Source organism: Glycine soja, unplaced genomic scaffold (genome assembly GCF_004193775.1).
Source record: "Glycine soja cultivar W05 unplaced genomic scaffold, ASM419377v2 tig00104482_3_pilon, whole genome shotgun sequence".
In the NCBI taxonomy this organism is placed as follows: domain Eukaryota; kingdom Viridiplantae; phylum Streptophyta; class Magnoliopsida; order Fabales; family Fabaceae; genus Glycine; species Glycine soja.
The window spans coordinates 20,307-92,395 of NW_021144437.1; the positions used below are offsets into that span (position 1 = coordinate 20,307).

The 72,089-nt window shown below is 34.1% G+C and overlaps 4 protein-coding genes and 1 pseudogene across 4 annotated transcripts; 1 reads left to right on the forward strand and 4 right to left on the reverse strand.

Moving 5' to 3' along the window:
• Positions 1–11,694: 11,694 nt before the first annotated feature.
• On the reverse strand, positions 11,695–14,144 carry LOC114404518 (F-box/kelch-repeat protein At3g23880-like). The gene is made up of 2 exons (XM_028367424.1): positions 13,211–14,144; positions 11,695–12,035 (listed from the first exon to the last, which is right to left on the reverse strand). The coding sequence occupies exons 1-2, from the start codon at positions 14,142–14,144 to the stop codon at positions 11,695–11,697; spliced, it is 1,275 nt and encodes a 424-aa protein (XP_028223225.1).
• Positions 14,145–16,720: 2,576 nt separating this feature from the next.
• Positions 16,721–17,461, reverse strand: LOC114404519 (F-box/kelch-repeat protein At3g23880-like). The gene has a single exon (XM_028367425.1). It carries the CDS (start codon positions 17,459–17,461, stop codon positions 16,721–16,723), a length of 741 nt encoding a protein of 246 aa, XP_028223226.1.
• An 11,626-nt stretch (positions 17,462–29,087) lies between these two features.
• Positions 29,088–30,044, reverse strand: LOC114404520 (F-box/kelch-repeat protein At3g23880-like). The gene has a single exon (XM_028367426.1). The coding sequence runs from the start codon at positions 30,042–30,044 to the stop codon at positions 29,088–29,090; it is 957 nt and encodes a 318-aa protein (XP_028223227.1).
• A 3,310-nt stretch (positions 30,045–33,354) lies between these two features.
• LOC114404521 (F-box protein At4g22390-like) lies at positions 33,355–39,978 on the reverse strand. Its single transcript, XM_028367427.1, has 5 exons — positions 39,390–39,978; positions 39,280–39,281; positions 37,043–37,168; positions 33,553–33,678; positions 33,355–33,381 (listed from the first exon to the last, which is right to left on the reverse strand). The coding sequence occupies exons 1-5, from the start codon at positions 39,976–39,978 to the stop codon at positions 33,355–33,357; spliced, it is 870 nt and encodes a 289-aa protein (XP_028223228.1).
• A 29,012-nt stretch (positions 39,979–68,990) lies between these two features.
• The window catches only part of LOC114404522, a 3,944-nt pseudogene continuing 845 nt past the window's right edge, over positions 68,991–72,089 (forward strand).

The window sequence follows — 72,089 nt, forward strand, 5'->3', positions numbered from 1 at the left end:
TTTTTCTTCATTTTAATTTTATCGTCTGTTGATATCAGAAAACTATTTATCATAAGAGATCAATAGGTATTCTATATGGGCGTAAAAGTTTTTACTTGAAATAATTTTTCATTCACCTAAAAAAAAAAAAAGAAATCATTCTTAATGAGTAATGAGTAGCCCCATTTCTGAAAAAGTCACAAGTCCATGCTTATATGCCACTTGAGGTTTTAATAAAAATTGATTTTGCAGTATAAGTACATCGTCAATCTACTCACTGCCATCGTTAATGTACCACTTAGAATCATCCTTCTACTCCAACATACATATAAATGAAAAAAAAACATATATAAAATGCGGAATCTAATTAAATCAATTTTATTTAATAAAATCGTAAATCAGTCGACGTGGGTAATGCTCACATTCGCTTCACTGTTACCAAATAAAATTTCTTAGAAATATTTATGACTTAAAACAAGACTGTTCAAGTTTATCAAATAAAGTAAAATGACATGTTTGATACGTCATGCAATTAAAATAAAAACTCTTGTTCCAATGTTACATCCTATCAAAATATTGTGTCTCGGAGTCCTCCATCACAAGGTTTCTTAAAGTAATTCACCTAGCCATTTGCTCTCACAAACACAAGGTTTAAGATCATCACATGATCCAAACATAAACAACACATGAGGAGTGAATTATCACATTTTTAAACAGGTAGAGATAAACGAAGACACACACATATATAGTAAAAATATCACAAGCTTAACTTAACATAATTCACATTATTTTATCAATCATTGTGTAACATCACTTGTCCTAAGGATTTAATCACAAAATCATATTCTATACCTTCACATTAATCACATGTTCATAACAAAACATCTCAAGTACAACACAACATCTCTCACACACAATTCATTACCCACAATCACGTAGCAAGTCACAATGATCATTACACAGACGTTATGCAACATATATACTAAGACTCAATCCTATATTGAATGTGGTATCTTGTCAGTGAAAAATAACACTAGGGCACCTAGGAGTACATAATAAAATACACCACACAATGGGTAAGCAGGTCACTCTTATTAAAAGAAATCATAAGGTGATTAATTAGGGTTATTCTGTTTAGTGTGAATGCTCTAACCATATGAGATCAACATAGATTTAAAGGAGCACTCAAACCGAGTGTATTTACCCTCAAGGCCTAGACTCTGAGAATCCATTAGGGTCTCATTTTTCTTATTCAAGTCCAATCCCTAAAACTTTTACATGCAGCCACTGCACATGAATTATACAATACCTATGACTTCACACTTATTTTCAAACGTATTTAATACAATACGTTACAATTTAACACCTCAGGTTCCTAACTTTGAATCCTACACTTTCCTTTTAACACCTCATGCATTGCTCTATAATTTAACAACTCTGGTTCCTAACTTGAAATCCTACACTTTTCTTTTAGCGACCGTGATTGTTTCTCTGATTACATGTTTCTGTGGCTTTCAGCGAAGTGACAACACACTCTAAATCAAAATTATGTACTTCTCAACACATCTTCCTGAACAGTGAATATAACTAGAGAGATAAATTTAGTTAATCTTTTAATAAAAGCTGTAATAAAAATGGAAATAAATCAGGCGTAAGATGCAGAGCTAAAAACAAGGCAGATTTCTTAACAAACTTAGTGCAATAAATCCTTATATAAATGCCTACCTACTAGGAAAACCATAGCAAAAGCAGAAAAAAAGCACATACTTAACATTTTTTGTCGATTTGGGTTAAGAAAACGAAGAAAAATCAGATAAGTTTCTCACAATTTTGTCATCAGATTCTTCTAATAAATAATGACATGTTGATTTTTTTAATTAAAACTTTGAAACATATATCTAATAAAAATCATTGGTTATATTAAAAAGAACATCCATTCATGTGAAACTAATCTCTGTACTATAATAAAAACTGAAAGATTTGATCATGTGCTTCATATCAATTTGATAATGAAAAATGGAATTAATTTGAAGCTGTCTGAAAAAGTTAAAGCCAAGTCTGCTCTAGTGAACCTGGTGAGTCCAAATAATCATTTCTCTAGCAACAAATGCTACAACTGTTTACAATGATCTTTTTCTTCAAATTACCCTCTAGAATCTCGTCCACAAGGCTCAAAATATTTTTTATTTATTTTGATCCGCCAAAGGAATATATATATATATATATATAAAGAAGCTTGTATAAGGAATAACAACATAAATACAAGGTCGTGCACCAACAAGGAATAATGGACTCACACGGTTTCTGTGTATCTATACCAGCATCACAAATACAGTTTAACCATGAAACCCAACCATCATCTGCTGTTGACCCTTCGTGCGTATATTTCTAAGTGTAAAGCAAATAAGCAAGCTATACAAAAAAGCCAACCCTTACCAACTCCTTCAACATTCACGTAAGTCCTGTATCATCATATCAATCGATCTCCTTTCCTTCACAAAGAGATCGAAACAATCATAACGTTAAACAATTCAAACAAGCCCTGGGATTCATCTCCCATTCACAATAAGAGAATTTTCTTCCATTCCCTTTCGCATTAATCCATGCCCAAGCTCTATGTTTTGCCAGATCCCATGCGGCCACACAACACAGCTTCCCAATTCCCATTGGCCCCTCTAAAAATAACATTGTTTTTTTGGGAGGGTACCTGCAGCCCCATCCAATAGTAACATTTTCTCCCAACTGAATCAGACAACTCACAGAGAAAAAGCATATGTGACACCAATTATTTACCTAATATCCCATTTCAGCCACCAGGGCATTCGGATTACAAGAATTTGTGAATAACCTGCTATACTTGTCAGCCAAAGCCCAAAAACTGTATCACCATTCCGGTTGTCCAGCCAGAATTTAGCATCCCTACAACTCCCTAGCCTCCAATATTCTACGTTTGAAAGTTGGATCCTCGCCACCTCATACTTTTGCCAAATCTCTCCACCAAAGGGAGGCTTTCTTCACAACATCTGAATTTCCCAATCCCCTTCAGCCCCCATACTTTGATTTAAAAACATTGCACCAAAGAATCCCGTCATGGTTTTAAATTGAGGTTTAGGTCTGCCAGAAAACCTTTACATTGCGAAAAAAATGCGATTGATATGGCCACAAGTACGGCTGTTCTCCGCTATTTAAAACCATGACTACCATCATCCTTAATTATTTTCCTCATTTTCATTTCGCAAGCAATTCCATGAACATTGCAACATCCTTTACTCCTAGTCCTCCCTTCTCTTTCTCAAGACAATTTTTTTTTCCATTTGATCCAAGAGATATGCTTTCCCTTCTCCACACCTTTACACCTTTACACAGAAACAAAGCTCAAAAGTTGATAGGTTAAAACCGCCCAGTAGCTTTCAACTAAGAGAAGTAACTCCAAGGACATGAATACGAGTGATTAACAACTATTTTGAAACGTACGTATAAATTGGATTAAAAGTAAACAGCCGTGAAAAGAGAGAACAAATTTTTAAATGTCATTAATTAGCACATATATTTAAATATGAGATGCAATTTTACTAAAATAGAGACTAAAAAAGGGAAGGAAAGTTGATTTTACAAAAATGTCCGCACATCTACTTTATATATATATATATATATACCAGAGATCAGCGGAATAAGATCAAACGGACAGATAGGAAGTAAGAATGCAGTATGATAATAAAAAAATAAGAATTATAAAATTGTAAAGCAGATATCAAGGGCACACCGAAACGGCTTACAAACCCAGGTTTTTGAAAACAAAGAAACCGAAGCGGCGGTAGAGCCGCACAGGATCGGTGAGGGGAGAAGGGAGATATGAAAAATAGAACTTGAGATTTATTAAAACTGAAAGAAAAGCTTACAAAGAGTTTTTCCCTAGGCAGAGCTTCTCTCTCTAAAAACCTGATTCTGGGACTATCTGAAAGGGTGCCTCACAAAGGGGACGAGGACTCCTTTAAATAGACCCAATTTTTACTGTTTCTACAGTAACGGTAATGTTTACCGGAACTGTTACAAAACTTTTACAAATTACATTATTTAAATTAGTTACAATAATTCATGATTACTACAACTAATTAATCGTCGTCCAATGATATACCAAAACAGTCATCTTCATTCTGGTAGAATGGATCATCTTCTTGGTCATCATTAGTCTCGGATGATTCAGCTTCCTTCTTGGAAGGTTCTTCTTCCACTTCCTGTTGAAGTAGTTGAAGAACTTCTTTGAGATTCTGAGCAAGACTCTCTTTAGATTTTGAGCTTGCTAAGAATGCTGCCAGTTGCGACTTCTGATTTAGAAACAAAGATGTCTCCGGATCAGCAGGTTTAAGGAACTCAGGATTGCTCTGGAACCAGTTCTTGACTTGATCTGGAGCAGCCTTTGAAGTATCGAATTGTGACCACCATTTTACAAAGGCGTGTCTCTGTAACGGTGGATATTGCTTGTTGTTTTCAGTTTTTCCGTATCTGTATTGCCATGAAAAGATCCATGACAAGGCAAAACTGGAAAAGTACTTTAAGTCTACCGGAATACGTGATTCCGTGCTATTATAGAGCTTGTTGAATTGTTCGAATCCCTATTGGACTTCTTCTGGAAATATTTGTGGAATTGGTCCGAAGTAGTTCCACCATTGGAGGAACCAATTTGGAAAATTATATGCAGTATTATTTTTGAAGTAAATCAGCCATGAATGCTTGAATTGACTATTTTGATGCCAGAACACATTGGTCCAGGCGTCAATGTAATCCCAATAATTATATCCTGCAGGGTCAAATGGTGCAGAGAATTTTTTGGGTTGGTTTAAGTTTGAGCCATAATGCCGTGGCTGCATCACCTTCAAGATTTGGATTGTGGAATGGGTATTTAGATTTGGATCTTTGGGGTCTTTGAAGTGTTTAATAGATACTGAGTTTGTATCTATTAGGATGAATTCGTAGAATTTGCGGGTTTTGTTTGTGGCTATTGGCTTGTAATGGAATCCCGGGGGGAATGCTTTGGCGGTTGCTTTGAAAGGATTCTTGTCCCAGTATTCTGGTTCCATTTGTAAAACATTGAAAAATTTGTTTTTTGAAATGTAACTGTTACCGGGTTGTGGTGTTGATTCTTGTTTAGTCAATGATTGGCTTGGTTTTTGGTTACAGACGATTTTGGTCTGTTTGGCTTTTTGGATTTGTTTTTGTAGATCTGTTTCAGAATCATCGTCTGATTCTGAGGCCATTTCTGCCCAGGTCTTTTTTGCTAATTTTGGTATTTTGGTGAGGCCTATATCTTCTAAGGCCAAGAGAGTTTGTATTGACCAGGCATAGTCAGCCACAGTCTGTTTGCTTGTTGTTGGTTTTGGAGATTCCTGAGTTGATGACTCAGATTTGATGGTAGTTGTCTGGGTCAATGACCCTTCAAGTTTTCCTTTCTGGGTCGATGACCCAGTTTGGGTAGGTGACCCAGAAGATGTTGTAGTTGCCTTTTTGGTTATTGGCTCTGGTAGAGCCAGTAGAACTTCTTTACCTTTTGTACTGGATCTTCCTCCTCTGCCGGAGGAACTAGACACCTTAGGAGGCATCGGAAATTTTCATCTTGCAAAAATCTGTTTTGAGGCAAGGTTTTATACATCCTTCTGTAAAATATCTTTAGCTGATTTGCAGTCAACTCTTACTAAAAATTTTTGATTTAATAAATCAGATTGAAATTTGGAAATGCACAAAAAAATTGCTAAAACTTCTTTTTTAACAGTTGAATACTTTAATTGTGCAGGATTCTAGTGTTTTGAAGTATATGCGATGACATGTTCTTGACCATGTACTTGTTGTTTGAGGATGCCACCGTAACCGATGTCTGATGCATCAGTTTCGACAATTTTGAATGCCTGTGGTATGGGAAGATACAGACATTTTATGGATTGGACTTTGACTTTGATTTCTTTAACTGTTTGGGTATGGAGGTCAGACCAAGGAGGCGGATTTTTCTTTAGCCTATCATGCAATGGTTTGACAATATTGTTTAAGTAGGGGACAAATTCACCTACGTAATTTAGACAACCTAGAAATCTTTGTAACTGGGTTTTGTCTAAGATTTGGTTGGGGAATTTGCTAGCAAACTCAATTGACCTTTCGATTGGAACGATTGTTCCTTGATAAATATTCTGACCAAGGAATCGAATTCGTGTTTGGAAAAGATTGATTTTTGATTTGGAGACTGCCAAACCATTTTGTTTGATGATATGGATGAAGGTTTGGAGATGTTTGAAATGCTGGTCAATGTTTTGGGAAAAGATTAAAACATCATCTATGTAGACAATAACAAATTTTGAATAGGGATTGAAAATATCATTCATAATTTTTTGAAATTCTGAAGGGGCATTCTTCAGTCTGAATGGCATTACATTCCATTCATATTGCCCGAAAGGTACAGTGAATGCTGTTTTGTACCTATCTGATTCTTGGATTTGGATTTGCCAAAATCCAGATTTCATATCAAATTTTGAAAATATCTTTGCAGAATTTAATCTGTTAAGCAAATCTTTTTTGTTTGGAATAGGATATCTAATCCATTGTAATGCTTGATTTAGTGGTTTGTAATTTATGACTAAGCGGGGTGTTCCACGCTCAATCTCAGATTGTTTGTTGACATAAAAAGCCGCACAAGACCATGGGCTTTTGCTTTTCCGGATTAGGCCTTTATCAAGCAAATCCTTGATTTCCTTTTGACAGTATTGAAAAAGTTCTTCATTCATTTGGATTGGTTTGGCTTTTGTGGGAATTTGTTTTTCCCTAAAGTCCTTCTCGTAGGGGAGATCAACAATATGTTTCTTTCTGTCCCAAAATGCATGTGGCAATTTAGAGCAGACAGTTGATTCAATATGATTTAATAAAGATTGAATTTTTTCTTTTACTTGAGGTTTTCCTAGTTGTATCTGAATATTATTAAAAGATACTTCTTCTTTTAAGAAGTTAATTTGATTAGTCTTATTTTCTATAAAATTTATATTTCTGGAAATTGGTTTAGTAGAAAAATTAAATATAATCTTTCTTCCTAAATAATTTGTGGTTATTCCTTCATTAGATATTTGGATGGGAAACAGGGCTCTAATGAAGGGTGTTCCTAAGATTACTTCATTCTTAAGGTTTTTTACCAGAAGAAAGTTTGTGTTAATCCTAAGACCTTGGTTTTCAATGATTTCATTTGATAGCTTAAAATTAATTTTTAATTTTGAGCCGTTTGCTGTACTTAATTTTTCTGAGGTTTTCTCAAAGAATTTTGTAGGAATTAATCCTTCTAAAATGCAGTTTGAATCAGCCCCTGTGTCAAATAGGGCCATTGTTTCTAAAACGAAATCATTAATAATTATTTTTATGTTTATGTAAAAATTTTGGATTTTAATCTTGTTGATTAATCCCATAAACATATCATCTTCTAAATTTTCTGGTTGATTTTCTTCACTGTTGTGGGCACTTTCAGAATCACTATCTTCCTCAAGCTGAGAAAGAATGATCTGATGAATTTCTTGTTGTTGACGAAGTTCTTTTACCTCTCTTTTTAGATTGTTTATCTCTGTTTGGAGATCTTGGATTGTCGTTGGTTTGGTTGAAGAATTTTCTAATCTCTTGAGTATGTTACTTACATCAAATTTGTTGTTCGTGATAAAATCCTTTTGTCTAGGTTTTACCTCTAATGTTTTCTTGAGTTTTTCCAGGAAAACCTTCTTTTCCTGGGGGTCAGGTATGGAATTGATTGCTTCAAACAAGAGATCTTGTTCTCTCGTTAGAGTATTGATTTGCCCATCATCATCTGTTGATGATAGTTGGTCATCTTGCTGGATTAGATTTAGGTTTTCATCGGAAAGCACGGAGGATGAAGTTTCTGTTTCTGTTTCCTCCTTCGAGGTTTCTATGAGCAAATTGTTTATTTGCTCTTCAATTGAGGGTTCTAGGTTAAGGTTTCTTAACTTCTTTTTTAGTCTACAATATTTGCTAATGTGGCCTTGTTTTCCACAATTGTAGCACATTATTTTTAATTTTATTTTTTGTTTAGGATTTTCCATTTCTCTACTGGTTGAGGGTTTTTGAGAGTATCTTCGTTTTGAAAATCTTCTTCTATTGGCTGGCTTATGATCCTGGGCTTCTTTCCTGGAGGTTTGTTTTTTCTTTTGTTTTAGACAGGCTGGCAAGCCAAATTGTTCACAGAAGGAACCTAAATCCCTCTTTGTTTGAGCTTTTTCTTTGGCTAATTGCCTCTGAATCTTGTCGTCCTGGCAGATTTTTAAGGCTACCTTTTGGACATAGGAAATTAATTGACCATAGCTTAAGTTTTCATATGGAATGTCTCCATTGGCAGATTGACTACGGATTTTATCTCTGACTTTGTCTCCTAAGGATCTGGGAAGACCGGCTAGGAATTTTTCTTTCCAAAAAGGTTGTTGACTATCTTCTCTTGTGTAAACCCTAGTTAGGAAAGTATCTCTATACCACCTAAAATCTGCTAAGGTTCTACACTTAAGATTTGATAATAATTCTGCGGACCTGTCTTTCCACAAGGATGGGTGTCCAATGAAATGTTGGGCTATTGTAAAAATTAACGTGTTCACAGCGTCAGGAATCTCTTTATCATCGTCATTAGTAATGACTTTTCCATTGAGATCCGTCTTAACTGTGCTGTAAATTTTTGATTTCTCTTCATTAGTGAGATAATTATCCCACCATCCTTTTAGTTGTCCGGAAAATCCTGCCACTAAGATATCTATAATGGTTTCTTCCGAACATTCATGGGAGGTTTGGTAAGCCGTGGCTACCATGGTCATATGTTGGAGTGTATTCATGATGTTATACTCCGTTTGTGCATCTATGTTCCATTCATAGATGTTATTTGCACTAAAACTTTTAAAATTGTTTTCACCTCTTTCTTCTAATAGAAGGTCAGGGGCAGTTGGACGTTGATAATATAATTTGGAGGGGGTTTTCCAGTGTTTGGAGTTTAATGGATTTATATTCTTTTCTGACACTGATCCTATCTCAGTTGTGTTATCTAAGTTTTGGTCACTATCTTCATTAATAACATTAATTAATTTGGAGGTACTTCTTGTTACCATTTTGGAAGTATTTTCCGAAGCTTGGGGAGTATCTGGAATGACCTTAAGCAAACTACTAATCTTGTTTAGTAATTCGCTATGATTGTCACCTACGCCTTCAATTAAGAATTTAGTTTTTCTAAGTTCCCTAATTTTTCGTTTAGCCTTATCACTAACTTTGAAAGGTTTGAATAAAGGTTTTTCAATGGGGACACTCGGCGAAGCTTCCTCAATTGATTTTTGTTTAGGAACTACCTTAGTTTTAATGGTTTCTCCTAAAGCTTGTAAGTATTTGTTGGTATAATTTGCCTGTTCCATTAGGCTTTTAATGTCTCTAGAGGTTACTTCCTCGTTGACATCTTTTGTCTTGAATGGAATTGCCATGACAGGTTTGTTGTTACTGTCTTTGATATTTGGTAGTTGATATTGTGTTGTGGGAGGTAATTCCGACTGGATTAACTCACCATCTTTCACTTGCCAATTTGTTATGACATTTGTTGTTGGATTACCTATGATGTCTTGTTTCCAAGGGTAGTCTATATCCTTTCTGATGGCATAAGCATGAAACCAATCAAAGAAAAGGACATTAATTTTGACTCTTTCGACAAATTCGTAGAACTTGTCTTGGATTTGTTTTCTGTTTGTACCCTTGTAATGTTGGAAAAACCATCTCCTTTGAGGTTCATTCTCCGGAGAATAGAAATTTTTCCTAAGGGTTTCCTTATCAATACTAAAGTTGTCAGATAACATCATAAGGTTCCATAGAAGAGTATGTTGGTGATTGGATCGACTTTTGGTCGTCCTCTTGTTCTTGGTTATAAGTTGTTCTAGGTATGCTAGAGGTAGTGTCTAATCCTTGGAGGTTTACAGTAGGGAACTGGTTATGTGACTCAGATCTGGTTAGTCCTACTGGAATTGAACGGGTTCTAACCGAAAAGGACCTTCTGGCTGACTCATATTCAGACCTAGAGGCTTCTATCCTTGATGAAAAAGAATTTCTCCTATTGAAGGTTATCTCTACCTTTCCGGAGTTATCTTGCTTAATATGCTCTATGGTTGGAGCGGGTCGGGGAATAGACGGTGTTGCCTTATCCATAACCCATCTTTCGGGAAGAGTTACTTCATCCCATTTTATTTTTCTCGGGAGAGAAACGTTAGCCTTCGTCATATCAGTGATAAACAAAGTTGTTTCTCCTTTTTGAGGTTTTAACAGGACTCTAGATGCACAAGTATTCATGACCTTGTACTGGATCCTATATATTAAGGCTGCTGGGATTGATCCTTCTTTCATGTCAAGGCCATGAAAGTGGATGTTTAGGAACAGAGAGTCAAGAATGTTTCTGTCCATCAGACTCACTGTTTTGTTTGGATAACAGTTAAAATATATTGGACCTTGTCCTAGGCTGGTTTCGACTGTTCCAATTAGGGAGTCTTCAAATTGATTATGCCTAATGTCTCTTAGACACATTAAAACTGCTGCATCTATGCCCATATCAATTAAGGGCTTGATGGCTACTTGTACACAACCGATGTGTAGATATTTATACTTACGGCTATGTTCATAAATTGAATTTTTTGAAAGTAAATGAAATTCTTCCCCTACATCTTGTCCTAGAGGAATATTGTTTTCTACTGTTTTGATTATGTAATCAAAGTTGTGTTTGTCTTTTATTGTTTCAGGAACGTATAGTTGATCCTGAGGGATTTCTGGAATGTTCCAGTCATCCATGTTTTGATTGATATCTTCGAATCGGATCATCTTCACGTGAAGCCAATATTTGTACAGATAAAATGTTGAGAGACTTGATCATGTACCGGATATTAATTTCATTGTCAATAATGGCTTGAAGACTTTGTAAATTGTTAAAGCCAACTCTGCCCGAGTGAATCCAGTGAATCAAAGATAATCAAGTTCTCTAGCAACAAATGGTTCAACTGTTTACAATGAACTTTTTTATTCAAGTTACATTCTGAGACTCTGAACTGATCCTCAAAGATCAAAAGTTGATTCTCTAAAAATGCCTAGAAGCTTTCAACTAAAATAAGTATCTCCAAGGATGTGGATACAAGTTATTAACAACTATTTCGAAAGTGCAAATTAGGTTATGAGAGCCTTCTTTTAGGGTTCTCAAAGCGTATTAGAGGCTTCTTTTCAATGGCTACTAGATGTAGTTAAGTCTTACAGAACTGAGTGAATGAACTGACAATATTAGAAAATTAGAGGACACAAGAAATACCTCCATTATTATCAGTTAATGGTACAAGAGTCTTCAAGTGCACATGCAGTGCATACAATAATCAAAATCAAGACAAGCACAAAACATGCAAAAAGTGCACAAACATATACAATGAAAAAAAAACAATAAAAAACCCAAAAAAAGCCTGTACCCTGAATAGGTGTTCTCGCTCTCCAAACCTCCAAACAGCGATTCAAGCAAGCAATTGATTGGTAGTGGCGGATGAACCTGATTTCAGAATTGATTGGTATCAACAAAGCAAAAATCGTCGGGAAGAAACAATGATCTGCAAGCCTCCTTCTCCAGGTCAACAGAAATAATTACGATTTCAGAATGAATGGTTTCTTTTCCCTTAATAACAACCCAATTAAGGGTTCCACTCAGATACACTCCACCAACTTTAGGTAAAGTCCAAAGAACAGGAAAACCTTTAAGGTTTCTCCAACTACTGTCACCCGCGCTATAAATTTCATCTCAGTCTTTTGAGATACGTCAAGTGAAAGCATAGTCAATGCAATTGCTACAACCTTGTATTTGTCACTTGACGGATCATAGCCAAACCCAAACATTGTTCTACGACCAATGCCCGGGGAAAAAGACAGCGTTGGCGATTCTCTGGATATCACCCTTGTCGCCTTGTTCCAGAAACAAACACGGTATCCTTCTGGTATTTCGCTAACCCCACAGTGCAACCCATTACATGAACCGACCAGATGGTAACCTGGCATGTTTTCGAAATCGAACAAGAACGTTTCAATTTGTAGGGAATGGAATAACGAACTTACATCACACGATTCCATGTGGATTTCAGGGATGGATCCGAGGCAGACATTTTTCATCAGTTGAAGGTGTTCCAAATCGTCCGTCGCAACATGAAGAAAATTATTAAAATTGTAGTAGCATCATGAATCAATAAAATTGTAGAATTAAGAATCAATGAAATATGAAATGACCAAGGATATGTAGAATGATCTAACTTCTATTTCACTTAATTCCAGTAATCATGATTCAAAACTTACAAAGCAATGAAAGAGGTGAATGACCGAGGATGAATCACAAAAAAGATTGGTTAGACCGAATGCCTATGCAAAATGGAAACCGACGTATATATCAAAAAGTATAAAAAAAAACTTGTGATTGTAGGTTGAAATCGTTCAAAGCTACAGTCATACAGTAAAAAAAAGCACAAATATTCAGATCTAGTGCTGCAGAAATTGATGAAGCTCGCATTCGGAGAGAGGGAGGGAGAGAAAATATTTCAAAGAAAGACAGAGAGGGAGAGCATAGTTTGGAGAGATCAGACAAAGATAGCACAGATTAAGATTGAGATGCTGATGAATGAATCCTTGAATTCACATGCAGTGGTTTCATTACTTCTTTTCTTAGATTTTCTTGTAAATGAAATTAATATCTAATTTTATCAAGGAATGTAATATGATGCCCAACACAGATATATCAGCTTACTAATTTGATAATGGTAGTGATAACAAAAGACAAGCAGGCAACAATAACAATTTGTAGTATAAATGTTAACAAATGACATTTTATTAGAATCCACAATATTTCTATAAATGCTAATAAAATAAATTGGTTACCAGATGCTACATTTCTAGTAGTAATTCACAACCCAAGAGAAGAATATATGTTAATACATGATATAGATTAGATCTCACATAATTAAGTGACAAAGAATTAAACATCTGACAAAGCGTTCGAGATTATCGTTATATAATTGAAAAGACAGAAATTAGATGATGCCAATTAAATAGGGTAATCAAGAACTCACATTTGTAGAATTTCAATAAGGTATGACCAAACTTTCGGTAAAAATCTTGAGGTTGCGCCACAACAAAGTTCTGAAACTACCTGAGGGAACGACAGAAACTTGAGACTTACCATCCCTCTGGTTATACAGAATTGTTTGGTATTCATCATCAGCATTTCTAGTGAATTTCAGCATGAAGAAGTCTCCATTGTTAGACATGCACAATGGTAAAATCATCGATTTTTCTTCATAAGGACGAATATTAAGATGTAAATAACTAAAATTTATTAATTGAATCCAAGACTTGTCATCTCCAAACTTCCTCATCTGCCACAAGCCAAGATGGGTGTTGCTATCTTGCCAAACGCACAGCGAGTCTCTAAATACTCCAATATTTGTATCAAAAAAGCAAAAATCGTCGGGAAGAAACAGTGATCTGCAAGTCTCCTTCTCCAGGTCAACATAAATAATTACGATTTCAGAATGAATGGTTTCTTTTCCCTTAATAACAACCCAATTAAGGGTTCCACTCAGATACACTCCATCAACTTTAGGTAAAGTCCAAAGAACAGGAAAACCTTTAAGGTTTCTCCAACTACTGTCACCCGCGCCATAAAATTTCATCTCAGTCTTTTCAAATACGTCAAGTGAGAGCATAGTCAATGCAATTGCTACAACCTTGTATTTGTCACTTGACGGATCATAGCCAAACCCAAACATTTTTCTACGACCAATGCCCAAGGAAAAAGACAGCGTTGGCGATTCTCTGGATATCACCCTTGTCGCCTTGTTCCAGAAACAAACACGGTATCCTTCTGGTATTTCGCTAACCCCACAGTGCAACCCATTACATGAACCGACCAGATGGTAACCTGGCATGTTTTCGAAATCGAACAAGAACGTTTCAATTTGTAGGGAATGGAATAACGAACTTACATCACACGATTCCATGTGGATTTCAGGGATGGATCCGAGGCAGACATTTTTCATCAGTTGAAGGTGTTCCAAATCGTCCTTCGCAGCAAATTTGCTAAGGTGCAATTTGATGAAATAGGGATCTGACATCAGGGAGTTCCATCCCTTGCACACACACTTGAATTGGATCAAAGGTTTCACGGGTAGACGAGACAAGATTTCCTCGATGAGTTCGTCACAGAGGAGTGGCGACCATGGTTTCTTCTCTGATCACATGTTTCTGTGATTTCTTCTCTGATCGCATGTTTTTGTGGTTTTCAGTGAACAGTCCACATATATATGTCCCAATGTTGCTAGGGTTTAACCCTTCAATAAATGAATATATTTTATTTCAGAGATAAATTTATTTAATCTTTTAATAAAAGCTGTAATAAAATTGGAAATAAATCAGGCGAAAGATGCAGGAGATAAAAACAACGCAGATTTCTGGACAAATTTAGTGGAATAAATCCTGTGTTAAATACACATAACATTTTTTTGTCCATTTGGATTAAGAGAATACGAAAAATTTGATATGTTTCTTACAATTTTTGTCATCAGACTCTTCAACATATTTTAAAATTTTGCGAGATATATTTAAGAAAAAGAAAAAAGAAAAGTTAGATATGTTTCTCACTATTTATGGGCCTGTGCTCTGCACAGTATTTAGTTTGGGAAAATAATTATATTTATTTTATATCATATCCATTTTAATAACAAAAGAATAATGTTTTTTTATAATTACTAAAAACTATTATTTGAGTATATAATAATTTAAGAATATAATATATTTTATATATACTACGTAAAAATAGTTTTGTAAGTTGAATTAATAGAGTAGATGGAAAAAATTGCGTAACAGTGAGGAAATTTTGCAATTTTTTTACTAAATTACATAAAAGTTTTACAATAAGAAATTTTTCAGTAAAAAAAAATTACAAAGTTTTTAAACTATTATGACAATGAATTAAAAAAACTATAAACAAATAATAAATAAAATGCTCTGCAAATTTAATTGGAATGAAAAAAATAGAAACAAGAATTGAAATTTGCTGATAAAAAAATCTTCAATAAATCTTTAGTTAGGCGAGAAGAGACAAAATATAGGGAAACATTTTCATATTAAAATTATTATGATAATAAACTAGAGAAAGGTTCGACAATTAAAATGAAATATATATATAGGGGCATGCAAATTTTGTTGACACATGAATCTGTCAATTGGATCAACTAAATGTTTCATCACGCTTCGAAAATAATGTCAAGAAAATCGTCTTGAGAAGGGAAATTTTACACTGATTTAGCTAATTTTGGAAGCCATTTCAGCAAACAGCAACTGAAATTTGGCTGACAACAACTAAAATTTGCCTGACCGGTGAAAATTGTAACTGCTTCTATAACTGGATCGGATCAGGATTTAAAATACTGGAAATTACTATTTACATCATTTTAGCAAATGAGATTCATTAGAAAACTTCTTATATATAGGCTTGAGTCTTCTTGAATCCATTTCATTCAGCATGCTTTTATGAAAGTCGCAAGTGTATAATTGTATTCTACTGGTGTCACATAAATTCCAATCTTTTCAATATATTTAGTAGCATTGCTCTAATAAAAAAGATAATATACTAATTAATATATAATATGAGTAAAGTAAAATTTAATAGAAAATATTTGATGTATTAGAAAATTAAATAACCCTAACAATACATCTATGTGTATAACCACCTGCAAAGTGTGTGGAGAATTTCCGCTTAATTGGTATTGAGGCATTGTGTCAAGTATCAGTTTTTGATACAACCTCTAATAAACTTGAGGATGCACTCGACAAGCAAGATCACATTGCATCTAAGGGATTCAGCTATGACAGAAATCTCTTAAGAGTTTAGACTATGTGTATTATAGCCAGGTAGCGTTTCCAAGGAACAGTTGCAACATGATAAATGGACAACTGAATTGAACATATATATAAAGTCAATTATGTCTGAAACATATTAGCCATAGTGCTGATATAATTGTCACAGTTACAACAACACATCAGTATGTATTTCTCAATGATGATATACTAATTTAAAGAACTAATGACATAAATACTACAGTTTAATGTACCATTCTTGTTCTGTCCCCGTAGCTGCCAAAAAAAAAAAACTTGATGTTAATTGAAAGTCTGAGAAGTTGGTTAAGCAAAGTATTACAAAATGTAGCATGCTGATGCAAGACAAAAACAACCATAACATTGAGAAAATTATTAAAATTGTAGTAGCATCATGAATCAATAAATATGTAGAATTAAGAATCAATGAAATATGAAATGACCAAGGATTTGTAGAATGATCTAACTTCTATTTCACTTAATTCCCGTAATCACGATTCAAAACTCACAAAGCAATGAAAGAGGTGAATGATCGAGGATGAATCACAAAAAAGATTGGTTAGACCGAATGCCTATGCAAAATGGAAACCGATGTATATATCAAAATATATAAAAAAAACCTGTGATTATTGGTTGAAATTGTTCAAAGCTACAGAAATTAGATGATGCCAATTAAATAGGGTAATCAAGAACTCACATCTGTAGAATTTCAATAAGGTATGACCAAACTTTTGGTAAAAATCTTGAGGGTGCGCCACAACAACGTTCTGAAACTACTTGAGGGAATGACAGAAACTTGAGACTTACCATCCCTCTAGTTATGCAGAATTGTTTGGTATTCATCATCAGCATTTCTAGTGAATTTCAGCATGAAGAAGTCTCCGTTGTTAGACATGCACAATGGTAAAATCATCGATTTTTCTTCATAAGGACAAATATTAAGATGTAAATAACTAAAATTTATTAATTGAATCCAAGACTTGTCATCTCCAAACTTCCTCATCTGCCACAAGCCAAGATTGGTGTTGCTATCTTGCCAAACGCACAGCGAGCCTCTAAAAACTCCAATATTTGTATCAAAAATGCAAAAATCGTCGGGAAGAAACAGTGATATGCAAGTCTCCTTCTCTAGGTCAACAGAAATAATTACGATTTCAGAATGAATGGTTTCTTTTCCCATAATAACAACCCAATTAAGGGTTCCACTCAGATACACTCCACCAACTTTAGGTAAAGTCCAAAGAACAGGAAAACCATTAAGGTTTCTCCAACTACTGTCACCCGCGCCATAAACTTTCTTCTCAGTCTTTTCAGATACGTCAAGTGAGAGCATAGTCAACGCAATTGCTACAACCTTGTATTTGTCACTTGACGGATCATAGCCAAACCCAAACATTATTCTACGACCAATGCCCGGGGAAAAAGACAGCGTTGGCGATTCTCTGGATATCACCCTTGTCGCCTTGTTCCAGAAACAAACACAGTATCCTTCTGGTATTTCGCTAACCCCACAGTGCAACCCATTACATGAACCGACCAGATGGTAACCTGACATGTTTGCGAAATTGAAAAAGAACGTTTCCATTTGTAGGGAATGGAATATCGAACTTACATCACACGATTCCATGTGGATTTCAGGGATGGATCCGAGGCAGACATTTTTTATCAATTGAAGGTGTTCCAAATCGTCCTTTGCAGCAGATTTGCTAAGGTGCAATTTGATGAAATAGGGTTCTGAAATCAAGGAGTTCCATTCCTTGCACACACACTTGAATTTGATCAAAGGTTTGACGGGAAGACGAGACAAGATTTCCTTGATGATTTCGTTACAGAGGAGTGACGACCATGGTTTCTTCTCTGGTCACATGTTTCTATGACTTTCAGCGAAGCGCCGAAACACTCTGAATCCAAATTCTGTACCTATCAAGACATGCACCTTCGTGAACAGTGCATATATATATGTCCCAATGTTTCTAGGGTTTAACCCTTCGATAAATGAATATATTTTATTTCAGAGATAAATTTATTTAATCTTTGAATAATTGCTCTAATATAATTGGAAATAAATTAGGCGAAAGATGCAGGAGTTAAAAACAATTTCTTAACAAATTTAGTGCAATAAATCCTGATTTAAATACACATAACATTTTTTGTCCATTTGTGTTAAGAAAGAGAAGAAATATTAGATATGTTTCTTACAGTTTTTATCATTAGATTCTTCAACATATTTTAAAATTTTATGACATATATTTAAGAAAAAGAAAAAAGAAAAATTAGATATGTTTCTCTGAATCATAGTCCATTTTAATAACTACAAATAATTTTTTATAAATACTAAAAACTATTATTGGAGTATATAATAATTTAAGAATATACTATATTACATAAAAGTAAAATATATAACAATGATCAATGAATGAATAATTAAGTAAAAGTTTAACAATAATTATTTTAAAATTATTTTAACTCGTCGAGTTCCCAAATGGAACTATGCAATACACACATTTACTCAATTGTTTTCAAAATTATTTTAACTCGTCGGTTTTCCACAGTGGACCCCATCACAATACTCGTCGCCCTTAAAGGGTCTTACAATTGTGTGATTGCACAGTTTATAGTTCACAACTCAATACATACATTTCATCTCAATACACATGTATTTCATCATCCGTCACATGTTCCATTTATCACATACGCACAGTTTGAATCATCATTTCATAACCTAAACATAACAATTTATACAAAAGATTTTATCACAACATGGGGTGTAAAACCTCTGAAATAGTTTCTCACAATTGTATCAAAATCAATTAATCAAAATCATGGGTTAAACACAAAGACATCAAGAGCACTCATGTTTATCAATCAATTCTCATCAGGACATCAATTGGTACATAGAACACAATAATATTGTATTTATAATCATAAAGGAAAAGTTCTAATTCAATAAACATCCCAAAATAAACCCAAATTTAGTTCTCTAAGGATCCCTACACATGTTCATTCTAACCCCCAATTGCGACAAACTCATCCCTTACCTCTAAGCGGACTCACGTGTCTTCCGACAGTCACAGCGGCATCTCTAGCGGTTTCCTAAGATTCTTTTAGTTTTTCCTCCAACTGCTCTGATAGAGTTCCAGAACGTTAGAGAGACGGAGAAGAGATTGAAGTCTCCATTTGTACTGTCTTCATGTGATTCATTTTTCTCCCCCCAAGAATATTATTTCACAAATCCCAACGGTGAAATTGTGTAACATATCCAAATTGAATGAAAATCCAACGGTTAACGAAACTGGGATTGTAGTTTTACTGAGACCGTTTTGGGTTTCTGCGGGAAAAGAGAAAGGTACGGTGCGAAGGGTATTTCTCTTAGCTCCGACATGTTTTTGCAATTCCCAACAGTGAGAATGCTCAAAATTTGGTTTCGAACGTGGTAATCAAATTTCACGACGATCCAACGGTGAATAAGTCACAGATCATTTTTTTTCTGAGACAAGTTTGGTGGGCTACGGGAAAAGAAAGGATTTTGAGAGGAGAATGAGAAAAACGAAAAAATGAGGAAAAGAAAAGGCACCGTCAGTGTGAAAAACTGACCTAACACTATTTATAGCTAAGTTTACTCTATTTATTTATTTATTTATTATTTTATAAAAAAACAAACTTTATTTTATTCTCTATCAAACAAATAAATAAAATATCCTTTTTATTTTCTCTTAAATCACTATTTTAATTAATAATTATATCTTCTTATTTATTTTATTTATAAAATCTCATCATTTTTTTAAAACTCTATTTATTTATAAATAAAAATCCTTTTTAATCTAGTTTATGAAAATTGGGATGTTACACCTCACTCCCAGGACTTTCAGCCTGAAGTGTGCCAAATGCAGGTGACCCAACGATGGATCTAGAATAGACTCTAGTACCATTTTAGAAAGTGGGTTATAGGCCTAACTCAATCATACAAAATCGGTTTATAAGGTGAAGTTTGTCCCACACTTATATATTTTAGTTTGATTTTATCTTTAGTCGATGTTGGACTAAATCACCACCTAAAGAGGCCACAAGTAAGGTAGGCTAAGGGGTATCCACAATTAGGAGGGCTTTTCCAACAAAAAGGAAATGCAACAAAATTAGTACTGTTTACAAACATAAATGTTAGAGAAATATTTTGTTAAAAATAATTTTCTATATTTTCTTATCATTATATTTTAATATAATATACACTTAATAAAAATATTAATTAATGCAAGATCAGTTAAAATATTTATGAGTAATTATTAAATAAGAATATTTCTGTCAGTTCAGTGAAAATACTTTCTTAATTTTGTAAAGTAATTAATATTTGCAATAATTATATATGGTCAGAAGTCGAAACAATTAATATTTGATTAAATATTAACCATGCTGTTTTGATTCCGTTTCAATAGAGCTTTTTGTGAGTACCCAAAAAAAGCTCCTTAGTTGTGTATTGTAGCTTTGGCGGGAAAATTTTAACCACATAATGACATGTGGCAGGGGGAGAGAGAGAGAGAGAGGAGGGGAAAACTTCTAATATATAGTAATAGATAGATAATAGATATCATTGCTAGCATCTTTTTCTGCCCTGGCCCGACCTCTCTGGCCAATGACCAATCACAGTTTTCTGTTCTTGCATTAGAGCTCACTCTGTTAGCATTTCAGAGCTCACAAATGTCTGCTTTTTTTTCCCTCCTTTTTGGGGTTTTTTTCTTCCTTAATATTCAACCGTTCACATTTTCGTAATTTTTGTCTAATGTGTTTTCTGTTTTTTTACCCTGATAATTTGACCATCATCTTTCATATTTTGACTTCATTCTATATTCTTATTGCTCCTTGATTGATGGTGATTCTGAGTGTAAACTGTGACTTATTTATCATGAATTTATTTAATTTTGGGTATATTATTTTTGAGTATTTGTATTTTGTATGTGCAGTATAAATTATTTAGTTTGTATTATAATATGACCAGTCCCTTTGTTGTACCACTATCCGAGATTAATAACTATGATGCTGGGTATTTATGTAAATAACCATGGTATTTTTTAGATGTAAATATTTCTTTTGATATTGCAATGGTAAAACTAAAGTAATGTTGATACTGAATTAGAGCTGTATCATAGGGGTATAAATCTGTTACAAGGCTGCAATCCAAGAAAATAAATAAATAAAAAAAAACAGAACTAGAGAGCCCCTTTTCTGAGGAAGAACCAGCTTGTTCATTCAGCCTATTCAATACCAATTTTTTGATACCCCCATTATATAATCCTTCTATATCCTCCCTCTCCCTCCTTTCTGGCCTTTGATTTTTCTTTTCTGTGTATTTATCTATTTTTTCATGGCAGAATGAAAAAAATACTTAAACTTTGTTATGGTTTTTGTGCAGACGAAGCTGGTCATACATGAGGGCTTTGTAATATGGAGATAGATATCCATTGTTTTGTGTAGGTCCTGTCAAAAGATTAGGAAAAATTATATTGGTAGGCATTATTGCTTACTTCATTCGTTTCATAGGTCTTGTATATTACCACTGTTTTTAGAGTATTTTCTTTGGTAAGGGACGAATATAGAGGCATGTGTACAGGATCGTCTCTTCTTTCCTTGTAATTTTCTTTTGTTTTTTTTTTGTCTCGTTCTCTCTGCCCTTGTGCAGAGGAACACTTTATTTTTTGTTCTACTAGATTAGTGAATGTATTATTAGTCTGTTAGATAATTGGGATAGGAGTAATTTTTATGAGCAAAAGCCAATTCAAAGTTTTGTGAATACAAAATTTCTGGTGTATGCATCTGCCATTGGTGTCTGCAAATATTTTTAAATCAGTGATGGAGAAAACAACCACGTTCACTTGTTCCATATCACCTTATCTTATTCCTTGTGTATCAAGAAACAATTTTTTTTAGTGCAAAAGCAGGTAACTAGTTGGAACCATTGGGAGGGATGGAGATGTGAAATTATTCTTGGTAAGGTTTATTTGTTTAATCCTTTCACAGAAGGAGCCAGTAACTTTTTCGACTTTATTTATTTAGTCTCAGCGGAGCTGGTGCTTTGTATTCCTATATTGTTGGGGGGTTGGAGTTCTGCCTGATGAAATGCTTATATTTTTGTAGTAGCAGATGATATGGTACAGTGCATTTTTATTTGTGACGGATTTGTATGTTATATTTAGGTATTACATCTGCATCTGCAAGAGGAGAATAATGGTGTAGCTGAGGGGAGGGCTTGTTTAGAAAATTTGATCCTTAAAAAGTTTAATATAAAACTTGTCATTTTTTATTATATTTTTTTTAACATTGACTATAAATTATTGATTTTTTTGGTTATTTCTAATACTTATTCAATCTAAATTTTTATTATAGTTAATTTGAAAAAAGTATAGTTAATTTCAAAAAATGAGTAATTCTAATTTTAAGTCACTTTTAGTAATAATACAGTTGTGAGTATTTGTAATGTTTTAAAAGCAATGCATGTATTTGAGTTTTTGATGCAATTTAATAGTTTTATTGATGTATGAATTTTATGTTTGTATACGCAATGAAGGGTTAAGATGAAAAGTGAGTTATTCATTAGAAATTTAGAATCATTTGATTATATATAAGAAAATGAAGGGAGAAGATGAAAACCAACTTTTTAAAAGTAACTCTTGATATTACTTGATCTCTCATATTATTCATAATTATTTTAAAAAAATTCATTTAAGAAAATATCTAATTAATTAATCATATAATTTTTTTACACTAATAATATTTAAAAATTAAACTTCAACTTTAATTATAACTTTTTTGTCTAGTGTGATTAATCAGCTTGATCCTAAAATTAATGTTTTTGTCATTTCTGTGTTACATTTCTTTTCAACCTTTTTAGTAAAAATAATTGATTTAATTTCTGTCCGCACAATTTTTCTTCATTTTAATTTTATCGTCTGTTGATATCAGAAAACTATTTATCATAAGAGATCAATAGGTATTCTATATGGGCGTAAAAGTTTTTACTTGAAATAATTTTTCATTCACCTAAAAAAAAAAAGAAATCATTCTTAATAAGTATTGAGTAGCCCCATTTCTGAAAAAATCACAAGTCCATGCTTATATGCCACTTGAGGTTTTAATAAAAATTGATTTTGCAGTATAAGTACATCGTCAATCTACTCACTGCCATCGTTAATGTACCACTTAGAATCATCCTTCTACTCCAACATACATATAAATGAAAAAAAAAACATATATAAAATGCGGAATCTAATTAAATCAATTTTATTCAATAAAATCGTAAATCAATCGACGTGGGTAATGCTCACATTCGCTTCACTATTACCAAATAAAATTTCTTAGAAATATTTATGACTTAAAACAAGACTGTTCAAGTTTATCAAATAAAGTAAAATGACATGTTTGATACGTCATGCAATTAAAATAAAAACTCTTGTTCCAATGTTACATTCTATCAAAATATTGTGTCTCGGAGTCCTCCATCACAAGGTTTCTTAAAGTAATTCACCTAGTCATTTGCTCTCACAAACACAAGGTTTAAGATCATCACATGATCCAAATATAAACAACACATGAGGAGTGAATTATCACATTTTTAAACAGGTAGAGATAAACGAAGACACACACATATATAGTAAAAATATCACAAGCTTAACTTAACATAATTCACATCATTTTACCAATCATTGTGTAACATCACTTGTCCTAAGGATTTAATCACAAAATCATATTCTATACCTTCACATTAATCACATGTTCATAACAAAACATCTCAAGTACAACACAACATCTCTCACACACAATTCATTACCCACCATCACATAGCAAGTCACAATGATCATTACACAGACGTTATGCAACATATATACTTAGACTCAATCCTATATTGAATGTGGTATCTTATCAGTGAAAAATAACGCTAGGGCACCTAGGATTACATAATAAAATACACCACACAATGGGTAAGCAGGTCACTCTTATTAAAAGAAATCATAAGGTGATCAATTAGGGTTATTCTGTTTAGCGTGAATGCTCTAACCATATGAGATCAACATAGATTTAAAGGAGCACTCAAATCGAGTGTATTTACCCTCAAGGCCTAGACTCTGAAGAATCCATTAGGGTCTCATTTTTCTTATTCAAGTCCAATCCCTAAAACTTTTACATGCAGCCACTGCACATGAATTATATAATACATATGACTTCACACTTATTTTCAAACGTATTTAATACAATACGTTACAATTTAACACCTCAGGTTCCTAACTTTGAATCCTACACTTTCCTTTTAACACCTCATGCATTGCTCTATAATTTAACAACTCTGGTTCCTAACTTGAAATCCTACACTTTTCTTTTAGCAACCGTGATTGTTTCTCTGATTACATGTTTCTGTGGCTTTCAGCGAAGTGACAACACACTCTAAATCAAAATTATGTACTTCTCAACACATCTTCCTGAACAGTGAATATAACTAGAGAGATAAATTTAGTTAATCTTTTAATAAAAGCTGTAATAAAATTGGAAATAAATCAGGCGTAAGATGCAGAGCTAAAAACAAGGCAGATTTCTTAACAAACTTAGTGCAATAAATCCTTATATAAATGCCTACCTACTAGGAAAGCCATAGCAAAAGCAGAAAAAAAGCACACACTTAACATTTTTTGTCGATTTGGGTTAAGAAAACGAAGAAAAATCAGATAAGTTTCTCACAATTTTGTCATCAGATTCTTCTAATAAATAATGACATGTTGATTTTTTTAATTAAAACTTTGAAACATATATCTAATAAAAATCATTGGTTATATTAAAAAGAACATCCATTCATGTGAAGCTAATCTCTGTACTATAATAAAAACTGTGAAAGATTTGATCATGTGCTTCATATCAATTTGATAATGAAAAATGGAATTAATTTGAAGCTGTCTGAAAAAGTTAAAGCCAAGTCTGCTCTAGTGAACCTGGTGAGTCCAAATAATCATTTCTCTAGCAACAAATGCTACACCTGTTTACAATGATCTTTTTCTTCACAAGGCTCAAAATATTTTTTATTTATTATATATATATATAAATAAATAAAGAAGCTTGTATAAGGAATAACAACATAAATACAAGGTCGTGCACCAACAAGGAATAATGGACTCACACGGTTTCTGTGTATCTATACCAGCAGCACAAATACAGTTTAACCATGAAACCCAACCATCATCTGCTGTTGACCCTTCGTGCGTATATTTCTAAGTGTAAAGCAAATAAGCAAGCTATACAAAAAAGCCAACCCTTACCAACTCCTTCAACATTCACGTAACTCCTGTATCATCATATTAATCGATCTCCTTTCCTTCACAAAGAGATCGAAACAATCATAACGTTAAACAATTCAAACAAGCCCTGGGATTCATCTCCCATTCACAATAAGAGAATTTTCTTCCTTTCCCTTTCGCATTAATCAATGCCCAAGCTCTATGTTTTGCCAGATCCCATGCGGCCACACAACACAACTTCCCAATTCCCATTGGCCCCTCTAAAAATAACATTATTTGTTTGGGAGGGTACCTGCAGCCCCATCCAATAGTAACATTTTCTCCCAACTGAATCAGACAACTCACAGAGAAAAAGCATATGCGACACCAATTATTTACCCAATATCCCATTTCAGCCACCAGGGCATTCGGATTACAAGAATTTGTGAATAACCTGCTATACTTGTCAGCCAAAGCCCAAAAACTGTATCACCATTCTGGTTGTCCAGCCAGAATTTAGCATCCCTACAACTCCCTAGCCTCCAATATTCTACGTGAAGCCAATATTTGTACTGATAAAATGTTGAAAGACTTGATCATGTACCGGATATTAATTTCATTGTCAATAATGGCTTGAAGACTTTGTAAATTGTTAAAGCCAACTCTGCCCGAGTGAACCCAGTGAATCAAAGATAATCAAGTTCTCTAGCAACAAATGGTTCAACTGTTTACAATGAACTTTTTTATTCAAGTTACATTCTGAGACTCTGAACTGATCCTCAAAGATCAAAAGTTGATTCTCTAAAAATGCCTAGAAGCTTTCAACTAAAAGAAGTATCTCCAAGGATGTGGATACAAGTTATTAACAACTATTTCGAAAGTGCAAATTAGGTTATGAGAGCCTTCTTTAGGGTTCTCAAAGCGTATTAGAGGCTTCTTTTCAATGGCTACTAGATGTAGTTAAGTCTTTACAGAACTGAGTGAATGAACTAACTATATTAGAAAATTAGAGGACACAAGAAATACCTCCATTATTATAAGTTAATGGTACAAGAGTCTTCAAGTGCACATGCAGTGCATACAATAATCAAAATCAAGACAAGCACAAAACATGCAAAAAGTGCACAAACATATACAATAAAAAAAAACATTAAAAAACCCAAAAACAGCCTGTACCATGAAAAGGTGTTCTCGCTCTCCAAACCTCCAAACAGCGATTCAAGCAAGCAATTGATTGGTAGTGGCGGATGAACCTGATTTCAGAATTGATTGGTATCAACAAAGCAAAAATCATCGGGAAGAAACAGTGATCTGCAAGTCTCCTTCTCCAGGTCAATTAAAAAAATTCAATCCCAATCAAACTTTTACATATGAATATATTTTTATTTCTTATATATTTATAAAATTATCATATTACTTACTATTTGAGTTAAGATGCATAAATATAGTTATATAAATAAAATATTTATTATTTTAAATTAATTTTTATTATATATATTACATTAATATTTAATATTTTCTAATAAAAATAAAAGTACGATTAAAAAAGAAAATCAATTCAATCCAAATCGCATCAAATTAGATCCAATTATATCGGATTAAAGTTTTGAACAAAACTGGCTAGATGATAAAGTAAGAATCTAAAGCGAATAAATTAGATGATTTTTCCTTCAAAAATGATCAAATCAAATCCACGAACACCCCAAATAGATTCCATGTTTTTTCCGTCAAATTTCTGAACTTGTTCAGCTATTTGGTCTCATGGGGCATGCAAATTTTGTTGACACACGAATCTGTCAATTGGATCAACCAAAGGCTTCAGCACGGTTCCAAAATAATGTCAAGCAGATTGTCTTGAGAAGGGAAATTTTACACTGATTTAGCTAATTTTGGAAGCCATTTCAGCAGACAGCAACTGAAATTTGGTTGACAACAACTAAAATTTGCCTGACCGGTGAAAATTGTAACTGCTTCTATAACTGGATCAGATCAAGATTTAAAATACTGGAAATTACTATTTACATCATTTTAGCAAATGAGATTCATCAGAAAACTTCTTATATATAGGCTTGAGTAATCTTGAATCCATTTCATTCAGCATGCTTTTATGAAAGTTGCTAGTGTATAATTGTATTGTACTGGTGTCACATAAATTCCAATCTTTTCAATATATTTAGTAGCATTGCTCTAATAAAAAAGATAATATACTAATTAGTATATCATATGAGTAAAGTAAAATTTAATAGAAAATATTTGATATATTATAAAATTAAATAACCCTAACAATACATCTATGTGTATAACCACCTGCAAAGTGTGTCGAGAATTTCAGCTTAATTGGTATTGAGGCATTGTGTCAAGTATCAGTTTTTGATACAACCTCTAAGAAACTCGAGGTTGCACTCGACAAGCAAGATCACATTGCATCTAAGGGATACAGCTATAACAGAAATCTCTTAAGAGTTTAGACTATGTGTATTATAGCCAGATATCGTTTCCAAGGAACAGTTGCAACATGATAAATTGACAACTGAATTGAACATATATATAAAGTCAATTATGTCTGAAACATATTAGCCATAGTGCTGATATAATTGTCACAGTTACAACAACACATCAGTATGTATTCTCAATGATGATATACTTATTTAAAGAACTAATGACATAAATACTACAGTTTAATGTACCATTCTTGTTCTGTCCTCGTACCTGCAAAAAAAAACTTGATGTTAATTGAAAGTCTGAGAACGTTGGTTAAGCAAAGTATAACAAAATGTAGCATACTGATGCAAGACAAAAACAACCATAACATTGATAAAATTATTAAAATTGAAGTAGCATCATGAATCAATAAAATTGCAGAATTAAGAATCAATGAAATATGAAATGACCAAGGATTTGTAGAATGATCTAACTTCTATTTCACTTAATTCCAGTAATCACGATTCAAAATTTGCAAAGCAATGAAAGAGGTGAATGACCGAGAATGAATCACAAAAAAGATTGGTTAGACTGAATGCCTATGCAAAATGGAAACCGACGTATATATCAAAAAGTATAAAACCTGTGATTATAGGTTGAAATCATTCAAAGCTACAGTCATACAGAAAAAAAGCACTAATATATATTCAGATCTAGTGTTGCAGAAATTGATGAAGCTGGCATTTGGAGAGAGAGAGGGAGAGAAAACATGTCAACGAAAGACAGAGAGGGAGAGCATTGGTTGGAGAGATCAGACAAAGATAGCACAGATTAAGATTGAGATGCTGATGAATGAATCCTTGAATTCACATGCAGTGGTTTCATTACTTCTTTTCTTAAATTTAATTATAAATGAAATTATTATCTAATTTTATCTAGGAATGTAATATGATGCCCAACACAGATATATCAGCTTACTAATTTGATAATGGTAGTGATAACAAAAGACAAGCAGGCAACAGTAACAATTTGTAGTATAAATGTTAACAAATGACATTTTATTAGAATCCACAATATTTCTATACATGCTAATAAAATAAATTGGTTACCAGATGCTACATTTCTAGTAGTAATTCACAACCCAAGAGAAGAATATATGTTAATACATGATATAGATTAGATCTCACATAATTAAGTGACAAAGAATTAAACATCTGACAAAGCGTTCGAGATTATCATTATATAATTGAAAAGACAGAAATTAGATGATGCCAATTAAAAAGGGTAATCAAGAACTCACATCTGTAGAATTTCAATAAGGTATGACCAAACTTTTGGTAAAAATCTTGAGGTTGCGCCACAACAAAGTTCTGAAACTACCTGAGGGAACGACAGAAACTTGAGACTTACCATCCCCCTGGTTATACAGAATTGTTTGGTATTCATCATCAGCATTTCTAGTGAATTTCAGCATGAAGAAGTCTCCATTGTCAGACATGCACAATGGTAAAATCATGGATTTACTTCAAAAGGACGAATATTAAGATGTAAATAACTAAAATTTATTAATTGAATCCTAGACTTGTCATCTCCAAACTTCCTCATCTGCCACAAGCCAAGATGGGTGTTGCTATCTTGCCAAACGCACAGCGAGTCTCTAAAAACTCCAATATTTGTATCAACAAAGCAAAAATCGTCGGGAAGAAACAGTGATATGCAAGTCTCCTTCTCCAGGTGAACAGAAATAATTACGATTTCAGAATGAATGATTTCTTTTCCTTTAATAACAACCCAATTAAGGGTTCCACTCAGATACACTCCACCAACTTTAGGTAAAGTCCCAAGAACAGGAAAACCTTTAAGGTTTCTCCAACTACTGTCACCCGCGCCATGAACTTTCATCTCAGTCTTTTCAGATACGTCAAGTGAGAGCATAGTCAATGCAATTGCTACAACCTTGTATTTGTCACTTGACGGATCATAGCCAAACACAAACATTGTTCTACGACCAATGCCCGGGGAAAAAGACAGCGTTGGCGATTCTCTGGATATCACCCTTGTCGCCTTGTTCCAGAAACAAACACGGTATCCTTCTGGTATTTCGCTAACCCCACAGTGCAACCCATTACATGAACCGACCAGATGGTGGCCTGGCATGTTTGCGAAATTGAACAAGAACGTTTCAATTTGTAGGGAATGGAATAACGAACTTACATCACACGATTCCATGTGGATTTCAGGGATGGATCCGAGGCAGACATTTTTCATCAGTTGAAGGTGTTCCAAATCGTCCTTCGCAGCAGATTTACTAAGGTGCAATTTGATGAAATAGGGATCTGACATCAGGGAGTTCCATCCTTTGCACACACACTTGAATTGGATCAAAGGTTTCACGGGAAGACGAGACAAGATTTCCTCGATGAGTTCGTCACAGAGGAGTGGCGACCATGGTTTCTTCTCTGATCGCATGTTTCTGTGGTTTCTTCTCTGATCGCATGTTTCTGTGGTTTTCAGTGAAGAGTCCACATATATATGTCCCAATGTTGCTAGGGTTTAACCCTTCAATAAATGAATATATTTTATTTAGAGATAAATTTATTTAATATTTTAATAAAAGCTGTAATAAATTTGGAAATAAATCAGGCGAAAGATGCAGGAGATAAAAACAATGCAGATTTCTGGACAAATTTAGTGGAATAAATCTTCAGTTAAATACACATAACATTTTTTTGTCCATTTGGATTAAGAGAAATAAGAAAAATTAGATATGTTTCTTACAATTTTTGTCATCAGACTCTTCAACATATTTTAAAATTTTACGAGATATATTTAAGAAAAAGAAAAAAGAAAAGTTAGATATGTTTCTCACTATTTATGGGCCTGTGCTGTGCATAGTATTTAGTTTGGGAAAATAATTATATTTATTTTATATCATATCCATTTTAATAACTAAAGAATAATGTTTTTTTATAATTACTAAAAACTATTATTTGAGTATATAATAATTTAAGAATATAATATATTTTATAATTACTACGTAAAAATAGTTTTGTAAATTGAATTAATAGAGTAGATGGAAAAAATTGTGTAACTGTGAGGAAATTTTGCAATTTTTTTACTAAATTACATAAAAGTTTTACAATAAGAAATTTTTCAGTAAAAAAAAATTATGAAGTTTTTAAACTATTATGCCAATGAAGTAAAAAAACTATAAACAAATAATAAATAAAATGCTCTCCAAATTTAATTGGAATGAAAAAAATAGAAACAAGAATTTAAATTTGCTGATAAAAAAATCTTCAATAAATCTTTAGTTAGGCGAGAAGAGACAGAGTATAGGGAAAACTTTTCATATTAAAATTATTATGATAATAAACTAGAGAAAGGTTCGACAATTAAAATGAAATATATATATATATATATATATATATATATATATATATATATATATATATATATATATATATATCTTAGCAATTCAAATATCAATATACTTTCACGCAAAAAGTTCATACATGTGTACATGTTTTTAATGTTTAACAATTCAGATGTTAATATGTTTTCTCATAACAATACTGCTACACTGTATGAAATTCTAAAGTACGAAAAACAAGAAAGATGATGCGTAATTATTTTATATAAATTAAATTATTTATAGAAAAATAAATAAAACTTCAATAGATAAATCTTTTGTAATAAAATCCTGCTTACCCTTGTACCTATCTATATTACCCAAATCAAATAAACAAAAGCTAATAACAATTACTGCTGGTAAATGCTAAATTTTTCTTGTTTTGGTAGGGCCGCATATTGCCTCTTCAAAACTTTCAATTCTTTCGAATCTTTCTTTTGCAAATTTGAGGTCTGAGTCTAACTTTAATTTGCTTCTTAGTTGTTTAACATTTTGACAACATTTCACAAATGAAAGTTAGAACAATAATGATTTGATTCATTTTAGAATTTAAAGCTTTCTCTAGTTTATTATCATAAGACCCCACAAGAAAGCTTCCATGGTGACCCCTACAAATTTCTCTAAACCCTGCCTAAGATGGTTTTTCCAAAAGTCGACTTAGAATCTATAGAATTTAAGATAATTTTTCTAATTACAATCTTAGAATTTAAAAAAACCTACAGTAATATTTTTTTATCAAATAAAAACTCACCATAATTGACTATAGAATTTACAAATCATATTTGATAAAAATCGTCTCTCTTCCCAACATGATGATATTTTATTACTCAATAAAATTAATTTTAAATTCATGATTTATTTGGTGAAAAAAATCTTAAAACTTAAAAGAAAGTCACTTTTTTTCCCTAATTAAACCATGCAATAATATTAAAAAATTCAAATGAAATTTTAAATTAAATTATATATGATGATTGTTTTAATTTCTGACGATACGCTAATCTTAATTATTTTACTTTACCAGAACTACTTAATATCAAATATAGATAATATTTCTATAAAAACAAAAAAAATTAACATCGAATAAATATATATACATATAAGCTTAATTTATCAACTTACGTTGCATGTAAATATAAAAACAATTATCAGAATTTAAATCTTACTTTAACTATATGCACAAAAAATTGGTGAACAAAAATCATTCAAAATTATTATATATGTACTTGTCATAATTGAGAAAGAATTGTAATAAATGCATAGAAAGAAAAAAGAGCTTTTAATTTCATTTAGACATAGTTTGCAAGAAGGCGGAAAATAAATGATGCAAACTTAAGGATATTCATCATTTTAGTTACTCGCTTTTCTTGTATAAAATCCAACCTTGGAAAAGAATACCATACATTACACGCATAGGAATTTAATTAATACAGTACAAAATGAACATAACAACAAAAGAAATTGACATGCTAACAAGAAAACTATGAAAATATTGGTGGCAACAGTATATAAGTATGACATACTACATATAAGACCTTCTATTTTATAGTTAAGCCTTATCCCTAAACATAGATACTAACCATTTATTTATGTTTTAAAAATTGCAAGTATTCACTATAAATTTTTTGGCAATCAACACATACATTCCACCAATCACCAAATATAAAATACGACACGTACAGTTACCTTCTAAATGAGCACCAAGACCCTCCAAAACAGTAAGATTAGCCCTTCAAATTAATACAATTTTAATTTTCTTATCTACCAGTAGAACCACACTTCAAAAGTATATATATATACAATAAGTATATTCTTTAAAGGAATCTTGTGGAGGAAACTTCAACTTATCCATCATGAAGGAATATATTCTTCAGTTTTTATTATTGAAAACCTGAATTTAGTGTGTCTTATATAGTAAAGTAAAGAAAAAAAATGAAAAGAGAAAAAAAAATCACATAAGTGAGGTTAATTAGGAATTAAAAAACAATAAAATGGTTTTTAAATTAACAAATCATTATTTTTAATCATAAGGAATCAACGTAAATATAACAATTACTTGTTAGACAAGAAATAAGGAACAAGTATTCATTGAAGGGTATTTTGAGGATAAAAAAATTGTTAGAGCAGCGGGACTAGTGGGAGTGCCAAGAGGCACACCCATAAAGCACTAGTGTATTTACAAAATGGAACAAAATATTTGATTTATTACTTGTTTTATTATCGTTGAATATCACACATAACAGATTTATACTTTTCTTTAATTTCCCACCATAAAACAAGATAAATGAATTCTAAAATAAGATATTCCAAAGTCCACACCTAAAAATAAAAAAATAAAAACTGAAATTAACCAATTTTGGTCACAAGTCATTAAACCAGGAGTCTGATAACCAGAGCCTGTATGAACAACAAATCATCAATCAGAGTATTTGAGAATAATTATAGTTCAATAGTGTGACAAATCCAAAAATTCAAGCAGACAAGTAACTTGGTCCAAGCATCATCCACATATCTGCAATGGCATTGACATATTCAATGGCAAAAAATAGAGCATTTTCCATGGTTTACCTCAACATGTGGCTGTCCAGCAAGAAGGTTTGCTACTGCAGTACCTACTACAGCATGACTAGCTTCATGCCGTGCAACTAGAGCCTTCTCACTTCCTTTCAACTTGGTAGTCTTCTCTTCTATTCCCTGAAGCAAGTAACTTGGTACATTTATCCAGAATAGATAAACTAGACTCAAATTTACATAACTAAAATTTTCAATTTAACATTTGTGATCGACACTCCAAAGCTACACCTACCTTTTAGCAAGGCCTGGTCATAATTTTCAAGACATTTCCCCCAACATAAGGTGTTGGCAGTATTTTTCCATAATGTACACATACATGCATGTAGTATTTTTATATACAGACTTCATCATGAACCATGAGGACTTAGCATGTAATGATAATGATATGAGTATGACCACTAAAATCAGGTTTTGAGTCATAACCTGTAAGCTGATCAAGGATCGAGCATAGGGACAATCAATATCATCTGCAAAATGTAATGGAAATTTGCCCGACCGGTGAAAATTGTAACTGATCTACCTTCTAGTAACTGCTTCTATAACTGGATCATGATTTAAAATACTAGAAATTATTATTTACATCATTTTAGCAAATGAGATTTATTAGAAAACTTGTTATATATAGGCTTGAATCCAATTCGTTCAGCATGCTTTTATGAAAGTTGCTAGTGTATAATTGCGTTGTACATGTGTCACATAAATTCCAATCTTTTCAATATATTTAGTAGCACTGCTCTAATAAAAAAGATAGTATACTAATTAGTCTATAATACGAGTTAAGAAAAATTTAATATATTAGAAAATTAAATAAACTTAAGAGTTAAGAATCCATCTATGTGTATAACCACCTGCAAAGTCGGCGGAGAATTTCAGCTTAATTGGTATTGAGGCATTGTGTCAAGTATCAGTTTTTGATACAACCTCTAAGAAACTCGAGGTTGCACTCGACCAGCAAGATCACATTGCATCTAAGGTATATCTTAGCAATTCAAATATCAATATACTTTCACGCAGAAAGTTCATACATGTGTACATGTTTTTAATGTTTAACAATTCAGATGTTAATATGTTTTCTCATAACAATACTGCTACACGGTATGAAATTCTAAAGTACGAAAAACAAGAAAGATGATGCGTAATTATTTTATATAAATTAAATTATTTAAAGAAAAATAAATAAAACTTCAATAGATATATCTTTTGTAATAAAATCCTGCTTACCCTAGTACCTATCTATATTACCCAAATCAAATAAACAAAAGCTAATAACAATTACTGCTGGTAAATGCTAAATTTTTCTTGTTTTGGTAGGGCCGCATATTGCCTCTTCAAAACTTTCAATTCTTTCGAATCTTTCTTTTGCAAATTTGAGGTCTGAGTCTAACTTTAATTTGCTTCTTAGTTGTTTAACATTTTGACAACATTTCACAAATGAAAGTTAGAACAATAATGATTTGATTCATTTTAGAATTTAAAGCTTTCTCTAGTTTATTATCATAAGACCCCACAAGAAAGCTTCCATGGTGACCCCTACAAATTTCTCTAAACCCTGCCTAAGATGGTTTTTCCAAAAGTCGACTTAGAATCTATAGAATTTAAGATAATTTTTCTAATTACAATCTTAGAATTTTTTTTAAAAAAAAACCAACAGTAATATCTTTTTATCAAATAAAAACTCACCATAATTGACTATAGAATTTACAAATCATATTTGATAAAAATCGTCTCTCTTCCCAACATGATGATATTTTGTTACTCAATAAAATTAATTTTAAATTCATGATTGATTTGGTGAAAAAAATCTTAAAAGAAAGTCACATTTTTTCCCTAATTATACCATGCAATAATATTAAAAAATTCAAATGAAATTTTAAATTAAATTATATATGAGGATTATTTTAATTTCTGATGATACGCTAATCTTAATTATTTTACTTTACCAGAACTTCTTAATATCAAATATAGATAATATTTCTATAAAAACAAAAAAATTAACATCGAATAAATATATATACATATAAGCTTAATTTATCAACTTACGTTGCATGTAAATATAAAAACAATTATCAAAATTTAAATCTTACTTTAACTATATGCACAAAAAATTGGTGAACAAAAATCATTCAAAATTATTATATATGTACTTGTCATAATTGAGAAAGAATTGTAATAAATGCATAGAAAGAAAAAAGAGCTTTTAATTTCATTTAGACATAGTTTGCAAGAAGGCGGAAAATAAATGATGCAAACTTAAGGATATTCATCATTTAGTTACTGGCTTTTCTTGTATAAAATCCAACCTTGGAAAAGAATACCATACATTACACGCATAGGAATTTAATTAATACAGTACAAAATGAACATAACAACAAAAGAAATTGACATGCTAACAAGAAAACTATGAAAATATTGGTGGCAACAGTATATAAGTATGACATACTACATATAAGACCTTCTATTTTATAGTTAAGCCTTATTCCTAAACATAGATACTAACCATTTATTTAAGTTTTAAAAATTTCAAGTATTCACTATTAATTTTTTGGCAATCAAAACATACATTCCACCAATCACCAAATACAAAATACAGCACGTACAGTTACCTTCTAAATGAGCACCAAGACCCTCCAAAACAGTAAGATTAGCCCTTCAAATTACTACAATTTTAATTTTCTTATCTACCAGTAGAACCACACTTCAAAAGTATATATATACAATAAGTATATTCTTTAAAGAAATCTTGTGGGGGAAACTTCAACTTATCCTTCATGAAGGAATATATTCTTTAGTTTTTATTATTGAAAACCTGAATTTAGTGTGTCTTATATAGTAAAGGAAAGAAAACAAAAATGAAAAGAGAAAAAAAATACATAAGTGAGGTTAATTAGGAATTAAAAAACAATAAAATGGTTTTTAAATTAACAAATCATTATTATTAATCATAAGGAATCAGCGTAAATATAACAATTACTTGTTAGACAAGAAATAAGGAGCAAGTATTCATTGAAGGGTATTTTGAGGATTAAAAAAATTGTTAGAGCAGCGGGACTAGTGGGAGTGCCAAGAGGCACACCCATAAAGCACTAGTGTATTTACAAAATGGAACAGAATATTTGATTTATCACTTGTTTTATTATCGTTGAATATCACACATAACAGATTTATACTTTTCTTTAATTTCCCACCATAAAACAAGATAAATGAATTTTAAAATAAGATATTCCAAAGTCCACACCTAAAAATAAAAAAATAAAAACTGAAATTAACCAATTTTGGTCACAAGTCATTAAACCAGGAGTCTGATAACCAGAGCCTGTATGAACTACAAATCATCAATCAGAGTATTTGAGAATAATTATAGTTCAATAGTGTGACAAATCCAAAAATTCAAGCAGACAAGTAACTTGGTCCAAGCATCATCCACATATCTGCAATGGCATTGACATATTTAATGGCCAAAAATAGAGCATTTTCCATGGTTTACCTCAACATGTGGCTGTCCAGCAAGAAGGTTCGCTACTGCAGTACCTACTACAGCATGACTAGCTTCATGCCGTGCAACTAGAGCCTTCTCACTTCCTTTCAACTTGGCAGTCTTCTCTTCTATTCCCTGAAGCAAGTAACTTGGTACATTTATCCAGAATAGATAAACTAGACTCAAATTTACATAACTAAAATTTTCAATTTAACATTTGTGATCGACACTCCAAAGCTAAACTTACCTTTAAGCAAGGCCTGGTCATAATTTTCAAGACATTTCCCCCAACATAAGGTGTTGGCAGTATTTTTCCATAATGTACACATACATGCATGTAGTATTTTTATATACAGACTTCATCATGAACCATGAGGACTTAGCATGTAATGATAATGATATGAGTATGACCACTAAAATCAGGTTTTGAGTCATAACCTGTAAGCTGATCAAGGATCGAGCATAGGGACAATCAATATCAATTGGAGTCACACAAAATGTAATGGAAATTTGCCTGACCGGTGAAAATTGTAACTGATCTACCTTCTAGTAACTGCTTCTATAACTGGATCATGATTTAAAATACTAGAAATTATTATTTACATCATTTTAGCAAATGAGATTTATTAGAAAACTCTTATATATAAGCTTGAATCCAATTCGTTCAGCATGCTTTTATGAAAGTTGCTAGTGTATAATTGCGTTGTACTGGTGTCACATAAATTCCAATCTTTTCAATATATTTAGTAGCACTGCTCTAATAAAAAAGATAGTATACTAATTAGTCTATAATATGAGTTAAGAAAAATTTAATATATTAGAAAATTAAATAAACTTAAGAGTTAAGAATACATCTATGTGTATAACCACCTGCAAAGTCGGTGGAGAATTTCAGCTTAATTGGTATTGAGGCATTGTGTCAAGTATCAGTTTTTGATACAACCTCTAAGAAACTCGAGGTTGCACTCGACCAGCAAGATCACATTGCATCTAAGGGATTCAGCTATAACAGTTAAGAGTTTAGACTATGTGTATTATAGCCAGGTATCGTTTCCAAGGAACAGTTGCAACCTGATAAATTGATAACTGAATTGAACTTATATATAAAGTCAATTATGTCTGAAATATATTAGCCATAGTGCTAATAATTGTCACAGTTACAACAACGCATCAGTATCTGTTTCTCAATGATGATATTCCAATTTAAAGAACTAGTGACATAAATACTACAGTGTAATGTACCATTCTTTCTGTCTCCGTACCTGCAAAAAAAAACTTTGTTAGTTGAAAGTCTTAGAAAGTTGGTTAAGCAAAGTTTAACAGATGTAGCATGCCGATGCAAGAAATATATATCAGAAAGTATAAAACCTGTGACCAATGATCTGTTGAATGAATTTGTAGAAGTAAGAATCAATGAAATATGAAATGACAAAGGATCTGTAGAATGATCTAACTTCTATTTCACTAAAATCCTGTAATTACGATTCAAAACTTACAAAGCAATGAAAGAGGTGAATGACCGAGAATAAATCACAAAAAAGATTGCTTTGATCGAATGCCTATGCAAAATGGAAACCGACATATATATAAAAAAGTATAAAACCTGTGATTATAGTTTGAATCGTTCAAAGCTAAAGTCATACAGTAAAAATAGCACAAATATTCAGATCTAGTGTCGCAGAGATTGATGAAGCTCGCATTTGGAGAAAGAGAGGGAGAGAAAACATGTCAAAGAAAGACAGAGAGAGAGAGCATAGGTCGGAGAGATCAGACAAAGATAGCACAGATTAAGATTGAGATACTGATGAATGAATCCTTGAATTCACATGCAGTGGTTTCATTACTTCTTTTCTTAAATTTTCTTATAAATGAAATTTATATCTAATTTTATCTAAGAATGTAATATGATGCCCAACACAGATATATCAGCTTACTAATTTGATAATGGTAGTGATAACAAAAGAGAAGCAGGCAACAGTAACAATTTGTATAAATGTTAACAAATGACATTTTATTAGAATCCACAATATTTCTTTACATGCTAATAAATTGGTTACCAGATGCTACATTTCTAGTAGTAATTCACAACCCAAGAGAAGAATATATGTTAATACATGATATAGATTAGATCTCACATAATTAAGTGAAAGTATTAAACATCTGACAAAGTGTTCGAGATCATCATTATATAATTGAAAAGACAAAAATTAGATGATGCCAATTAAATAGGGTAATCAAGAACTTACATCTGTAGAATTTCAATAAGGTATGACCAAACTTTTGGTAAAAATTTTGAGGTTGCGCCATAACAACGTTCTGAAACTATCTGAGGGAACGACAGAAACTTGAGACTTACCATCCCCCTGGTTATACAGAATTGTTTGGTATTCATCATCAGCATTTCTAGTGAATTTCAGCATGAAGAAGTCTCCGTTGTTAGACATGCACAATGGTAAAATCATGGATTTTTCTTCATAAGGACGAATATTAAGATGTAAATAACTAAAATTTATTAATTGAATCCAAGACTTGTCATCTCCAAACTTCCTCATCTGCCACAAGCCAATATGGGTGTTGCTATCTTGCCAAACGCACAGCGAGTCTCTAAAAACTCCAATATTTGTATCAAAAAAGCAAAAATCATCGGGAAGAAACAGTGATATGCAAGTCTCCTTCTCTAGGTCAACAGAAATAATTACGATTTCAGAATGAATGGTTTCTTTTCCCATAATAACAACCCAATTAAGGGTTCCACTCAGATACACTCCACCAACTTTAGGTAAAGTCCAAAGAACAGGAAAACCTTTAAGGTTTCTCCAACTACTGTCACCCTCGCCATAAACTTTCATCTCAGTCTTTTCAGATACGTCAAGTGAGAGCATAGTCAACGCAATTGCTACAACCTTGTATTTGTCACTTGACGGATCATAGCCAAACCCAAACATTGTTCTACGACCAATGCCCGGGGAAAAAGACAGCGTTTGCGATTCTCTGGATATCACCTTGTCGCCTTGTTCCAGAAACAAACACAGTATATTTCTGGTATTTCGCTAACCCCACAATGCAACCCATTACATGAACCGACCAGATGGTAACCTGGCATGTTTGCGAAATTGAACAAGAACGTTTCAATTTGTAGGGAATGGAATATCAAACTTACATCACGCGATTCCATGTGGATTTCAGGGATGGATCCGAGGCAGACATTTTTTATCAATTGAAGGTGTTCCAAATCGTCCTTTGCAGCAGATTTGCTAAGGTGCAATTTGATGAAATAGGGTTCTGAAATCAAGGAGTTCCATTCCTTGCACACACACTTGAATTGGATCAAAGGTTTCATGGGAAGACGAGACAAGATTTCCTTGTTGATTTCGTTACAGAGGAGTCACGACCATGGTTTCTTCTCTGGTCACATGTTTCTATGACTTTCAGCGAAGCGCCGAAACACTCTGAATCCAAATTCTGTACCTATCAAGACATGCACCTTCGTGAACAGTGCATATATATATGTCCCAATGTTTCTAGGGTTTAACCCTTCGATAAATGAATATATTTTATTTCAGAGATAAATTTATTTAATCTTTTAATAATTGCTCTAATAAAATTGGAAATAAATTTGGCGAAAGATGCAGCAGCTAAAAACAATTCCTTAACAAATTTAGTGCAATAAATCCTGATTTAAATACACATAACATTTTTTGTCCATTTGGGTTAAGAAAGAGAAGAAAGATTGGATATGTTTCTCACAGTTTTTATCATTAGATTCTTCAACATATTTTAAAATTTTATGACATATATTTAAGAAAAAGAAAAAAGAAAAAATAGATAAGTTTCTCTGAATCATAGTCCATTTTAATAAGTACAAATAATTTTTTATAATTACTAAAAACTATTATTGGAGTATATAATAATTTAAGAATATACTATATTACATAAAAGTAAAATATATAACAATGATCAATGAATGAATAATTAAGTAAAAGTTTTACAATAATTATTTTAACTCGTCGGGTTCCCAAATGGAAATATGCAATACACACATTTACTCAATTGTTTTCAAAATTATTTTAACTCGTCGGTTTCCCATAGTGGAGCCCATCATAATACTTGTCGCCCTTAAAGGGTCTTACAATTGTGTGATTGCACAGTTCATAGTTCACAACTCAATACATACATTTCATCTTAATACACATGTATTTCATCATCCCTCACATGTTCCATTTATCACATACGCACAGTTTGAATCATCATTTCATAACCTAAACATAACAATTTATACAAAAGATTTTATCACAACATGGGGTGTAAAACTTCTGAAATAGTTTCTCACAATTGTATCAAAATCAATTAATCAAAATCATGGGTTAAACACAAAGACATCAAGAGCACTCAAGTTTATCAATCAATTCTCATCAGGACATCAATTGGTACATAGAACACAATAATATTGTATTTATAATCATAAAGGAAAAGTTATAATTCAATAAACATCCCAAAATAAACCCAAATTTAGTTCTCTAAGGATCCCTACACATGTTCATTCTAACCCCCAATTGCGACAAACTCATCCCTTACCTCTAAGCGGACTCACGTGTCTTCCGACAGTGACAGCGGCATCTCTAGTGGTTTCCTAAAATTCCTTCAGTTTTTCCTCCAACTGCTCTGATAGAGTTCCCAAACGTTAGAGAGACGGAGAAGAGATTGAAGTCTCCACTTGTACTATCTTCATGTGATTCCTTTTTCTCCCTCCACGAATATTATTTCGCAAATCCCAACGGTGGAAGTGTGAACAATTGAATTGCGAACAACATATCCAAATTGAATGAAAATCCAACGGTTATCGAAACCGGGATTGTAGCTTTACTGAGACCATTTTGGGTTTTTGCGGGAAAAGAGAAAGGTACGGTGCGAAGGGTATTTCTCTTAGCTCCGACATGTTTTTGCAATTCCCAATGGTGAGAATGCTCAGAATTTGGTTTCGAACGTGGTAATCAAATTTCACGACGATCCAACGGTGAATAAGTTCCAGATCGTTGTTCTTCTGAGACAGGTTTGGTGGGCTGCGGGAAAAGAAAGGGTTTTGAGAGGAGAATGAGAAAAAAGAAAAAATGAGGAAAAGAAAAGGCACCGTCAGTGTGAAAAACTGACCTAACACTATTTATAGCTAAGTTTACTCTATTTATTTATTTATTATTTTATAAAAAAAAAACTTTATTTTATTCTCTATCAAACAAATAAATAAAATACCCTTTTTATTTTCTCTTAAATCACTATTTTAATTAATAATTATATCTTATTTATTTTATTTATAAAATCTCATCATTTTTTTAAAACTCTATTTATTTATAAATAAAAATCCTTTTTAATCTAGTTTATGAAAATTGGGATGTTACACCTCACTCCCAGGACTTTCAGTCTGGAGTGTGTCAAATGCAGGTGACCCAACGATGGATCTAGAATAGACTCTAGTACCATTTTAGAAAGTGGGTTATAGGCCTAACTCAATCATACAAAATCGGTTTATAAGGTGAAGTTTGTCCCACACTTATATATTTTAGTTTGATTTTATCTTTAGTTGATGTTGGACTAAATCACCACCTAAAGAGGCCACAAGTAAGGTAGGCTAAGGGGTATCCACAATTAGTAGAGCTTTCCAACAAAAATGAAAAGCAACAAAAATAGTACTGTTTACAAACATAAATGTTAGAGAAATATTTTGTTAAAAATAATTTTCTATATTTTCTTATCTTTATATTTTAATATAATATACACTTAATAAAAATATTAATTAATGCAAGATTAGTTAAAATATTTATGAGTAATTATTAAATAAGAATATTTCTGTCAGTTCAGTGAAAATACTTTCTTAATTTTGTAAAGTAATTAATATTTGCAATAATTATATATGGTCAGAAGTCGAAACAATTAATATTTGATTAAATATTAACCATTCTGTTTTGATTCCGTTTCAATAGAGCTTTTTGTGAGTACCCAAAAAAAGCTCCTTAGTTGTGTATTGTAGCTTTGGCGGGAAAATTTTAACCACATAATGACATGTGGCAGGGGGAGAGAGAGAGAGAGGAGGGGAAAACTTCTAATATATAGTAGTAGATAGATAATAGATATCATTGCTAGCATCTTTTTCTGCCCTGACCCGACCTCTCTGGCCAATGACCAATCACAGTTTTCTGTTCTTGCATTAGAGCTCACTCTGTTAGCATTTCAGAGCTCACAAATGTCTGCTTTTTTTTTTTCTCCTTTTTCGGGTTTTTTTCTTCCTTAATATTCAACCATTCACATTTTTGTAATTTTTGTCTAATGTGTTTTCTGTTTTTTTACCCTCATAATTTGACCATCATCTTTCATATTTTGACTTCATTCTATATTCTTATTGCTCCTTGATTGATGGTGATTCTGAGTGTAATTAAACTGTGACTTATTTATCATGAATTTATTTAATTTTGGGTATATTATTTTTGAGTATTTGTATTTTGTATGTGCAGTATAAATTATTTAGTTTGTATTATAATATGACCAGTCCCTTTGTTGTACCACTATCCGAGATTAATAACTATGATGCTGGGTATTTATGTAAATAACCATGGTATTTTTTAGATGTAAATATTTCTTTTGATATTGCAATGGTAAAACTAAAGTAATGTTGATACTGAATTAGAGCTGTATCATAAGGGTATAAATCTGTTACAAGGCTGCAATCCAAGAAAATAAAAAAATAAAAAAAACAGAACTAGAGAGCCCCTTTTCTGAGGAAGAACCAGCTTGTTCTTTCAGCCTATTCAATACCAATTTTTTGATACCCCCATTATATAATCCTTCTGTATCCTCCCTCTCCCTCCTTTCTGGCCTTTGATTTTTCTTTTCTGTGTATTTATCTATTTTTTCATGGCAGAATGAAAAAAATACTTAAACTTTGTTATGGTTTTTGTGCAGACGAAGCTGGTCATACATGAGGGCTTTGTAATATGGAGATAGATATCCATTGTTTTGTGTAGGTCCTGTCAAAAGAATAGGAAAAATTATATTGGTAGGCATTATTGCTTACTTCATTCGTTTCATAGGTCTTGTATATTACCACTGTTTTTAGAGTATTTTCTTTGGTAAGAGACGAATATAGAGGCATGTGTACAGGATCGTCTCTTCTTTCCTTGTAATTTTCCTTTGTTTTTCTTTTGTCTCGTTCTCTCTGCCCTTGTGCAGAGGAACACTTTATTTTTTGTTCTACTAGATTAGTGAATGTATTATTAGTCTGTTAGATAATTGGGATAGGAGTAATTTTTATGAGCAAAAGCCAATTCAAAGTTTTGTGAATACAAAATTTCTGGTGTATGCATCTGCCATTGGTGTCTGCAAATATTTTTAAATCAGTGATGGAGAAAACAACCACGTTCACTTGTTCCATATCACCTTATCTTATTCCTTGTGTATCAAGAAACAATTTTTTTTAGTGCAAAAGCAGGTAACTAGTTGGAACCATTGGGAGGGATGGAGATGTGAAATTATTCTTGGTAAGGTTTATTTGTTTAATCCTTTCACAGAAGGAGCCATTGGGAGGGATGGAGATGTGAAAACAATATTACTTGGCCAAAAAGCAGTCTAAAGCTACTATGTCATCATGGACCTCATGTATCAAAAGCAAATACAAATGGTAATGATGCTGATGTTGCACCTGAATTTTCTCCTTTGAAAACTGTTCAATTTGGAAATCCTTCTCAAGACACTGTTGAACCAAGAGATGAAGGCTTTGGAGGAAGACTATGGAGATGGAAATGGGAAAAATGAATCAAGGAAATTTATGGAGGGGTTAATGGATCTTGCATTGAATAGAGAATCAATAGACTGGAGACAGTGACTAAGAAATTATAAAGACAACAAAATTTGGTCACTGTTGAACAAATTATTCTTATAAACCAAATCTTTAGCATTTGTTAATATGTTTTACTTATTTCTTATATTATAAAAATTACATGTATGAATGTTCTGTCTAAAAAGAAAATATGACATGATCTTGTAATTTTTAATGCCTTGGGTACATTAATACCTTGGTTTCACATTTGTTATTTGTTATTTTGCCTTACTACAAGAAAAATGACCTATACCTACGAACAAAAACTGTCACTATAAATAAAAAAATCCGTAGGTAAATGTATGATAGACTTTGTCCTACGAACGTTTTTTCCGTCAACTTTGAGGAGACGTATAATGACGACTAATTCTCTATCACTATAGGTTTTACCTACTATGTATAATGTGTAGGTAAAAGTCATTAACTTCTACTTACATCTCCTAACTGTAGGTAAATGTCTTTAATATGTACCTATCATCTTCAACTGTAGGTAAATATGTTTAACCTGAACACCTCTAATAAGAAGACAATTCTAGGGTGCCAATTTGAGAGCCTAACTAGAAAGGCTATGACCTGCTTGGTAACTAGGGATGCACCTTGGCATTGCAATCTGCCCTCCTCAACCTTGTCTTGCTATAACATGAGTGTCCAAGTACTATTTTTCCTTAAATTATTACTAGCTGGAAGCTTACCAATCATCATATACGGACACACTTTGCATAGAATCAATATTAGAGAATCTGAAGCCAGAAGCATATCTTTTATTACATTAGAAAGTGCAACTGTACAAGAGAAACAGAGAAAATCCTAACGAATGAACACCATAATAAACTCTACTACCAGTCGCACTCTTCTCATAGTTATCATTAAAGGTATTTACATGGCCTCGCATGCAAGCCTTACCTTCACAAGCACATAAACACATTACTCCATTAATGCATCACACGGTACTCTATTTGAAAATGGATCTTTTACTCTGTGCCTGCAAGGACTGCTGACCCTTCACCTGATAGTTCATCGCATCAAATAGACAAAATATATCATAAGATATAAGTCTCAAAGTTCCTAAATAGAGAGAGCCACACAGTCAAAATAAGCAAACTAACCATGAATGCAAAAACAAATATTGAAATAAATAATACCACTATTATGTGTAGTGGAGCTTTCCAACTTTTGTACCTAACTGAAGGAGACTTGTCAACCACTTGAGAGCCTGTAGCAGATGCAATACTGTAATTAATGAAGCTTCATTGTGAGAACTGTGGTAAAACCTATAGTGACAGACAATTAGTCATCATTATACGCCTCCTCAAAGTTGACGGAAGAAACGTCCATAGGACAAAGTCTATCAAACATTTACCTACGGATTTTGTTATTTATAGTGACAGTTTTTGTCCGTAGGTATAGGTCATTTTTCTTGTAGTAAGGCAAAATAACAAATAACAAATGTGAAACCAAGGCATTAATGTACCCAAGGCATTAAAAATTACAAGATCATGTCATATTTTCTTTTTAGGTTGAAAATTCATACATGTAATTTTTCTAGTATAAGAAATAAGTAAAACATATTAACAAATGCTAAAGATTTGGTTTATAAGAATAAATTGTTCAACAGTGACCAAATTTTGCTATCTTTATAATTTCTTAGTCACTGTCTCCAGTCTATTGATTCTCTATTCAAGATCCATTAACCCCTCAATAAATTGTCTTGATTCATTTTTCCCATTTCCATCTCCATAGTCTTCCTCCAAAGTCTCCAACTCTTGGGTCAACAGTGTCTTGAGAAGGATTTCCAAATTGAACAATTTTCAAAGGAGAAAATTCAGGTGCAACATCAGCATCATTACCATTTGTATTTGCTTTTGATACATGAGGTCCATGATGACAAAGTAGCTTTAGACTGCTTTTTTGCCAAGTAATATTCTTTGCAATTTTTTTAAGTAATTTTGGGTATGCAATAATTTTTCAATGCAATAGCTTTGGTGCCAGAGAATGCAATCACACAATCTGAAACTTCTTGATGCATTCCAAATTGCATAGCCACTCTCTATGTGGTAAGTACTCTTGTATAATACATTGTTGCAAACAACACTACTACAGCAGGCGCATTCTACATCGGTTATGGATCGACGTTGTAGATGACGATGTAAAAAGGGGTTGGTGTTTTACGACGGTTATAGGAAACGATGTAGAATGACATGAATTCTACAACGGTCGCTTGGTTGGACTGATGTATATTGGCTTCTATTCTACTACGGTCCCTTGGCATGGACCGATGTAGATTTCCATAATTTAACATCGGTTGTCTAATTAACCGATGTAGAATGTCATGAATTCTACATCGGTTTTCCAACTAACAGATGTAGGATATTCATAATTCAACATCGGTTATCCTAATAACCGATGTTGAATCATTGTTTTTTTTGTCATATTTCTTGGTTAGTGGCAGTAACAACATTATACTTGCAGTTCTTTTAAAAAAATTTAAAAAATTCAAAAACTGGAAAACTAAGAAAAAATAAAATTGAAAAATGTCTATCTTAAAAACAGTGATAAAAACATAAGAAAATATGTATGAATTAATGAAATAAATATGGTGTGTACGACATTCTTTTATGATATACAAAGTGGTGAACTGTTTAAATATCATTTATGAGAAGCAATATTTATAATTGTACTTAAATGTTTTGACCTTTATTTTTAATCTCCTTACAATGTTTTTCTCCAATTGAAAGATCTATATACAAGAATCGCATGTAGACTGGTATTTCACACCATACATTAAAATAAAGGCTCAAACACCTAAGCTCCACTACTTGTAATTGGCATCATACATCCAAACATGGAATCACAAAATGCACTTACAATTTTGACAATTTTGAGATGTTGCCATAAGATTCTGGAATGCTATTTCCACCAAAGTCATTGTTATCAAGTTGACTGCAAGAACAACAAGATCAGAAAAATACTTTAAAAAATCTATTTATCAAGAAGGGAATACTTACTGGATACTACTATAGACACAAAAACATTAAAAAAATAAACATAGGATCTAAAAGCTTTATGATAATAAAAATAGTAACTTTCCATTATTATGACACGTTAGGAAAATTAAAGCATTCACTTAGTTTTTAAATTTCAACTTTTTAGAATTTCACTTGCAAAATAATGATTTGGAATGGAAACAATAAATGGCATCAATTCCCATAGTGGGAAAGGCTTTTCTTATTGTTCTAGTCTGCCAACCCATAGCTTTACAGATCTTAATTACATTCCATTTAATTACGTTACTTCACCTCTATGATTTAGACTTGTATAAATCTATAATTTCCTTTTTCTTCTTGGATCCGAAGGAGATCTAAAACCTGTTGCGGGGAGGCTATAGGGAGAGAGCAAGCCAAAGTGGTGCAAGGTGATCTATGCACAAACTACTCACATTTTGAGAGTTTGGCATAGAGTTCAGGAGGGAAATGACCAATGGATTGACGATTTAAAGATGGAAGGGGTGCATCATAACATAAATTTGTCATTTCTAAATAGTACATTGGTTAAAATTTTCCATGGAAAAACATACATGAATAATAAATTAAAAAGAAAATAAATGAATTCTTTTGGTACCTTATAGTTGAAATAAAAATATTTTCAATTTATTATAGAGTCTAATTAGAAAGGTAATTTAGCCACCTAAGTAAGAATTAAAAAAAACAAAGGGAGAAAAGAAAGGAAAAAGAAAAACTAAAAACCAACACATTTTAATATGTAAAAATAGATGTTGTCATGTCAGTTTTTCACATGATAAGTCAAGTGAACGAAAAACAGTGAATTAGCTAATAGAGATTAAAATTTAAAACCGAGGGGAAGAGAAGTGAAATGTCCTGAACCCACATAAAGAATATGTGCTCTATTCATCCAAACTAAATGAGGTTAAAGACATACATACAAGCATATTTAATACAGTTTAATAAACCATATAGTATCCTGTTTACCATGACCATTCAATGACAAACCTGTTTTGGGCATGAAAGATAGCTTTCTCCCCACCCACCATCCTCTTTCAGTGTTGAAAGTAGAAATTTAATGGTTTTGCGAATGGCAGCACAATTAGTGTAAGTTTTACTCGCTGCTGCAAGACCACGAAGTGCAAACCAAGTGCCATAAATGTAGCAAACTCCCCAACTTCCATACCATGAACTGCATTGGCAATGGAATTCTTTATCTCTGTCTCCCTATGCCTTGGATATAGCTTCTTAAACAAAACTAAAGCTTGAATAGCAGATCCAGTGCACTCAGCATAATCATGTTCAACCACAATGTTCCCTAAAAATTTTGTGGGATTGAGTAACTAAAAAGTAATGACAAAATTGATTAGTTTATTAATTAATGGATGCCTTTTTTTATCGGTTAATGAATATGTACTTGTTGCATGCATTACTCTAAGTAAGTTGGCATAGGAAAAAATAAATAAAAAAGAAGCACAATCATTACTCTAAGTAATAATTATGTCCACTTCAAGATGGAGTTGGATGGAATTATGGAAAACAAAGTAAGAAAAGATCAAGAGAAAATAAAGTGATGGATATAATATTGTAATGAAAAGATTAAAAAGAGAAAATAATGCAAATAATATGAAAGTGTAAATAGAAGTATCAGGGTTCTAAGGATATTAAGGCCCTTCTCCACCCCACTAAGCATCAACAAAACCACTCCTTTCTTTATCCAAGAATGCCCATATATAGAAGGTGCAAGTGAATCACTTAGCAGATCAAATGCATCATCTCTTGCAGCTATCTCTTTAATGTTTTTGACATCTTCAACACTGTAGATTGGTGCATTATCCTCTTTGTTGAGAAGAGAAACATTGTTGGCTATGAGAACAGTCCTACATGAAAATCAGTCAATCAAGTTTCTGTTCAAGAAAGCAACCAAGTGCAAAGGAGTTATGTCAGTATATTTTCTGGAGCTACCTAAATACTCCATTCACACTACCTTTTCCTTGCAAGAGCCTTATATATCCCCACAATTGCCACTCAATCTCCAGGCTTGCAAGAATCAACAAGGTCGTCTTCTGCAATTACATCCACTGTTCTTGGGAGTTGACCAGGAGCAGAATTCACAGGATATCTAAACTTATCATCAAAATAAAAGCTTTCTATGCCACAAAGCTTTCTTAGCATAAACAACACTTACAAGAACAGCCCATCCGGGCACCGTGTTTTCATTAAAAATGAGTAATGCAACACAAAATTAACTAGAATTTTTATTAAAAAAAATCAAATACTACCGTGTGAGATGAACAATTTATAAAATTGACAAAAAAAATGATGAAATTCTGAATTTTATTCTTCTGTGGACCACTTTATTTGATTTTGAGAGTATGCTCTGCCAGACTCATCTCATTCGATTTTACTAATAGACTAATATCTTTTTTGTTATCAGAAATTTGGGGATGAAAAATAAACAAATAAACAGAGTGCTACTGCTACCACTACATAGGAGAAAAGGAAATGATAGAAAGCGGAATCGGAGAGAAGTTAAATTAAGAAGTACCTGAAACAGTAGCCAAAAGCTTTCGAATGAAAAGAAATTAGCACGCGACACTGACTCCATGTGTACAGAAGCAGAGAATTTGCAGTCCCTAAACTGTGATCATGAAAGAAAGTATGAAATTGAGGCAATAATGGTGAGAGGATAGATATAGAGAAAATGACAAGTCCTATCCCAAACAGAAAAGGGGAAAATAACATACAAGAGGTATGTTAGAGCTGAGCTATACGGGAGCGCAACCTTCGTAGTGCACTTCGACCTTCAAGACATCGGTGATGGTGGTGTCTTCGTTCTCCTTGTTGTTGCCGTTTTCACTGCCATTCTTCTTCTTATGCAACATCATCAACACAACACACACTTTAACAAATTAAGTACTAACATGTGAAGAACAAAATCAACGCAGTGAGTGAGTAAGTGAGTGAGTGAGCGAGTGAGAGATAGAGACTTACGGCGCCTCAGCATCATAACAAAACTAAGCGGAGCCTCTGCCCAATGAGAGAGACGATGCCGCAAGTGAGAGAGAGATGATGCACTTTGACGGAGGGCCGCCGCGGAAGTTCGAGAGATCGAGCTGGCTTCGCGGAAGCTCAAGAGGTCGTGGAAGCTCAAGAGCTCGAGAGGTCGCAGAAGTTAATTTGCTGCCTGCACGTGGACTCGTATTAATTGGGCTTTTGAATTCAATTGAGATACCGACGGATTTTAATAAAACCTGTCATAATTTTTTATGAGGAACACACATTCTAAGGCGGTTTTCAATAACCGTCTTAGAATGTGCATCATAAAAGGATTTTTCAGACACATAATTACAAAAGTAGAACGCCTGTCATAAAAAACACACTTTCGTAGTAGTGCAAGCATTGAAATACTCATGCATATAACATCCAAAACTATTTTCATTTATCCAAATTACTCTCACATGGTAACCAAGTTTCCTTTTTTGGATTAAAAGACCTAAACTTACCAACAAATTGAACATGATTAAGGGTGCCAAGGAATATTGCCCCTAGTAGAGTCCAGGGAAAATCCCACACCGTCAATTTTCAATTGATTAAGCTTGTTCCACCTAAATAGCATAGGTTCTTCATTGGTAATCAGCCTAGGCTGTGGTTGCTAATTTGTTAATCTCTCCCACACCCAAGTTTGGACCAAGTAGTAAAAGGGTGGCCAAAGAGTTAACTACAATTCCAATTCTTCATTACCAGTCAAATAAACTATTGTTTTCTTCGATAAACCAAAATCATTTCATATGTTGGATAAAACTGTTGGTCACAAAGCTGATTCTCTCTAGCAAGATGAACAACAATAAGGAAAACAAACTTTCTCACCAAGCCACTAGGAGAGAAGCCAATCATTGCCAAGCAAGTTGCAAGGGATGTTTCATGCTCAATTTCACTCCCACTATTGACAAAAATCCATCCATGCTAATGTTTATATAAACCCCACTCTTTTTACTCCTTGGAGATTGTTGTTGTCCTGTTCTATGTATCAGTTTCTTCTCCACCTTCATCATTTCCTAGCTTTGAAATGGGGTCAAGACAGGATCACCAACAGTTGCAAAACCCTCCAACATCATCACATCCTCTAGGGTGACATTTTTCTCACCCTAGGAACACAAAAAGGCATTTGTCTAAGGACACAACTTCTCAACAACCCAAAACACATGTTTTCAACCCAAGTGCTTCATAGTAAAAAATGAAAACATGTGTTTTGGGGTTGTTGAGAAGTGGTGTCCTGAGACAAATACCTTTTTGTTACCCTAAGGTGAGAAAAAAAAAACACCTTGGAGGATGTGATGGTGTTGGAGAATTTTCCAATAGTTCATGATCCCATCTTCACCCCATTTCAAAGCTAGGAAACGATAAAAGTGGAGAAGAAATTGATACATACAATAGGAAAACAACATACAAGGAATAAAAGGATGGGGTTTATACATTAGCAAGGGTGGATATTCGTCGATAGTGGGAATGAAATGGAGCATGAAACATTCCTTGCAACTTGGTTGGCAGAGATTGATTCCTCTCCCAATGGCTTGGTGAGCAAGTTTGTTTTCCTTGATGTAGATAATCAGCTTTGCGACCAATATTTTAAGCCAACATATAAATTGATTTAGGTCTATTGAAGAAAACAATAGTTAGTTTGGCTGATGATAAGAGGTAACTCTTTGGTCACCCTTTTACTACTTGGTTCATATTTGGGTATGGGAGAGATTCTCAAATTTGCAACCACAGCCTAGGTTGATCAACCATGAAAAACCTATGCTATGTAGGTGGCACAAGCTTAATCCCTTGAAAATTAAGGGTAGGAGATTTGCCCTGGATTCAGCTAAGGACTACTTTCCTTAGCACACTTATGTTCAATATGTTGGATTTGCCCTGGAGATTTGCCCTGAATTTTCTCCTTTGAAAACTATTTTATTTGGAAATCCTTCCCAAGACACCATTGAACCACTGATGGAGGCTTTGGAGGAAGATTATTGTTAGTGTTTAGCTCTACTGAGCTGTAAAAGATTGGCTAAGATTTTGTTAAAACATGAACACTTAGACAATGAAGGAAAGCTGGAGTTGCTGCACATGATGTCCAACGGTATGTCAAGGAATAAGATCGGACTGCACAATGCACAAGGCAAGATAAAATGTCAAATGAAGAATTGAAGTTGCAGGATCCACGATGTCGGATACAATGTCCTGACATCCTGCTCGAGAATACTGGAGTTGCTGTACAATGCAAGATAAAAGTCAAGTGAAGCATTGAAGCTGCAGGATCCAAGATGTCGGATACGATGTCCTGACATCTGGCCCGAAAATACTGGACATATAAATCTGTTATATCTTTAACAGATTATTGTGCAGTTAGCAAGAGATAAGAAGATCTATCTTTAGGAACGAATTAAAAGATCATTATGGTTCGAATTTCAAAGTAGAAGAGTTCGTTCAGGGATTAAAGATTAAAGTTTAAAGATTCAAACTAAAAGATCAAAAGTTATCTTTTAGTTCTTTAACTGCAGATTTTTTCAGAAGAAGATAGATCTCCTCCAGCACAAGCCGTTGCAGCCCAGAAACGCAAATTGCTATATAATCATGGAGGCTGCACGAGTTCTGTACCAAGTCCGGGATTGAAGAGTTATTTTGTGAGTTTTAGGACTTGAGTGTTTTTGTGAGCCACCTTGATGGTATACTAACATCAAGTGTTGGACCTGAGTGTGTAGAGTTGATCTCTATTGTGTAGGGTTGATCCCATTTGTTCAGAGTTGATCTCTGGTGTGTCTTTGAATAAATTGTAAACACGGGAGTGTGAGTGAGAGGGAGTGAGCAGAGGTTCTCATGTCTAAGATTGGGTCTTAGGTAGAGATCGCACGGGTAGTGGTTAGGTGAGAAGGTTGTAAACAGGGGTTGTTAGACCTTGAACTAACACTATTGAGAGTGGATTTCCTCCCTGGCTTGGTAGCCCCCAGATGTAGGTGAGGTTGCACCGAACTGGGTAAACAATTCTCTTGTGTTATTACTTGTTTAATCTGTTCATACGGACACACATAAACTGCATGTTCTGAAGCGTGATGTCGTGACATCCTGTACGACATCTGTCCCCTGGTATCAGAATTTCAATTGGTATCAGAGCGAACACTCGAAATCACAGAGTGAGATCTGGGGAGATAAATTCTGATGAACATGGAGAAAGAAGGAGGACCAGTGAACAGACCACCAATTCTTGATGGAAGCAACTATGAATACTGGAAAGCAAGAATGGTGGCCTTCCTCAAATCACTGGATAGCAGAACCTGGAAAGCTGTCATCAAAGGCTGGGAACATCCCAAGATGCTGGACACAGAAGGAAAGCCAACTGATGAATTGAAGCCAGAAGAAGACTGGACTAAAGAAGAGGACGAATTGGCACTTGGAAACTCCAAAGCTTTGAATGCAATATTCAATGGAGTTGACAAGAACATCTTCAGACTGATCAACACTTGCACAGTGGCCAAAGATGCATGGGAGATCCTGAAAATCACTCATGAAGGAACCTCCAAAGTAAAGATGTCCAGATTGCAACTCTTGGCTACAAAATTCGAAAATCTGAAGATGAAGGAGGAAGAGTGTATTCATGACTTCCACATGAACATTCTTGAAATTGCCAATGCTTGCACTGCCTTGGGAGAGAGGATAACAGATGAAAAGCTGGTGAGAAAGATCCTCAGATCCTTGCCTAAGAGATTTGACATGAAAGTCACTGCAATAGAGGAGGCCCAAGACATTTGCAACATGAGAGTAGATGAACTCATTGGTTCTCTTCAAACCTTTGAGCTAGGACTCTCGGATAGGGCTGAAAAGAAGAGCAAGAATCTGGCCTTCATGTCCAATGATGAAGGAGAAGAAGATGAGTATGACCTGGCTACTGATGAAGGTCTGACAAATGCAGTTGTGCTCCTTGGAAAGCAGTTCAACAAAGTGCTGAACAGAATGGACAAGAGGCAGAAACCACATGTCCAGAACATCCCTTTCGACATCAGGAAAGGCAGTAAATACCAGAAAAGATCAGATGTAAAGCACAGTCACAGCAAAGGAATTCAATGCCATGGGTGTGAAGGCTATGGACACATCATAGCTGAATGTCCCACTCATCTCAAGAAGCACAGGAAGGGACTCTCTGTATGTCAATCTGATACAGAGAGTGAACAAGAAAGTGATTCTGACAGAGATATGAATGCACTCACTGGGATATTTGAAACTGCTGAAGATTCAAGTGATACAGACAGTGAAATCACTTTTGATGAGCTTGCTGCATCCTATAGAAAACTATGCATCAAAAGTGAGAAGATCCTTCAACAAGAAGCACAACTGAAGAAGGTCATTGCAGATCTGGAGGCTGAGAAGGAGGCACATGAAGATGAGATTTCTGAACTTAAAGGAGAAGTCGGTTTTCTGAACTCTAAATTGGAAAACATGACCAAATCAACAAAGATGCTGAATAAAGGCTCAGTTACGCTTGATGAAGTGCTGCTGCTTGGAAAGAATGCTGGAAACCAGAGAGGGCTTGGATTTAATCCTAAGTCTGCTGGCAGAACGACCATGACAGAATTTGTTCCTGGCAAAAACAGGACTGGAGCCACGATGTCACAACATCGGTCTCGACATCATGGAACGCAGCAGAAAAAGAGCAAAAGAAAGAAGTGGAGGTGTCACTACTGTGGCAAGTATGGTCACATAAAGCCCTTTTGCTATCATCTACATGGTCATCCACATCATGGAACTCAAAGTAGCAACAGCAGAAAGAAGATGATGTGGGTTCCAAAACACAAGGCTGTCAGTCTTGTTGTTCATACTTCACTTAGAGCATCAGCTAAGGAAGATTGGTACCTAGATAGCGGCTGTTCCAGACACATGACAGGAGTCAAAGAATTCCTGCTGAACATTGAGCCCTGCTCCACTAGTTATGTGACATTTGGAGATGGCTCTAAAGGAAAGATCATTGGAATGGGAAAGCTAGCTCATGATGGACTTCCTAGTCTGAACAAAGTACTACTGGTGAAGGGACTGACTGCAAACTTGATCAGCATCAGTCAGCTGTGTGATGAAGGATTCAATGTAAACTTCACAAAGTCAGAATGCTTGGTGACAAATGAGAAGAGTGAAGTTCTAATGAAGGGCAGCAGATCAAAGGACAATTGTTACATATGGACACCCCAAGAAATCAGCTACTCCTCCACATGTCTATCCTCCAAAGAAGATGAAGTCAGAATGTGGCATCAAAGATTTGGACATCTGCACTTAAGAGGCATGAAGAAAATCATTGACAAAGGTGCTGTTAGAGGCATTCCCAATCTGAAAATAGAAGAAGGCAGAATCTGTGGTGAATGTCAGATTGGAAAGCAAGTCAAGATGTCCCACCAGAAGCTTCAACATCAGACCACTTCCAGGGTGATGGAACTACTTCACATGGATTTGATGGGGCCTATGCAGGTTGAAAGCCTTGGAGGAAAGAGGTATGCTTATGTTGTTGTGGATGATTTCTCCAGATTTACCTGGGTCAACTTTATCAGAGAGAAATCAGAAACCTTTGAAGTATTCATGGAGTTGAGTCTAAGACTTCAAAGAGAAAAGGACTGTGACATCAAGAGAATCAGGAGTGACCATGGCAGAGAATTTGAAAACAGCAGGTTCACTGAATTCTGCACATCTGAAGGCATCACTCATGAGTTCTCTGCAGCCATTACACCACAACAGAATGGCATAGTTGAAAGGAAAAACAGGACCTTGCAAGAGGCTGCTCGGGTCATGCTTCATGCCAAAGAACTTCCCTATAATCTCTGGGCTGAAGCCATGAACACAGCATGCTACATCCACAACAGAGTCACACTGAGAAGAGGGACTTCAACCACCCTGTATGAAATCTGGAAAGGGAGGAAGCCATCTGTCAAGCACTTTCACATCTTTGGAAGTCCATGTTACATCTTGGCAGATAGAGAGCAAAGGAGAAAGATGGATCCCAAGAGTGATGCAGGAATATTCCTGGGATACTCTACAAACAGCAGAGCATATAGAGTATTCAATTCCAGAACCAGAACAGTGATGGAATCCATCAATGTGGTTGTTGATGATCTGTCTCCAGCAAGAAAGAAAGATGTCGAAGAAGATGTCAGAACATCAGGAGACAATGTAGCAGATGCAGCTAAAAGTGGAGAAAATGCAGAAAACTCTGATCCTGCTACAGATGATTCAAACATCAACCAACCTGACAAGAGACCCTCCATTAGAATCCAGAAGATGCACCCCAAGGAGCTGATTATAGGAGATCCAAACAGAGGGGTCACTACAAGATCAAGGGAGGTTGAGATCGTCTCAAACTCATGTTTTGTCTCCAAAATTGAGCCCAAGAACGTGAAAGAGGCACTGACAGATGAGTTCTGGATCAATGCCATGCAAGAAGAATTGGAGCAATTCAAAAGGAATGAAGTCTGGGAGCTAGTTCCTAGGCCCGAGGGAACTAATGTGATTGGCACCAAGTGGATCTTCAAGAACAAAACCAATGAAGAAGGTGTCATAACCAGAAACAAGGCCAGACTGGTTGCTCAAGGCTACACTCAGATTGAAGGTGTAGACTTTGATGAGACTTTTGCCCCAGTTGCTAGACTTGAGTCCATCAGATTATTACTTGGTGTGGCTTGCATCCTCAAATTCAAGCTGTACCAGATGGATGTGAAGAGCGCATTTCTGAATGGATACCTGAATGAAGAAGTCTATGTGGAGCAGCCAAAGGGATTTGCAGACCCGACTCATCCAGATCATGTATACAGGCTCAAGAAGGCTCTCTATGGATTGAAGCAAGCTCCAAGAGCTTGGTATGAAAGGCTAACAGAGTTCCTTACTCAGCAAGGGTATAGGAAGGGAGGAATTGACAAGACTCTCTTTGTCAAGCAAGATGCTGAAACCTTGATGATTGCACAGATATATGTTGATGACATTGTGTTTGGAGGGATGTCGAATGAGATGCTTCGACATTTTGTCCAACAGATGCAATCTGAATTCGAGATGAGTCTTGTTGGAGAGCTGACTTATTTTCTGGGACTTCAAGTGAAGCAGATGGAGGACTCCATATTCCTCTCACAAAGCAGGTATGCAAAGAACATTGTCAAGAAGTTTGGGATGGAGAATGCCAGCCATAAAAGAACACCTGCACCTACTCACTTGAAACTGTCAAAGGATGAAGCTGGCACCAGTGTTGATCAAAGCCTGTACAGAAGCATGATAGGGAGCTTATTATATTTAACAGCTAGCAGACCCGACATCACCTATGCAGTAGGTGTTTGTGCAAGATATCAAGCCAATCCTAAGATAAGTCACTTGACTCAAGTAAAGAGAATTTTGAAATATGTAAATGGCACCAGTGACTATGGGATTATGTACTGTCATTGTTCAAATCCAATGCTGGTTGGGTATTGTGATGCTGATTGGGCTGGAAGTGCAGATGACAGAAAAAGCACTTCTGGTGGATGCTTCTATTTGGGAACCAATCTTATTTCATGGTTCAGCAAGAAGCAAAACTGTGTGTCCCTATCTACAGCAGAAGCCGAGTATATTGCAGCAGGAAGCAGCTGTTCACAGCTAGTTTGGATGAAGCAGATGCTGAAGGAGTACAATGTCGAACAAGATGTCATGACATTGTACTGTGACAACATGAGTGCTATTAATATTTCTAAAAATCCTGTTCAACACAGCAGAACCAAGCACATTGACATTAGACATCACTATATCAGAGATCTTGTTGATGATAAAGTGATCACACTGAAGCATGTTGACACTGAGGAACAAATAGCAGATATTTTCACAAAGGCTTTGGATGCAAATCAGTTTGAAAAACTGAGGGGCAAGCTGGGCATTTGTGTACTAGAGGAATTATAGCAACTACAGCAATCTGAACGTGCCCAAACGATTCACTTAGCATTAATAGCACGTTCACTACTGAACCAAGGAAAATTCGACCGTTGCTTCACACGGCCCTCTACATTCCTCATTCAAATATATATCTGCTTGACATTCGTGTTTTCATCAGCATTTCCCAATAGTTTTCTGAGATTTACGAAATCATTCCAAACGCTCTGCTTTTCCATGGCTACCTCATCAAAAGAAACTGCAGCTTCTGGTTCACCATCTGTCCCATCATCTCCACACCAGGAACAACCTGAACTCAACATCCAACCCATCCAAATAATTCCTGGTCAAGCCTCTGTCCCTGAGAAACTGGTTCCCAGAAGACCACAGGGAGTGAAGATTGCTGAAAACCCTAGCCCTGCAATGAGTCCTAGGGAAGTAGACACGGAGATGGACAAGAAAATACGCAGCATTGTGAGTAGCATCTTGAAAGACGCCTCTGTTCCTGAAGCTGATGAAGATGTCCCAACATCGTCCAACCCAAATGTTTCTGTGCCTGATGTCAAGAAAGATGTTCCAACATCTTCCGCTCCAAATGCTGAAGCACTCCCTTCACCCAGTGAAGAGGGATCAACTGAGGAAGATGATCAAGCCGCAGAGGAAACTCCTGCACCAAGGGCACCAGAACCTGCTCCAGGTAACCTCATTGACCTTGAAGAAGTAGAATCTGATGAAGAACCCATTGCCAACAGGTTGGCACCGGGCATTGCAGAAAGGTTACAAAGCAGAAAGGGAAAAACTCCCCTTAAGAGGTCTGGACGAATCAAGACTATGGCCCAGAAGAAGAGTACTCCAATCACTCCTGCCACATCCAGAAGAAGCAAGGTTGCTATCCCCTCCAAGAAGAGGAAAGAAATTTCCTCATCCGATTCTGATGAGGATGTCGAACTAGATGTCTCAACATCTAAGAAGGCCAAGACTTCAGGGAAGAAGGTGCCTGGAAATGTTCCTGATGCACCATTGGACAACATTTCATTCCACTCCATTGACAATGCTGAAAGGTGGAAATTCGTGTATCAACGAAGACTGGCCTTGGAAAGAGAACTGGGAAGAGCTGCCTTGGATTGCAAGGAGATCATGGACCTCATCAAGGCTGCTGGACTGCTGAAGACTGTCAGCAAGTTGGGAGATTGCTATGAAGGCTTAGTCAGGGAATTCATTGTCAACATTCCCTCTGACATATCAAACAGAAAAAGTGATGATTATCAAAGAGTGTTTGTCAGAGGAAAGTGTGTTAGATTCTCCCCTGCTGTGATCAACAAATATCTGGGCAGACCTACTGATGGAGTAATAGATATTGATGTTTCTGAGCATCAAATTGCCAAGGAAATCACTGCAAAACGAGTCCAGCACTGGCCGAAGAAAGGGAAGCTTTCAGCAGGGAAGCTAAGTGTGAAGTATGCAATTCTGCACAGGATTGGAGCTGCAAACTGGGTTCCCACCAATCATACTTCCACTGTTGCCACAGGTTTGGGTAAATTTCTGTATGCTGTTGGAACCAAGTCCAAATTTAATTTTGGAAACTATATCTTTGATCAAACTGTTAAGCATTCAGAATCATTTGCTGTCAAATTACCCATTGCCTTCCCTACTGTATTATGTGGCATTATGTTGAGTCAGCATCCCAATATGTTAAACTACACTGACTCTGTGATGAAGAGAGAATCTCCTCTATCCCTGCATTACAAACTGTTTGAAGGGACACATGTCCCAGACATTGTCTCGACATCTGTCTCGACATCAGGGAAAGCTGCTGCTTCAGGTGCTGTGTCCAAGGATGCTCTGATTGCTGAACTCAAGGACACATGCAAGGTGCTGGAAGCAACCATCAAAGCCACCACAGAGAAGAAGATGGAGCTAGAACTGCTGATCAAAAGGCTCTCAGAGAGTGGCATTGATGATGAAGAAGCAGCTGAGGAAGAAGGAGAAGCAGCTGAAGAAGAAGAAGAAGCTGCTGAGGAAGAGGAAGATGCAGCAGAAGAGACAGAATCCGATGATGATTCTGAAGCCACCCCATGATCATCAGACCCTTATGTTTGCTTGTCACTTTTATTAGCTAAAGGGGCATGTCCCTTTGAACAATTGTTTACTATGGGTCTGTAATATTTGCACATTAATTTCATGCATCCTACTTTTGCCAAATTTATGTCTAAAAAGGGGGAGTAATAGTATTATGCTTGCTATTATGCATGATTATGTTGAATGTATGCAATAGTAGATGTATTGGCAGTAGGATACGATGTATGCATGATTCATGACTTTGAGGGGGAGTTGTATGTATATGATCTTGAGGGGGAGACTGCTGCTGATGATGAATGATGTAAGCTACTAGAAGATGCTGCAGTAGGAGCATGAAGACAGGGGGAGCAGATAGCGGATGTCACATGAGATGTCTTGACATCCTGGAGAAGACTAGTAGCTGATAGAAGATGATGCAGTAAGCATGGAGACAGGGGGAGCAGAAGCAGAAAGCTGATGTCACGCGAGATGTTTTGACATCCTGAAGAAGACTTGTAGATTAGCAACTTGAAGAATTTCCGCTGTGCTTGATTACTCTGAAAATGGAAGTTGCTGATCCCACATGCATAACTGCTCGTACCTGCTCAGGAAGTGTCTAAGTATGTTTTAGACAAAATTTGCCAAAGGGGGAGATTGTTAGTGTTTAGCTCTACTGAGCTGTAAAAGATTGGCTAAGATTTTGTTAAAACATGAACACTTAGACAATGAAGGAAAGCTGGAGTTGCTGCACATGATGTCCAACGGTATGTCAAGGAATAAGATCGGACTGCACAATGCACAAGGCAAGATAAAATGTCAAATGAAGAATTGAAGTTGCAGGATCCACGATGTCGGATACAATGTCCTGACATCCTGCTCGAGAATACTGGAGTTGCTGTACAATGCAAGATAAAAGTCAAGTGAAGCATTGAAGCTGCAGGATCCAAGATGTCGGATACGATGTCCTGACATCTGGCCCGAAAATACTGGACATATAAATCTGTTATATCTTTAACAGATTATTGTGCAGTTAGCAAGAGATAAGAAGATCTATCTTTAGGAACGAATTAAAAGATCATTATGGTTCGAATTTCAAAGTAGAAGAGTTCGTTCAGGGATTAAAGATTAAAGTTTAAAGATTCAAACTAAAAGATCAAAAGTTATCTTTTAGTTCTTTAACTGCAGATTTTTTCAGAAGAAGATAGATCTCCTCCAGCACAAGCCGTTGCAGCCCAGAAACGCAAATTGCTATATAATCATGGAGGCTGCACGAGTTCTGTACCAAGTCCGGGATTGAAGAGTTATTTTGTGAGTTTTAGGACTTGAGTGTTTTTGTGAGCCACCTTGATGGTATACTAACATCAAGTGTTGGACCTGAGTGTGTAGAGTTGATCTCTATTGTGTAGGGTTGATCCCATTTGTTCAGAGTTGATCTCTGGTGTGTCTTTGAATAAATTGTAAACACGGGAGTGTGAGTGAGAGGGAGTGAGCAGAGGTTCTCATGTCTAAGATTGGGTCTTAGGTAGAGATCGCACGGGTAGTGGTTAGGTGAGAAGGTTGTAAACAGGGGTTGTTAGACCTTGAACTAACACTATTGAGAGTGGATTTCCTCCCTGGCTTGGTAGCCCCCAGATGTAGGTGAGGTTGCACCGAACTGGGTAAACAATTCTCTTGTGTTATTACTTGTTTAATCTGTTCATACGGACACACATAAACTGCATGTTCTGAAGCGTGATGTCGTGACATCCTGTACGACATCTGTCCCCTGGTATCAGAATTTCAATTATAAAGATGGAAATAAGATAAACGAATCAAGGCAGTTTATTGAAGGAGTATTGGATCTTGAAAAGAGAATCAATAGACTAGATACATTGACTTAGAAATTAAATATAACAAATTTTGTCATTGTTGAACAAATTATTAGCTTATAAACCAAATCTTTACCATTTGTTAATATGTTTTACTTATTTCTGATACGAGCATAATAAAATGACATGAATGTTCAAAAAATCAAACTACATGATCTTGTAGGATTTAGCAATATGTTTGTTTGTGTATGAAAGGTATGTATTTTTATAATATCTTTCGACATCAACCTACGCTTCGACATGGTATGCGTGCACACATGCACGAGCAAAATTTATCCATTATGTTAGTTGAAATTGGAGGTGATGACTCCACAAAAGTTAAGAAATACCAAAGAAAACAACTAACGATGATAGTTTCCTTATTTCTCTATATGCATAAGGGAAGAAAGGAAAGAGCACGGTTACAAAGAATCTGGTTATTTTCTGCATTCAAGGCCCTTGGTGAAGAGTCATATGTCATGACTCTTGGTGAAGAGTCACATCTCATGTTTGTTGCGCATCTATTCATACTTTCACTTCATATGAGTGGACACAAAATCTCAAGAAAGGATACAATCTTTAAATAATTTTGAAAATTTCACATAATCACCGACCATTTTTAAAATATATCTGAACCAAATGGTTTAAGATTAAACATACTCAAGTTAGTGCACAAATCACGTTCATCAATTAATCATACAACTTAATGAACAAATATGTCTCACCTGTTTTAACAAAACAACCAAATCCCATGATTCTGAAAATCACATGGTTTTAGATAAACGTGAGTATTGGTTAAACAACTTAAACAACAACAAACATACAAATAGAGAATCAAGAAGATGAAAGTATAAAAAAATTGTAGATAGTACAAACTTAATATCTCTCACCACAAGCAACCAATAAACAAACCAAAGATTTAGATTTAAGAATTATGTATCCTGAATTGGCTCACAAAATTCCAACTCAATCCAACATTTAATGAAGTCGTAAATGCAATTTTATTATGGCTGCACGTGAAATTAGAGGAATAACAAAATCCCACTTCCTACTCTTAGAGAACTTGTTCAATGTACCTTCCTCCATTACTCACACCATTTGTTGAACATATGTACCTTTGGTATCATTTTATTACCTCAGTTGTTCAAGAGAAATCTGATTGATCTTTTAGATGTTTCAAACTTTTTAAAGTCATTCCATAAGGAAGGAACTTTGTCAATGATTCAAGATAGAATCATTAACTTTCATCTACATCCATATTGTGTTTGTTCATAGATATTAAGCATACATTCAATTTATGCACTTGTTTCATAAAAGGCCTACTGTCAATCATCCGATAATTATAAAAATAATTGACAAGAAATTTCTTATTTTATCCCATCATGTAGTTTAAAAAAAGATTCACACACGTACCTTTTAAGATGAGTCCCATTCAAATATAACCCTCATACTTGTTTTCTAACGGGCTTTAGCAATGATCTCATCTTCCCTATTGGTTGGGATTGGGGTGTTGAAGACATACATACCTTTTTCAAGGTGTGATGATTGGAGACGCCACTGCAAAAATAAAGAAATACCTGATAATTTGAGTGTGATGATATTGCAAGAAAGAACAAAAAACAAATTAAGAAAAGTGCAATTTTCCAAGGTATGCATATAAAACACTAAACATTAGGCTCGACTCATCCCTAACAATATATGTAGATATTGGATGGAATATAGTGTACAAAGAATCTGGTGACTCCTTTATTTTTATTTTTTTTTTTGTTTTGTAGTGTTTTTCTTCATTTAGATTGGTTTTATTAATAGATCATCTCATCCCTTTTAGTGAAGATATTTAACCTTTAAATGATATACATCCCTTAAACCTTGGTGAAGACTCACTTCTCATGGCTTTCGATGAAAAGTCACTTCTCATGTCTCTTTATGATGAGTTGCTTCTATTCATACATACACTTTATATGAATAGACACATATTTTCATGAAAGGATACAATCTTTCATTAATTTTGGACATCTTTCATAGATTATACTCCCTCTATACTCATATATAAGCAAAAAAGTCCTCTTGTTTCTTGGACTCAATTTAAGAAAATCTAACTAATTTCACCCCTATTTATTGATGTCTTTCCTAAAACAATCTTCATTTAATTGTAATTCAATTTTTATGGAGTCATTTTTATTCAAGGTATCAGGTTTGAATGGAGGACATTTTAAGAATAACCTTACTTTCTACTTGAGATTAGTAAAATTAAATGATTTCCACTAACTTTCTTAATCTATGGGAAGTAATTATTTTTACTTATATATGAGACCAGAGAGAGTATTAATCTTTGTCGTATATATATATATATATATATATATATATATATATATATATATATATAATTCCTTCCAATTCTGTGAATTTCAATTGGAAACTGCAAAAGTTTATGTCATGGTGTTATGTTATTTTGTGTCTACATATTTCTAACTTAATAAATATAATATAGGTATCGATATAAGTACTTAAATTCATTAAAAAAGACTAACCTAATTTATGTATAATGTGCAACCATATCTACTCATCATTCAAAAGTAAATAGCACAATATATGAAGATCTTTTATCCCTACCAAAAGCAACAAGGAATTTTTTCTGCAACTCAAAATTAATTTTCCTTCTAAATAAACTTTTACCTTAAACTGAAAAAATTAAGTTGGAGAGAATGTCCAATAAAGAATCATAGGAAAAAGAATGTACTATACATATTAATCTATGAATGTTTAACACTATAGATTTGTCAACAAAGGCGTACTTTACTAGTTAATAGACTTAATTGTACATTTGATGTCTTTACTTTATCGGTTTTCTTAGGAATGTTCATAAACTGATTTTATCAAATAACTTTATGAATAAATCAAGCAAAAAACTGAAAATCAAATAAACCAAAAGTTGAACAAATTAAAATATAATAAACCCATTTGTTTTGGATAAAATCAGATTTTGGATTTCATTTTGAAATTCAATCTAATCCAACTCAAACCAAATTTATACATAAATATATTTATCTGATTAAAAATTTATATTAAAACTCAAGTTTACATTTTTTTCTTCTATAGAGAATTTATAAAACTATTGCATAACTTATACTTATCGTATAAAAAAAATTTATAAACTTTACCAGTATAAAAAGTCATGTATGTCTAGATTTGGATGAGGTATGACTCAAAATCCAAAGTTAATCATATAGAGAGAAATGTTCATTTTACTGAAGGATGTTCATACAAGACGAAAAACAAAAATCATTACACACTCTCGTTTTTCCATTAGTTTTCTCGACAAATCAATGAGTTAAATTATAAGTGACCCCAACTTTTAAAGCTTATGAAGCCTATTTTGCAATGTTATCTCCCAAATTTGAGTAGCATCTCTACTATGATACCAGTTATGAAAACAATGCACGAATTCTAAAATGCAACACTTAGCAGAAGGGTCAATTTGTAAAGTTCATATAGCAATTCAATTCTAATCCATATATAACGTATTTTATATATATTCATATTCCCCAAGAGTCTACTTTTCAAATATAATTTTATTTTCATCAAACGTTATGTGAATCAAACAAAGTAAAAAACTGTGTGAAGTATGTCAAAGTTGAAATTTGTAAAACAGCATGTGTGCACAAACTTTCAACACCAAATAATTTAGAAATGACTCTAAGAGCCCATACTCATGGAGGATAACCTCCCAAACCAAAATTGACATTAAAGAAAATAGAAACTCTCAATACCTTGAGAGATTTGAAGTCTTCTAGAGTTCAAGAAAATGCAAAACAAAATGGATTGATGAAAAACCCTTGTCTGCTAGAGCTCCCTCCTTGAATTTGATGTCCAAGGGACAAGATTTGAGTTGTAAAGGTGAGAACTTGAGGTAGGATGACCATGAAGTTAGATAGAGAACACAAGGCAAGAGATAAAAGCTCTCTTATCTCTCCTAAAACTCTAGAAGTGGCTGCGCATGAATGAGGACCAAGCGAGAGTGTTTACATTTCTTGTATTGTAACCCTACATCTTAGAGTTTTGGGTCATACCCCATTGGCCCATTAGGTTTTTGGGTCCAAATTTGTTTCATTAGGATTAATTAAAGTTTCATTATTCATCTTGCAAGAGACTTTAATCTTCTATCTTTCATTATATTCTACTCCTCCTCATTCCATTATAATTATCATGTAAGAGAAAAAAAATTCAAAATAATTGTCATTTTAGCTTTTTAATGTAACATTAATAAACTTTTTTTTACTTATATTCTTAAAATATTAATGGTAGACAAAAAAATCAATAAATGAATTAATGATGACCTCTAGTTTCCTTATATATTAAAAAATTATTCTAGACTCCTATCGTTAGTTAAGTGATAACGTGTCTATTAGAAATTTTAAAATGTAATTTCATGGGATTTGTGAAATCACCAATCTTTATTTAAAAACTAAATTACAATTTCTAATATTTAAAACTTACCTAAATCAATTAAAGATGACTTTTTTTGAATCCTAGAACCTTGTCGTGTCTCACCTCAATGCTTTTAGAAAAAAGATCAAATATATTAATAATTGGATGGGCAATAGACAGAAGAAGTGCCATAGCACCAAGCCTTAGTGAGTTCAAACAAATGCAAAAGTAAAATAAATCCACAAAGTTACTCACCCATGGTACACCTTCATGAATCTCCCTCCCTTCCTAATATCCTGTATGCACCACTGAAGGCATAGACCCACCTCTATGCTTAACTCAATGTTGACCTCTCGTTCCCCTTTTTCAATGTTTCAAAACGCTTCCCACTATCCTCGAACTCACAAGTACAAATTTAATCTTTTTAGGCTAAATTAACATTAATTGTTTTTCCATGTAGAACCACTAACCATCTTTCATCACAAGGATCTTGAAAATAAAATACTTGTTTAGCTTGTTTTGAGACGGAGGGAGTAATCTATTATTAGTTAGCTTTAATTAAGACAATTAAGGTTAATTAAATACTGGTTAACTAATTAATAATTAGAAACATCAATTATATTAGGTCTTTGTCTATTTAAATTATTTATATTAGGCCTACACTAATTAATTAGTTAATTTGGTGTTCAAAACTCTAATTTCTAAGGTTTTCACTAAACTTGTTTCTTTTTACAAAATTGTCATAAATTGGTTGACTTACAACTCCTTACTTTGACTTTGGTTGACTGTTTTTGACATTTGGTGGGCTAAGCCTAAATCTAATCACTCTTAAAACCTTCACTTCAATTTCTAATTTATGAAACCTACTACCAAATCAACTCATCATCCAAAATTAAATAGTACGTAGTATAGGAAGATCTTTTATCTATACCAAATAAAAAATTATTTCTGATGGAATTCAAAATTTCTTTACCTTCAATTTTTTATCTATGAAACCATTACTTAAAACTAAAAATGATAACATAGATTTGGCCAACTTTTTTTACCCTTCACATACGCACACACAGAAAAAAAAAATGTTGTCCCTTTTATTGAATTTGTACCTATATATCTGGCTCAATCCTGTAGCTTCCTCCTTGAGAAGGTAGGTTGGATTCATGTTACTTTTTTATGAAACCCAACCCTAAAAAACTTGGTCACAAACAAGTTGATTTTGATTAAGTGAATTGGTTCTGAACATCTAAATTTGTTTTAAACTTCTTAAAACTAAAGTTTTGAATAAGGACAAAATACAAATTATGAAAAATCACCTTGAAGCTACACTACTACAAGATTAGCTTTCTACATCGGTTAAAAGCACCATTCTACATCGATTGTCACACGTCAATGTAGCCGGCGATGTTGAAACTGTGTTGTCTTTCTACATCGGTTGAAGAACCGTCTTAGAATGCTGGTCATTCTACATCAGTTGTGCCCCCGAACCGATGTAGAATTATGCTCATTCCTTAGGGCTAGAAATATTTTTGAGCAAATATTTTTGAGCAAAATTAACTTGTGTTATTAATTACTGTATAAACCTTAGGGTTTTCTCATTCCTATCTTCTACAAATTCTCCTACAAGGCTAGAAATATTTTTCAGCAAATATACCAGATTTTGATTTTGATTCTTTTAGCATGCAACTCTATATTAATGCTGCTGCATTGTAATGATCACATTTGCAACTTACTAAAATGCGGCGCACCTTAGGCATTTGAATGCTTTTTGAATCACTGTATTTGGCGTATTTGGTTTGGCCGTTAGCCAATTCAATGCGTGGATATATATCGCACACCTACACCGGAGATATATATCAGTTATGGCTTTGTGTTCAATTTTTCTCAATCTTCATCTTCTGTTTTTTGTTTGTTTGACGATAGAAGCGTTAGGTGTGGCAAAGCCTTCAGTAGCTAGTTACCTTAGCCAGGAGATACTGGCAGAGCAAGAAGCTGATAGAGTGCATGAATTACCTGCGCAGCCTCCGGTGAAGTTCAACAATATGGTGGTTATATCACTGTTAATGAAACTCAAGGAAGAGCACTGTTCTATTTGTTTTTCGAGGCCACTCACAAACCAGAACAAAAACCCATTCTTTTATGGTTCAATGGAGGTACTTTTTTTTAATAACCCAGCTCTTCATGTATATATTTATATTGCAATCGTTTTTATTTAGTGTTCACTCTCATGACTAATACATGATAACTTAATGAAAGGTAAGGGTAATTTCTAGTGAATTTAGCTTTAAAATCTTGCACGCCACTCCTAACGCTTTTGATAACGACGTTTGTTCCTACTTCCTACATTCCCTTCTCTCTCTGCGTGTCTCTGTCTCTGTCTGCGGCTCCGTACGGGTTTCGGTACGTTCCATTTTTTTATCTCACACAGAAAGCGATACCCACTTTGCCTTTTTCCTCTCTCACTCTCCTCATCTGTATCACTGTTATTTGTCATTTAACTGACGTCATTTAGATTCGGGTACGTGAATGAATGCAATGTCGTTCCTTGTCTCTTTTACGATCGGAAATCTGCCTCGATTGATTCGTTTGTTGATTGATCTATGATTCTTCGGTTCTGACTTTTTCCTTTTCGGGATTCCTTTTATCCAGCTTGGTTGTGGTGTTTCGATTTAAAATTAAGATTTTGTTTTTGTTTTGTTTGGTTCTGATGTTGTTTTATTGGATTCTCTCGAAATTGCTTTTGTTGTTGTCAAATGTAGGTCCTTTTCTTTCTTGGTGTTAATGTTTTCTTTCCTCTTCTTTATTGATTGATCTATGGTTTTGGGTTTTGATCATTTGGGGAACAGATTCAGCTGCACAATCGTGTTTTTTATGGATTTCTTCTAGTGTAAGTCTTAGCTGTGGAAAGTTCTAGATTCCCTAAAGTTTGGGATTGTTGTTCTCTGTTTTTCCTTGATGCAGGGGTAATCTGAGTGATGTTGTAATCCAATAATAGTCTTGTTGTTTAGAGGGTAAAGGGTTTAGTTTGTTGATTGATCTGTAAACTTGGGTTAGTTTTTTATTTTGAATTTTTATTTTGGATTTTGTTCCCTAATTTAATCCATTTGAATAATTAGATTAATTGTGTTATACATGAATGCTTGATAAAGGTTGTAATGGCTTAGCTGGTGAGTATTCTTGATCCTGGGTTGGATTTGTTGTTATTAAAGGTGGTTCTTGTTTTTCCCTTGGTGCAGAGGCAATCTAGGTGCAAATTGCTTGTCTTGAATAGAATGCCAAGTACAAAGCTGTAGTCCTGTGTGGCGTTGAGATGTTGATTTTGGGAACATATTTTTGTTATTCTGGTTATGTTTTTGGGACTGTGGTTTAGGTATTGACTATTGATTTCTATGGGTTTAGGAGAAGAAGTATTAGCTCAAGAAGATGAGAGGGGTAGATGTTTTGAGCCTGAAACCTCTGAGGATGAGTGGCGGAAGTCTCGAACTAGATCTCTTAGGAGAAAAGCAATGACTGCTTCAACCAGACTCGCTTATAGTCTCAGGAAGCGTAATACACATGTAGCAAATAGTGACTTTGCTTCAATTTTCATAGAAGATGTCCGCGATGCTAACGAGGAAAAAGCTGTGAATTCATTTCGTCAGGTGCTACTTACAAGAGATCTGCTTCCAGATTCCCATGATGATTATCATGAAATGCTGAGGTAAATGAATTTGTCATAGAAGTTTCTTTTCTATTTGTGTGCTTTTTCTCTTTTAACTGCTCAATGTTATTGCTTTAGAGGTGTTAAATAAATGGAATATTATGGTCTATGTTGTTCATATCCTGTTAAATGTTGATTTATCTGCCAGAAGTGCAGTTTCTATTTTACCTTAATTGAGGAATATTAATCATGCAAAGTGCATCTAAAACATTGTCTGGAGTGGCATTTTGTAGCTTCTTCCTCAATAATTTACATGATTTTTCTTTCTTTGAAGTATTCTATATCTTTTCAATAGAGATCCCGATATTTGATTATTATTGATGTTCATTACAGAGATTCAGTAAATGCGCTATTAAAGGATTGTTCGTCTAAATTGCCATTCTTTGATGTTTGAAACCTTTTTTTCCTACAACTTCGGGCGAAAATTAAAATATGTATTTTTCTAGACATGTTGTTGTACAAAAGAAATATTTTTAGACTTGCAGTATATTAAAGGCTGGTGATGTTTTCATGCTGCAGGTTTCTGAAAGCCAGAAAGTTCGACATTGATAAAAAAGTCCAGATGTGGGCAGATATGTTGCATTGGAGGAAGGAGTATGGAGTAGATTCTATTTTACAGGTAAAGTTTGGTAATTGGTTGTTTACACCTTTTACTTTTTAAAGAAGCCATTGTATACTAATTGTTGCAGAAAGATTGAAGGAGCTTAGCAGAGTTTTGAACTAACAGCCACCCATAGTGTGTAATTCTAGAGAGGAGAAACCCTGCATATATCCCTTTTGGAAGATTTTCCAACATTATTTGTTTGATCATGAATCACTATAATCTTTCAATTACTGAATCATGAGTTTTGTGATAAATAATATGTAGGAATTTGTATATAAGGAGTATGAAGAGGTATAGTGTTATTATCCTCATGGCTACCATGGTGTGGACAAAGAGGGCCAACCAGTTTATATTGAAAGACTTGGCAAAGTTGAACCCAGCAAGTTGATGAGTGTCACGACAGTTGATCGATTTTTAAAATATCATGTTCAGGGATTTGAGAAAATGTTTAAAGAGAAATTCCCAGCATGTTCTATTGCAGCAAAGAGGCATATAGATAAAACAACAACAATACTTGATGTGCATGGAGTGGTAAATTCTATGCTTACAACAACATATCTGAATAATTAAAATAGCATCATGAAGAAGTCTAAACGTTTTATTACTTGGTATATTTTGCAGAATTGGGTTAGCTTTAGCAAAGTTGCACATGATCTT

Coding starts and splice junctions, on each gene's coding strand:
- LOC114404518 (XM_028367424.1), bottom strand. CDS start 14,144: ATGTCAGATCCCTATTTCATCAAATTGCACCTTAGCAAATTTGCTGCG. Junction 12,036..13,210: donor TCTGTATAACCAGAGGGATG/GTAAGTCTCAAG, acceptor AAAACATGCCAG/GTTACCATCTGGTCGGTTCA.
- LOC114404519 (XM_028367425.1), bottom strand. CDS start 17,461: ATGTCAGGTTACCATCTGGTCGGTTCATGTAATGGGTTGCACTGTGGG.
- LOC114404520 (XM_028367426.1), bottom strand. CDS start 30,044: ATGCGATCAGAGAAGAAACCATGGTCGCCACTCCTCTGTGACGAACTC.
- LOC114404521 (XM_028367427.1), bottom strand. CDS start 39,978: ATGTTTGGGTTTGGCTATGATCCGTCAAGTGACAAATACAAGGTTGTA. Junction 33,679..37,042: donor CTGGACAGCCACATGTTGAG/GTAAACCATGGA, acceptor TACTTGCTTCAG/GGAATAGAAGAGAAGACTAC. Junction 33,382..33,552: donor CTGGACAGCCACATGTTGAG/GTAAACCATGGA, acceptor TTGTTCATACAG/GCTCTGGTTATCAGACTCCT.